We start from the raw sequence: 60,948 nt of genomic DNA, 5'->3' as shown, positions 1-60,948 counted from the left end.
ATTTTCATGGATAGATTCAGAAATTAATTCCCAGTCTGTGTCTGTGAACATAAACAAATCCAAATCCTTTCATAAGAGTCTAGTTCTCTGTTTCTTCCTCCTCTTGCATCTCTGATTTCTCCTGGCAACCTTGGATTAGTTTTGGAATGTAAAGTGGGGTTTTTTCCCAAGAGGGAGAAACTTTCCAGGCAGAGACTTCACTAGTATTTAGGTAGATCATTTTTTTTCTGGCACTAAGTTATATTTTCCCCTCCCACCCACTTGCTTTTGTGATTTCCATTCTTTATGACCCAGAAGGACCACCCAGAGCTTTGAACCATGCTCATATTACTTTACCCCAGATTGTCCCAGATCCTGTTTTGTCTTAGCTGATTGTTGATCTCTCTGATTCCAATGGCACCAGAAGAGGCAGGTGATGAACAAGCCTGGGAGGCTTGTGATGAGTCAGGATGAAATCAGTGTTTTGACAATGATGTTTCACTTACTCATCCCAGACTCAACTCCTAATTACCTTGAGAAGCATTTTTTTTTTGTTGTACCAAATGAATTTGAGAATTGCCCTTTCTATCCCTATGAAGAGTTGAGTTGGAATTTTGATGGGGATTGCATTGCATCTGTAAAATGGCCATTTTTACTATGTTAATCCTGCCAATCCATGAGCATGGGAGATCTTTCCATCGTTCTGAGGTCTTTTTCAATTTCTTTCTTCAGAGACATGAAGTTCTTGTCATACACATATTTCACTTGCTTGGTTAGAGACACACCAAGATATTTTATATTATTTGTGACTACTGTAAAGGGTGTCATTTCCCTAATTTATTTCTCAGTCCAGTTATTCTTTGAGTAGAGGAAGGTTACTGATTTTTTTGAGTTAATTTTATATCCAGCTACTTTGCTGAAGTTTTTTTTTTTTTTTTAATCAGCTTAGGAGTTCTCTGGTGGCATATTTTTTGGGGGGAGGGGGTGTCACATAAGTATACTCTTATATCATCTGCAAATATATTTTAATTTCTTCCTTTCTAATTTGTATCCCTTTGACATCCTTTTGTGGTCTAATTGTTCTGACTAGGAATTTGAGTCCTATATTAAATAGGTAGGAAGAGAGTTGGCAGCCTTGTTTAGTCCCTGATTTTAATGAGATTGCTTCAAGTTTCTCTCCACTTAGTTTGATGTTGGCTGTTGGTTTCCTGTATATTGCTTTTACTGTATTTAGGTATGGGCCTTGAATTCCTGATCTTTCCAAGACTTTTATCTTGAAGGGCTGTTGGATTTCGTCAAATACTTTCTCAGCATCTAATAAGATGATCAAGTGGATTTTTTCCTTTGAGTTTGTTTATATAGTGGATTACATTACATGATGTGTTCTTGGGTTCAGTTTGTGAGAATTTTATTGAGCATTTTTGCATTGATATTCATAAGGGAAATTGGTCTGAAGTTCTCTTTCTTTGTTGGTTCTTTGTGTGGTTTAGGTATAAGCATAATTGTGGCTTCATAGAATGAATTGTGTAGTGATCCTTCTGTTTCCATTTTGTGGAATACTTTGAAGAGTATTGGTATTAGGTCTTCTTTGAAGATTTGATAGAATTCTGCATTAAACCCAGCTGGTCTTGGGCTTTGTTTGATTGGGAGACCTTTAATGACTGCTTCTATTTCTTTAGGGGTTATGGGACTGTTTAGATGGTTTATCTGAAGACGATTTAACTTTGGTATTTGGTATCTGTCTAGAAAACTGTTCATTCCATCCAGATTTTCCAGGTTTCCTTCTTTCTCTCTCTTCCTTTCTACCTTTCTACCTTTCTACCTTTCTACCTTTCTACCTTTCTACCTTTCTACCTTTCTTTCTTTCTTTCTTTCTTTCTTTCTTTCTTTCTTTCTTTCTTTCTTTCTTTCTTTCTTTCTTTCTTTCTTTCTTTCTTTCTGATATTTTCTTCATTTACATTTCAAATGCTATCCTCAAAGTCCCCTATACACTTCCCCCACCCTACTCCCCAACCCACCCCAGTTTTGTTGAATATAGGCTTTTGAAGTAGGATCTGATGATTTTGTTTAATCTCCTCACTTTCTGTTATTCTATATCCCTCTTCTGATTTTGTTAGTTTGGATGCTGTGTCTGTGCCCTCTGGTTAGTCTGCCTAAGAGTTTAATCTTTCTTGTTGATTTTCTCATAGAACCAGCTTCTGTTTTGGTTGGTTCTTTGTATAGTTCTTTTTGTTTCTACTTGGTTGATTTCAGCCCTGAGTTTGATTATTTCCTGCCTTCTACTCCTTTTGGGTGTATTTGCTTCTTTTTGTTCTAGAGCTTTCAGGGGTTATGTTAATCTGCTAGTGTATGCTCTCTCTCTCTCCAGTTTCTTTTTGGAGGCACTGAGGGCTATGAGTTTTCCTCTTAGCATTGCTTTCATTGTGTCCCTTAAGTTTAGGTATGTTGTGCCTTCATTTTCATTAAACTCTAAAAAGTCTTTAATTTCTTTCTTTATTTCATCCTTGACCAAGTTATCATTGAGTAGAGAGTTGTTCAGCTTCCATGTGTATGTGAGCTTTCTGTTGTTTTTGTTTCTATTGGAGACCAGCCTTAGTCTGTGGTGATCTGATAGGATGCATGAGATTATTTCAGTCTTCTTGTTTCTGTTGAGGCTTCTTTTATGACTAATTATGTGGTTAATTTTGGAGAAGGTACCATGAGGTGCTGAAAAGAAGCTATATTCTTCTGTTTTAGGATGAAATATTCTATAGATATCTCTTAAATCCATTTGGTTCATAACTTCTGTTAGTTTCACTGTGTCTCTGTTTAGTTTCTGTTTCCATGATCTGTCCATTGTTGAAAGTGGGGTGTTGAAGTCTCTTACTATTATTGTGTGTGCAATGTATGCTTTTGAGCTTTAGTAGAGTTTCTTTTATGAAAGTGTGTGCCCTTGCATTTGGAGCATAGATTTTCAGAATTGAGAGCTCATCTTGGTAGATTTTTCCTTTGACCAGTATTAAGTGTCCTTCCTTCTATTTTTGATAACTTTTGGTTGAAAGTCAAATTTATTTAATATTAGAATGACTACTCCAGCTTATTTTTTGGGACCATTTGCTTGGAATTTTTTTTTTGACATCCTTTTACTCTGAGTTAGTGTCTGTCTGTTACTAAGGTGCGTTTCCTGTATGCAGCAAAATTCTGGGTCTCCTTACATAACCAGTTTATTAGTCTATTTTTATTGGGGGAATTGAGCCCATTGATGTTAAGAGATATTAAGAAAAAGTGATTGTTGCTTCCTGTTATTTGTCATTAGGGGTAGAATTATGCTTGTTTGGATATCTTCTTTTGGGTTTTTTTGAAAGAAGATTATTTTCTTGCTTTTTCTAGGGTTTTTAGTTTCCCTCCTTGTGTTAGCATAATCCATCTATTATCCTTTCTTGGGCTGGATTTGTTGAAAGATATTGGGTAAATTTGGTTTTGTCATGGACTATCTTGGTTTCTCCATCTATGGTAATTGAGAGTTTTGCTGGGTATAGTAGCCTGGGCTGGCATTTGTGTTCTCTTAGGGTCTGTATGAAATCTGCCCAGGATCTCTGGCTTTTGTAGTCTCTGGTGAGAAGTCTGGTGTAATTCTGATAGGTCTGCCTTTACATGTCACTTGACCTTTTCTCCTTACTGTGTTTAATATTCTTTCTTTGTTTTGTGCATTTGGTGTTTTGAGTATTATGTGGCTGGAGGAATTTCTTTTCTTATCCAATCTATTTGATGTTTTTTTTTTTTCTTTTGAGACAGGGTTTCTCTGTATAGCTCTCACTCTGTAGACCAGGCTGGCCTCAAACTCAGAAATCCACCTACCTCTGCCTCCCAAGTGCTGGGATTAAAGTCGTGTGCCACCACTGCTTGGCCTATTTGGTGATTTATTTTTTTTATTTTTTTTATTTAGGATTCTTGTATGTTGATAGGCATCTTTTTCTTTAGTTTATGGAAGTTTTCTTTTATAATCTTGTTGAAGATATTTACTGGTACTTTAAGTTGGGAATCTTTGCTCTCTTCTATACCTAATATCCTTAGGTTTGTTCTTCTCAATTTGTCCTGGATTTTCTGGATGTTTTGGGTTAGGATCTTTTTGCATTTTGCAATTCCTAGATCAGATAAGAGGTTTGGGTGTTTGGAAATTGATTTTCTAAAAGTTCCTTCTGTGTATGTAATAATAAAGAGCTTCTGTAAATCTTCCAGGTGTTCAGTTCATCAGAACTGTTCCACCCAGCTGCTACAAGCTGAAATACATCTTGTATTGTCTCGTCACAGCAATAAAACCCTAACTAAGGCAGTTGCCTACCACAATTTCTAGATAGGTTCCTATTGTTGAAGATATCATGCACTTTTAGGACCCAAGGCTTGGAGGAATATAGATGGATGGGACACAGAAACCTCCTCAGTGAGGACTAGACCTTGTGGTACTTGATGATTTTTTTTTGGAAGCTGACTACAGAGAAAGATGGTTAATAGTTTTACCCAGTTGTGAATGACTATGAATGACAGCAATGACTAACATGGCAAGACATACCTAAAATGCACAACAGTGTCATTTACTCATTGAAGGCAACTGTTTAATTTAGTGGTTCTCAACCTTACTAATGCTGTGACCCTTTAATGTAGCTTCTCATGTTGTGGTGACCCCATCTCTAAAATTATGTTATTACTACTTCATAACTTTAATTTTGTTACTGTTATGGAGTGTAATGTTTATATCTAATATGCAGGATGGTCTTAGGAGACCCCTGTGAAAGGGTTGCTTGACTCCCAAAAGACTTGTGGCACACAAGTTGAAAACTGCTGGTTTAATTGCTATGGCCAACAGAGCAGAATGATTTATTAACTGTCCAAGTCTCCTAGCTCCTGGGACCATCCAATGCATTGCCATGATAGTATAGATCACCTGGGTATCTCCTGAGTCTCAGCATGGATAGCAAAACTGCACCAGTACCCAGGCCATTATACAGTCATTCTGATGGACTTCAGAGGAATGTCAGTGTATCCAAAGGAGGGACAGTGCCTCCACCTTGGAGGACTTCTTCGGTGTCTGTAGAAGAGGGAGGAGATGATATTAATTTTCATTATCTGCATCTTGAGGGGAGATCTTGTCCAGGAAATGAAAACAAATGGGCAATTAGATTTGACTCTAAAACTAAGCCACCTGCCATTGGAGAATTTCTGTAGAGTTTCATAGACTATAGGCTATAGACTCCATAGCCCACATACCAGACAGAAAATCATGTGTTTTCTGGTGTGCAGTTCTCACTTCTCTTGGAGCATAATGGACAGGACTTTGCTTTGTCTCTCCCAGTATATTCTGCATCTAGCACCAGGCTCTTTATGCTCAGGGAGTCACTGACTTCAGACAAATTTAGAATCTGTCACTAATCTTACACTATAGAGCTTTTTAGAGAAATAATCCTTCCAGAGATTGGCCATAGATCTTTGGTATTAGTAACAGTGGTCTCATAAGCAGAAAGTTACCATTCCAAGTCTCCAGCTCATATATTCCAAACATACCTGTCCTTCCAGCAAGTCCTTTCTCTACTATCTTCTACCAGTCAGATCTGTGTCTGAAAATATCCACTTGGAAGGATGGCTCAGTGGTTAAGAGCACTGAATGCTCTTGTAAAGGAGCCAAGTTCTGTTCCCAGCACACCCACGGTAGCCATATCCACCCTGTAACTCCATTTCCAGTGTATCCAATGTACCTTTCTGACTTTTGTGGGCACCAGACATTCTTGTGGTACACAGATATACAAGCAGTAAAAATAACCATACACATGCAAATATTTGCAGAAAGAAAACAGTCATTTGCATTTCAGGAAATATTTCTTCATGGCTTTGAACTGTGCAACACACAGCATTAAAGACCATGACAAATAATGGTTCTGTTTAATGCTCAACTGCTCCCTCCATTCTCTTTCTTCTTCTAGACCATTCTGAAATTTATCCTTTGCCTTTTGGTATCTTGTGTATCATCTCAGTCACCATCAAATGCCTGGAAGGATTGGCCCATGTTATGGTCCACTCTGGATAGTTAGCTGAATGCAGGACCTGCCCCTGGTCTTATGTGTGAGATTTTGTGCACACAAGTTTTGAGGACAGGCCATGGATATTTCTCAGGGAAGATCAATAAGGAAGTCTTATTCTGTCCTATCCATAGAAAAACATTGCCTTGAACAAAAATGCCTTGGAGGGCAATGACCCAAGCTTGGCAGTGGAGGTCAGTGTAGCTGAAGGTACACAGTGCTCTGTGGTGGCAGGCAGGCAGTGGATCAGTGAGGACCAGGAACTCAATGGGGCTCTGACTCCAGATCCTATGACAGTGTCATCATGGACTTGAGCTCACTTCCTATATGAAAAGGACTGGTTTCTCCACATAGCACATGAGCCACCAACTCTGAACACGCATCTCCTCCTGATTCTGCCTGTGAGTGTTCCTGCCTGATTCTCTAAGAGAGTGGATTTGAGGTGTATGTTAGGAAGACAGACACTCATTGAAAGAGGACTTTCAAGGGTCAGAGGTCTCATGGGGTGCTTTTTCTCTCTATTGTTAGCACAGCAGTGCTTTGAAATGCATCATCACAGGTAACAGCTCTAACCCTATGGAGAATGAGGATGGTAGCCTTAAAGCATGAACCTGAGACTCAGCATAAACCTACCTGTGGAGGTCATAGCCTCTCAAAAGGTGTCAGGCTGAAGCTGTGAGAAGGCAGCTAGTCTGTCAATTTACTCAATGTCATGACTGACACAGGACCCTATGAGAGTGAAACCTGGATCTTAGCAAGTTCCATCTGATGTGGCCCATTTAACCTGAATATTAAGTGTAAGTATTTTCTCATTTATAAAGACCATAACTTCCTTTTTTTATTTATTAGGTATTTTCCTCATTTATATTACCAATGCTATCCCAAAAGGCCCCCATACCCTCCCCCCACTCCCCTACCCACCCACTCCCACTTCTTGGCCCTGCGTTCCCCTGTACTGAGGCATATAAAGATTGCACCACCAATGGGACTCTCTTTCCACTGATGGCCGACTAGGACATCTTTTGATACATATGCAGCTAGAGACACGAGCTCCGAGGGTACTGGTTAGTTCATATTGTTGTTCCACCTATAGGGTTGCAGACCCCTTTAGCTCCTTGGGTACTTTCTCTAGCTCCTCCATTGGGGGCTCTGTGATCCACCCAATAGCTGACTGAGCATGCACTTCTGTGTTTGCTAGGCCCCGGCATAGTCTCACAAGAGACAGCTATATCAGGGTCCTTTCAGCAAAATCTTGTTAGTGTATGCAATGGTGTCAGCGTTTGGAGGCTGATTATGGGATGAATACCTGGATATGGCAGTCTCTAGATGGTTCATCCTTTTGTCTCAGCTCCAAACTTTGTCTCTGTAACTCCTTCCATGGGTGTTTTGTTCCCAATTCTAAAAAGGGGCAAAGTGTCCACACTTTGGTCTTCGTTCTTCTTCAGTTTCTTGTGTTTTGCAAATTGTATCTTATATCTTGGGGATTCTAAGTTTCTGGGCTAATATCCACTTATCAGTGAGTACATATCATTTGAGTTCTTTTGTGATTGGGTTACCTCACTCAGGATGATGCCCTCCAGGTCCATCCATTTGCCTAGGAATTTCATAAATTCATTCCTTTTAATAGCTGAGTAGTACTCCATTGTGTAAATGTACCACATTTTCTGTATCCATTCCTCTGTTGAGGGGCATCTGAGTTCTTTCCAGTTTCTGGCTATTATAAATAAGGCTGCTATGAACATAGTGGAGGATGTGTCCTTCTTACCGGTTGGAACATCTTCTGGATATGTGCCCAGGAGAGGTATTGCGGGATCCTCCGGTAGTACTATGTCCAATTTTCTGAGGAACCGCCAGACTGATTTCCAGAGTGGTTGTAAAAGCTTGCAATCCCACCAACAATGGAGGAGTGTTCCTCTTTCTCCACATCCTTGCCAGCATCTGCTGTCACCTGAACTTTTTTTTTTTTTAATATTTTTATTACATATTTTCCTCAATTACATTTCCAATACTATCCCAAAAGTCCCCCATAGCGCCCCCCACTTCCCTACCCACCCATTCCCATTCTTTTGGCCCTGGCATTCCCCTATATTGGGGCATATAAAGTTTGCAAGTCCAATGGGCCTCTCTTTCCATTGATGGCCGACTAGGCCATCTTTCGATACATATGCAGCTAGAGACAAGAGCTCCAGGGTTCTGGTTAGTACATCATGTTGTTCCAACAATAGGGTTGCAGATCCCTTTAGCTCCTTGGGTACTTTCTCTAGCTTCTCCATTGGGAGCCCTGTGATACATCCAATAGCTGACTGTGAACATCCACTCCTGTGTTTGCTAGGCCCCGGCATCGTCTCACAAGAGACAGCTATATTTGGGTCCTTTCAGCAAAATCTTGCTAGTGTATGCAATGGTGTCAGCGTTTAGAAGCTGATTATGGGATGGATCCCTGGATACAGCAGTCTCTAAATGATCCATCCTTTCATCACAGCTACGAACTTTGTCTCTGTAACTCCTTCCCTGGGTGTTTTGTTCCCAATTCTAAGAAGGTGCACAGTGTCCACACTTTGGTCTTCATTCTTCTTGAGTTTCATGCGTTTAGCAAATTGTATCTTATATCTTGGGTATCCTAAGTTTTGGGCTAATATCCACTTATCAGTGAATACATATTGTGTGAGTTCTTTTGTGATTGTGTTACTTCACTCAAGATGATGCCCTCCAGGTCCATCCATTTGGCTAGGAATTTCATAAATTCATTCTTTTTAATAGCTGAGTAGTACTCCATTGTGTAAATGTACCATAATTTCTGTATCCATTCCTCTGTTGAGGGACATCTGGGTTCTTTCCAGCTTCTGGCTATTATAAATAGGGCTGCTATGAACATAGTGGAGCATGTGTCTTTTTTACCGGTTGGGACATCTTCTGGATATATGCCCAGGAGAGGTATTGCTGGATCCTCCGGTAGTACTATGTCCAATTTTCTGAGGAACCGCCAGACTGATTTCCAGAGTGGTTGTACAAGCTTGCAATCCCACCAACAATGGAGGAGTGTTCCTCTTTCTCCACATCCTCGCCAGCATCTGCTGTCACCTGAATTTTTGATCTTAGCCATTCTGACTGGTGTGAGGTGGAATCTCAGCGTTGTTTTGATTTGCATTTCCCTGATGATTAAGGATGTTGAACATTTTTTCAGGTGCTTCTCTGCCATTCGGTATTCCTCAGGTGAGAATTCTTTGTTCAGTTCTGAGCCCCATTTTTTAATGGGGTTATTTGACTTTCTGGAGTCCACCTTCTTGAGTTCTTTATATATATTGGATATTAGTCCCTTATCTGATTTAGGATAGGTGAAGATCCTTTCCCAATCTGTTGGTGGTTTTTTTGTCTTATTGATGGTGTCTTTAGCCTTGCAGAAGCTTTGTAGTTTCATGAGGTCCCACTTGTCAATTCTCGATCTTACAGCACAAGCCATTACTGTTCTATTCAGGAATTTTTCCCCTGTGCCCATATCTTCAAGGCTTTTCCCCACTTTCTCCTCTATAAGTTTCAGTGTCTCTGGTTTTATGTGAAGTTCCTTGATCCACTTAGACTTGACCTTAGTACAAGGAGATAGGAATGGATCGATTCGCATTCTTCTACATGTTAACAACCAGTTGTGCCAGCACCATTTGTTGAAAATGCTGTCTTTCTTCCACTGGATGTTTTTAGCTCCCTTGTCGAAGATCAAGTGACCATAGGTGTGTGGGTTCATTTCTGGGTCTTCAATTCTATTCCATTGGTCTATTTGTCTGTCACTATACCAGTACCATGCAGTTTTTATCACAATTGCTCTGTAGTAGAGCTTTAGGTCCGGCATGGTGATTCCACCAGAGGTTCTTTTATCCTTGAGAAGAGTTTTTGCTATCCTAGGTTTTTTGTTATTCCAGATGAATTTGCAGATTGCACTTTCTAATTCGTTGAAGAATTGATTTGGAATTTTGATGGGGATTGCATTGAATCTGTAGATTGCTTTTGGCAAGATAGCCATTTTTACAATGTTGATCCTGCCAATCCATGAGCATGGGAGATCTTTCCATCTTCTGAGATCTTCTATAATTTCTTTCTTCAGAGACTTGAAGTTTTTATTATACAGATCTTTCACTTCCTTAGTTAGAGTCACGCCAAGATATTTAATATTATTTGTGACTATTGAGAAGGGTGTTGTTTCCCTAATTTCTTTCTCAGCCTGTTTATTCTTTGTGTAGAGAAAGGCCATTGATTTGTTTGAGTTAATTTTATATCCAGCTACTTCACCGAAGCTGTTTATCAGGCTTAGGAGTTCTCTGGTGGAATTTTTAGGGTCACTTATATATACTATCATATCATCTGCAAAGAGTGATATTTTGACTTCATCTTTTCCAATTTGTATCCCTTTGATCTCCTTTTGTTGTCGAATTGCTCTGGCTAGGACTTCAAGTACAATGTTGAATAGGTATGGAGAAAGTGGACAGCCTTGTCTAGTCCCTGATTTTAGAGGGATTGCTTCAAGCTTCTGACCATTTACTTTGATGTTGGCTACTGGTTTGCTGTAGATTGCTTTTATCATGTTTAGGTATGGGCCTTGAATTCCTGATCTTTCCAAGACTTTTATCATGAATGGGTGTTGGATCTTGTCAAATGCTTTTTCCGCATCTAACGAGATGACCATGTGGTTTTTGTCTTTGAGTTTGTTTATATACTGGATTACGTTGATGGATTTCCATATATTGAACCATCCCTGCATCCCTGGGATGAAACCTACTTGGTCAGGATGGATGATTGTTTTGATGTGTTCTTGGATTCGGTTAGCAAGAACTTTATTGAGGATTTTTGCATCAATATTCATAAGGGATATTGGTCTGAAGTTTTCTATCTTTGTTGGGTCTTTTTGTGGTTTAGGTATCAGAGTAATTGTGGCTTCATAGAATGAGTTGGGTAGAGTACCTTCTGTTTCTATTTTGTGGAATAGTTTGTGAAGAACTGGGATTAGATCTTCTTTGAAGGTCTGATAGAACTCTGCACTAAACCCATCTGGTCCTGGGCTTTTTTTAGTTGGGAGACTATTAATGACTGCTTCTATTTCTTTGGGGGATATAGGGCTGTTTAGATCATTAACCTGATCTTGATTCAACTTTGGTACCTGGTATCTGTCTAGGAACTTCTCCATTTCATCCAGGTTCTCCAGTTTTGTTGAGTATAGCCTTTGGTAGAAGGATCTGATGGTGTTTTGGATGTCTTCAGGATCTGTTGTTATGTCTCCTTTTTCATTTCTGATTTTGTTAATTAGGATGCTTTCCCTGTGCCCTCTAGTGAGTCTGGCTAAGGGTTTATCTATCTTGTTGATTTTCTCAAAGAACCAGCTCCTTGATTGGTTGATTCTTTGAATAGTTTTTCTTGTTTCCACTTGGTTGATTTCGGCCCTGAGTTTGATTATTTCCTGCCGTCTACTCCTCTTGGGTGAATTTGCTTCCTTTTGTTCTAGTGCTTTTAGGTGTGTTGTCAAGCTGCTAATGTGTGCTCTCTCTAGTTTCCTTTTGGAGGCACTCAGAGCTATGAGTTTTCCTCTTAGAAATGCTTTCATTGCGTCCCATAAGTTTGGGTATGTTGTGGCTTCATTTTCATTGAACTCTAAAAAGTCCTTAATTTCTTTCTTTATTCCTTCCTTGACCAAGGTATCATTGAGAAGAGTGTTGTTCAGTTTCCACGTGAAGGTTGGCTTTCTATTATTTATTTTGTTATTGAAGATCAGCCTTAGTCCATGGTGATCTGATAGGATGCATGGGACAATTTCAATATTTTTATATCTGTTGAGGCCTGCTTTGTGACCAATTATGTGGTCAATTTTGGAGAAGGTACCATGAGGTGCTGAGAAGAAGGTATATCCTTTTGTTTTAGGATAGAATGTTCTGTAGATATCTGCCAGATCCATTTGATTCATAATTTCTCTTAGTTTCACTGTGTCCCTGTTTAGTTTCTGTTTCCATGATCTGTCCATTGGTGAAAGTGGTGTGTTGAAGTCTCCCACTATTATTGTATGAGGTGCAATGTGTGCTTTGAGCTTTACTAAAGTTTCTTTAATGAATGTGGCTGCCTTTGTATTTGGAGCATAGATATTCAGGATTGATAGTTCCTCTTGGAGGATTTTACCTTTGATGAGTATGAAGTGTCCCTCCCTGTCTTTTTTAATGACTTTGGGTTGGAAGTCAATCTTATCAGATATTAGAATGGCTACTCCAGCTTGTTTCTTCATGCCATTTGCTTGGAAAATTGTTTTCCAGCCTTTCATTCTGAGGTAGTGTCTATCCTTTTCTCTGAGATGAGTTTCCTGTAAGCAGCAAAATGTTGGGTCTTGTTTGTGTAGCCAGTTTGTTAGTCTATGTCTTTTTATCGGGGAGTTGAGTCCATTGATATTAAGAGATATTAAGGAAAAGTAATTGTTGTTTCCTGTTATTTTTGTTGTTAAAGTTGGCATTCTGTTCTTGTGGCTGTCTTCTTTTAGGTTTGTTGAGGGATTACCTTCTTGTTGTTTCTAGGGCGTGGTTCCTGTCCTTGTATTGGTTTTTTTCTGTTATTATCCTATGAAGGGCTGGATTCGTGGAGAGATAATGTGTGAATTTGGTTTTGTCGTGGAATACTTTGGTTTCTCCATCTATGTTAATTGAGAGTTTGGCTGGGTATAGTAGCCTGGGCTGGAATTTGTGTTCTTTTAGTGTCTGTATAACATCCGTCCAGGATCTTCTGGCTTTCATAGTCTCTGGTGAAAAATCTGGTGTAATTCTGATAGGCTTGCCTTTATATGTTACTTGGCCTTTTTCTCTTACTGCTTTTAGTATTCTATCTTTATTTAGAGCATTTGTTGCTCTGATTATTATGTGTCGGGAGGTATTTCTTTTCTGGTTCAGTCTATTTGGAGTTCTGTAGGCTTCTTGTATGTTCATGGGCATCTCTTTCTTTAGATTTGGGAAGTTTTCTTCTATAATTTTGTTGAAGATGTTTGCTGGTCCTTTGAGTTGAAAATCTTCATTCTCATCCACTCCTATTATCCGTAGGTTTGGTCTTCTCATTGTGTCCTGTATTTCTTGGATGTTTTGAGTTAGGATCTTTTTGCATTTTACATTTTCCTTGATTATTGTGCCGATGTTCTCTATGGAATCTTCTGCACCTGAGATTCTCTCTTCCATCTCTTGTATTCTGTTGCTGATGCTCGTATCTATGGTTCCAGATTTCTTTCCTAGGGTTTCTATCTCCAGTGTTGCCTCATTTTGGGTTTTCTTTATTGTGTCTACTTCCCTTTTTAGGTCTAGTATGGTTTTGTTCATTTCCATCATCTGTTTGCATGTGTTTTCCTGTTTTTCTGTAAGGACTTCTACCTGTTTGATTATGTTATCGTGTTTTTCTTTAAGGATTTGTAACTCTTTAGCAGTGTTCTCCTGCAATTCTTTAAGGGATTTTTGTGCTTCCTCTTTATTGTCTTCTGCCTGTTAACAGTGTTCTCCTGCATTTCTTTAAGTGTGTTATTAAAGTCCTTCTTGAAGTCCTCTATCATCATCAGGAGATATGCTTTTAAATGCGTGTCTAGCTTTTCCGGTGTGTTGGGGTGCCCTGGACTGGGCGTAGTGGGGGTGCTGGGTTCTGATGATGGTGAGTGGTCTTGGTTTCTGTTAGTAAGATTATTACGTTTACCTTTCGCCATCTGGTAATCTCTGGGGTTAGTTGTTATCGTTGTCACTGTTTAAAGATTGGAGCAGAAGCTGTGTTCCACTCACCAGCAGTCTCTAAATCCTGCGGCGGGGGTCGTGGGTAGCTGACGGTACCCCGGTGCTGGTCCAGCCGGAAGAGGCCTGTGGTCCTACTCAGGCCGTTTTTCTGCTTCCCTAACTAATGCAGTCTCTGGTCCCGCGTGCAATTGGATTGGAGCAGAAGCTGTGTTCCACTCTCCAGAAGTCTTAAGATCCTGTGGTGGGTGTTGTGGGTAGCTGGAGAGTGTCAGCCGACCCTGCGCCCCAGCTGCCCCGGTGCTTTTCTGACCGGAAGAGGGTTGTGGCCCTATGTAGGCCGGATTTCTCTCTCCCCAACCAGAGCAGTCTCAGGTCCAGCATGATTGGACTGGAGCAGAAGCTGTGTTCCACTCACCAGCAGTCCCGAAATCCTGCGGCGGGGGTCGTGGGTAGCTGGCGGGTGTCAGGCAACCCTGTGCTCCCGCTACCCCGGCGCTGATCCAGCCGGATGAGGCCTGTGGTCCTACTCAGGCTGGTTTCTGCTTCCCTAACTAATGCAGTCTCAGGTCCCGCGCAATTGGATTGGAGCAGAAGCTGTGCTCCACTCACCAGAAGTCTTAAGATCCTGTGGCGGCTGTTGTGGGTAGCTGGCGAGTGTCAGCAGACCCTGCGCCCCAGCTGTTCCGTGCTTTTCTGACCGGAAGAGGGTTGTGGCCCTGTGTAGGCCGGATTTCTCTCTCCCCAACCAGAGCAGTCTCAGGTCCCGCGTGATTGGACTGGAGCAGAAGCTGTGTTCCACTCACCAGCAGTCCCAAAATCCTGCGGCGGGGGTCGTGGGTAGCTGGCAGGTGTCAGGCAACCCTGTGCTCCCGCTACCCCGGCGCTGATCCAGCCGGATGAGGCCTGTGGTCCTACTCAGGCCGGTTTCTGCTTCCCTAACTAATGCAGTCTCAGGTCCCGCGCAATTGGATTGGAGCAGAAGCTGTGCTCCACTCACCAGAAGTCTTAAGATCCTGTGGCGGGTGTTGTGGGTAGCTGGCGAGTGTCAGCAGACCCTGCGCCCCAGCTGCCCCGGTGCTTTTCTGACCGGAAGAGAGCGTCACCTGAACTTTTGATCTTAGCCATTCTGACTGGTGTGAGATGGAATCTCAGGGTTGTTTTGATTTGCATTTCCCTGATGATTAAGGATGCTGAACATTTTTTCAGGTGCTTCTCAGCCATTTGGTATTCCTCAGGTGAGAATTCTTTGTTTAGCTCTGAGCCCCATTTTTTAATGGAGGTATTTGATTTTTTGGAGTCCACCTTCTTGAGTTCTTTATATATATTGGATATTAGTCCCCTATCTGATTTAGGATATGTAAAGATCCTTTCCTAATCTGTTGATGGCCTTTTTGTCTTATTGATGGTGTCTTTTGCCTTACAGAAGCTTTGCAGTTTTATGAGGTCCCATTTGTCGATTCTCGATCTTACAGCACAAGCCATTGCTGTTCTGTTTGGGAATTTTTCCCCTGTGCCCATATCTTTGAGGTTTTCCCCCACTTTCTCCTCTATAAGTTTCAGTGTCTCTGGTTTTATGTGGAGTTCCTTGATCCACTTAGATTTGACCTTAGTACAAGGAGATAGGAATGGATCAATTCACATTCTTCTACATGATAACCTCCAGTTGTGCCAGCACCATTTGTTGCAAATGCTGTCTTTTTTCCACTGGATGGTTTTAGCTTCCTTGTCAAAGATCAAGTGACCATAGGTGTGTGGGTTCATTTCTGTGTCTTCAATTCTATTCCATTGTTCTACTTGTCTGTCGCTATACCAGTACCATGCAGTTTTTATCACAATTGCTCTGTAGTACAGCTTTAGGTCAGGCATGGTGATTCCACCAGAGGTTCTTTTATCCTTGAGAAGAGGTTTTGCTATCCTACATTTTTTGTTATTCCAAATGAATTTGAAGATTGCTCTTTCTAATTCGTTGAAGAATTGAGTTGGAATTTTGGTGGGGATTGCATTGAATCTGTAGATTGCTTTTGGCAAGATAGTTATTTTTATTATATTGATCTTGTCAATCCATGAGCATGGGATGTCTTTCCATCTTATAAGATCTTCTTCGATTTCTTTCTTCAGAGACTTGAAGTTTTTATCATACAGATCTTTCACTTCCTTAGTTAGAGTCACGCCAAGGTATTTTATATTATTTGTGACTATTGAGAAGGGTGTTGTTTCCCTAATTTCTTTCTCAGCCTGTTTATTCTTTGTGTAGAGAAAGGCCATTGACTTGTTTGAGTTAATTTTATATCCAGCCAATTCACTGCAGCTGTTTATCAGGTTTAGGAGTTCTCTGGTGGAATTTTTATGGTCACTTATATATACAATCATATCATCTGCTAAAAGTGATATTTTGACTTCTTCCTTTCCAATTTGTATCCCCTTGATCTTCTTTTGTTGAGTAGAGTGTTATTCAGCTTCCACATGAATGTTTTGGGTTTCTATTATTTATGTTGTTATTGAAGATCAGCCTTAGTCAATGGTGATCTGATAGGATGCATGGGACAATTTCAATATTTTTGTATATGTTGAGGCTTGTTTTGTGACCAATTATATGGTCAATTTTGGAGAAGGTACCATGAGGTGCTGAGAAGAAGGTATATCCTTTTGTTTTAGGATAAAATATTATGTAGATATCTGTTAAGTTCATTTGTTTCATAACTTCTGTTAGTTTCACTGTGTCCCTGTTCAGTTTCTGTTTCCACAATCTGTCCATTGATGAAAGTGGTATGTTGAAGTCTCCCACTATTATTGTGTGAGGTGCAATGTGTGCTTTGAGCTTTACTAAAGTTTCTTTAATGAATGTGGCTGCCCTTGCATTTGGAACATAGATATTCAGAATTGAGAGTTCCTCTTGGAGGATTTTACCTTTGATGAGTATGAAGTGTCTTTCCTTGCCTTTTTTGATAACTTTGTGTTGGAAGTCGATTTTATTCAATATTAGAATGGCTACTCCAGCTTGTTTCTTCAGACCATTTGCTTGGAACATTGTTTTCCAGCCTTGCACTCTGAGGTATTGTCTGTCTTTTTTCCTGAGATGGGTTTCCTGTAAGCAGCAAAATGTTGGGCCCTGTTTGTGTAGCCAGTCTGTTAGTCTGTCTTTTTATTGGGGATTAAGTCCATTGATATTAAGAGATATTTTAGGAAAAAGTAATTGTTGCTTCCTATTATTTTTGTTGTTAGAGTTGGCATTTTGTTTTTATGTCTGTCTTCTTTTTGGTTTGTTGAAGGATTACTTTCTTGCTTTTTCTACATCGATGTTTCCATCCTTGTATTTTTTTTTTCTGTTATTATCTTTTGAAGGGCTAGATTCGTTGAAAGATAATTGTTGTGGAATACTTTGGTTTCTCCATCTATGGTAATTGAAAGTTTGTCTGGGTACAGTAGCCTGGGATGGAATTTGTGTTCTTTTAGTGTCTGTATAACATCTGTCCAGGCTCTTCTGGCTTTCATAGTCTCTGGTGAAAAATCTGGTGTATTTCTGATAGGCTTGCCTTTATATGTTACTTGACCTTTTTCCCTTCTGCTTTTAGCATTCTATCTTTATTTAGTGCATTTGTTGTTCTGATTATTATGTGTTGGGAGGAATTTCTTTTCTGGTCCAGTTTATTTGGAGTTCTGTGGGCTTCTTGTATGTTCATGGGCATCTCTTTCTTTAGATTTGGGAAGTTTTCTTCTATAATTTTGTTGAAGATATTTGCCGGTCCTTTGAGTTGAAAATCTTCATTCTCATCCACTCCTATTATCCGTAGGTTTGGTCTTCTCATTGTGTCCTGTATTTCCTGGATGTTTTGAATTAGGATCTTTTTGCATTTTGCATTTTCTTTGATTGTTGTGCCGATGTTCTTTATGGAATCTTCTGCACTTGAGATTCTCTCTTCCGTCTCTTGTATTCTGTTGCTGATGCTCGCATCTATGGTTCCAGATTTCTTTCCTAGGGTTCCTATCTCCAGCGTTGCCTCACTTTGTGTTTTCTCTATTGTGTCTACTTCCCTTTTTAGGTCTAGTATGGCTTTGTTCATTTCCATCTCCTGTTTGGTTGTGTTTTCCTGTTTTTCTACACTTGATCTTAGCCAAAAGGCTGGAAGCGATTTTCCTGTTCTTCTTTAAGGACTTCTACCTCTTTGGTTGTGTTTTCGTGTTTTTCTTTAAGGACTTCCACCTCTTTAGCAGTGTTATCCTGTATTTCTTTAAATGAGTTATTAAAGTCCTTCTTGATGTCCTCTACCATCATCATGAGATATGTTTTTTAATCCGGGCCTAGTTTTTCGGTGTGTTGGGGTGCCCAGGACTGTATGGGATGGGAGTGCTGCTTTTTGACAATGGTCAGTGGTCTTGGTTTCTGTTAGTAAGATTCTTACATTTGCCTTTCACCATCTGGTAATCTCTGGAGTTAGTTGTTATAGTTGTCTCTGGTTAGAGCTTGTTCCTCAGGTGATTATGTTAGCCTCTATCAGCAGACCTGGGAGACTAGCTCTCTCCTGAGTTTCAGTGGTTCGAGTACTCTCTGCTGGAAAGCTCTCCTCTTGCAGGGAAGGTGCCCAGATATCTGGGGTTCGAACCTGCCTCCTGGCAGAAGTTGTGTTCTACTCACCAGAGGTCCTAAGATCCTGTGGAGAGTCCTCTGGGGACCTTGGGGGTGTCCACAGACTCTGTGCCCAAGGTGCCCCGGTGCTGGTGCCAACCAGAAGGGACTTGTGACCGTGGTCAGGCCAGGTTTTCTGCTTCCCTAATTAATGCTGTCTCAGGTCCCATGAGAATGGATTGGAGTAGAACTTGTGTTCCATTCATCAGAGGTCCTAAGATCCCGTGGAGAGTCCTCTGGGGAACCTTGGGGGTGTCTGCAGACTCTGTGCCCAAGGTGCCCTGGTGCTGGAGCCGACCAGAAGGGACTTGTGCAATCATAACTTCCTAATGACAGATGGCTATAGCCAGGACATTCTGTCCCTCTTGTGGAAGTGACACTAACTTATGACAGAGATACCTAGTATGGGTAGTGCATCCTGGCCTAACTTAAGTACATGCAGTCAGTCCCAGCATTAAGCTAGAAGAAGTTGGAGGGACTTATGCTACCTGGAGAGGTTTAGTGTGATGGAGACATAGGGGACATTTCAGATTCAGACCCAGTGAACACACGGGTGTACTCTGGGTTGTTTTATGTGTGTGTGCTGGTGTGGATCAGGGCTCACTCACGCTACATGAGTACTCTTCTACTAATCTGAATCCTAGTTATACCTCTCCTGGGCACATACTCAAAAGATGTTCCAATGTATAACAAGGATACATGCTCCACTACGTTCATAGCCTCCTTATTTATAATAGCCAGAAGCTGGAAACAACCCAGAAGTCCCTCATCACAGGGATGGATACAGAAAATGTGCTATATTTATATAATGGAGTACTACTCAGCTATTGAAAACAATGATTTCATGAAATTTGCAGGCAAATGGATGGAACTTGACAATATCATCCTGAATGAGGTAATCCAGTCATAAAAGAACACACATGGTATGTACTTACTGATAAGTTGATATTAGCCAAAAAGATTCTCAGAATGCCCATGATACAATTCACAGACCACTGTGGATGCTACAGTACTGCTCAGTATGGGGAAGAGAATAATCTCTCAGAAGTAGAGGGAGAGAGAGATCTGGGAGGTGGAGGAAAAATGAGGAGCCAGTTCAGATATGGGAGGGGATGGAAGAGAATTACAGAGGGTCAGGAGTTTGAAAGTAGGTGTGTAGCAGTGGGGGAGAGGGAACTGGGGGTAGCCACTAGAAAGTCCCAAATGCCAGGGACTCAAGAGATTCCCAGGACCCAACAGGGAGAACTTTAGCAGAAATACCCAACAAAGGGGAGATAGAACCTGTAGAGACCATATCCAGTGGATAGGCATGGCCCCCAGTTGAGGGATGGGGCCACCCACCCACCTCGAAAATGTTAATCCAGAATTACTCCTGTCAAAAGGAAATGGAGGGACAAAGAGTGGAGCAGAAACTGAAGGAAAGGCCATCCAGAGACTGCCCCACCTAGGGATTCATTCCATCTGCTGACACCAAACCTAGGCACTTTTGATGATGCCAAGTAGTGCTTATTGACAGTAGCCTGGTATAGCTGTTCCCTGAGAGGTTATGCAAGGGCTGAACCAATACAGATGTGGATGTACACAGCCAAATGTGGGACTGAACACAGGGACCCCAGTGGGGAAGTTAGGGCAAGGACTGTAAGAGCTGAAGGCGTTTACAACCTCATAGGAAGAACAACAATATCAACCAACCAGACCATCCAAAGCTCCCAGGGACTAAACCAGTAACCAAAGAGTACACAGGGGGTACTCATGACTCCAGCAGGATATGTAGCAGAGGATTTCCTTATCTGTCATCACTGGGAGGGGGGCCTCTTGGTTCTGTGGAGGCTTGATGAAACAGGATAGGGGAATGTTAGGCCACTGAGGCAGGAGTGGGTGGGCAGGTAGAGGAACACCCTCATAGAGGCAGGGGGAGGAGGAGGAAATAGGGGACTTGTAGAGAGGAAACTGGGAAGGGGGATAACATTTGAAATGCATATAAATAAAATAACTAATAAAAAAGAGTTGTCTTGGTCATGGTGTCTGTTCACAACAGTAAAACCCTAACTAAGATACTTTACTTGTATTTAAGTAGATCTTTTTTTCCCTGTCACTAACTCTTGTCTTCCTCTCCCCTTCATTTGCTTTTGTGATCTCCATTTTTCATTATCCAGAAAGATCACCCAGAACTTTGAAACATGCTCATGTTACTTTATCCCAAATGCTCCCACATCCTGTCTTTGTCTTAGCTGATGCTTGACCTCTGCCATGATTCAAATGAAGAGGCAGGTGATGAACTTGCCTGGGAGGCCTGTCTCAAGTCAGGATGAAACCAGTGTTTTGATGATGCTGTTTCATTTACTCTTCACAATGTCTGTGGTGAACATCAGAGTGTCAGGATCTTGGAAATGAAAAAAGTGAAACCCAGGGTAAATGTCCTTGAGCAGTATCTGAATCTGAGGGTTCAGCTGCATGGGGCTGTGGACACCAGCACATGTGATGACCACAGCAAACAGAGAGGGACACTCAGTTGGAGAACGGGAAATTCCCTCTGCAATCTCACTGTGGAGGAGGAGGACTTGACAGTTTGAAACAGTGTCTTAGTTAGCACTAACTGTTAGATTGGCAAGCAACAAATTTACATTGGGGGCGAAAGTGTCTCAACTAAATAACTGTCATTATTAGGTTGGGCTGTGGATGTGAGAGATTATCTTTTTTTCCCTAATTTTTCTTAGGTATTTTCTTCATTTACATTTCAAATGCTATCCTGAAAGTCCCCTATACCTTCCCCACCCCTGCTCCCCTACCCACCCACTCCCACTTCTTGGCCTTGGTGTTCCCCTATACTGGGGCATATAAAGTTTGCAAGACCAAGGGGCTTCTTTTCCCAATGATGGAAGATTAGGCCATTTTCTGCTACATATGCAGCTAGAGACACGAGCTCTGGGAGTACTGGTTAGTTCATATTGTTGTTCCACCTATGGGGTTGCAGATCCCTTCAACTCCTTGGGTACTTTCTCTAGCTCCTCCATTGGAGGTCCTGTGTTCTATCCAATAGATAACTGTGAACATCCACTTCTGTGTTTGCCAGGCACTGGCATATCCCCACAAGAGGCAGCTCTATCAGGGTCCTTTCAGCAAGATCTTGCTTGCATATGTAATAGTGTCTGCGCTTGGTGGCTGATTATGGGATGGATCCCCGGGTGGGGCTGTCTCTGGTTGGTTCATCCTTTCATCTCAGCTCCAAACGTTGTCTCTGTAACTCCCTCCAGGAGTGTTTTGGTCCCAATTCTAAGAAGAGGCAAAGTGCCCACACTTTGGTCTTTCTTCTTGAGTTTCATGTGTTTTGCAAATTGTATCTTGGGTATTCTAAGTTTCTGGGCGAATATCCACTTTATCAGTGAGTACATATCATGTGAGTTCTTTTGTGATTGGGTTAGTGAGGCATTAACTTAAATGATGCAAAAGACCCAGGCTACTGTGGGGAGTGCCATCCATGGGCAGATTTTCCTGGTTGTACAAGAGAGCTAGCTATGCCTGAGCCAGGTAGTGAGCCAGTGAGAAAACAGCATATTTTCTGCCTTGATTTCTTTCAGTATTATAAAATGTCCCATACAGGTAAAGTAAATGGCCCCTTGACTCTCTCCTCGGCTTTTTTTGCTCAGGGTGTTTTGTAATCACAAGACAAAGAAGTCTAGTGAGTCGGAAAGAGCAGCAGACACATCTGTTTGAATCAATATTTTCTGTACTTAAGAGCAGACTCAGACCTCTGTGGCCAAAGAGAAGGGAGGATTTAGATACCAGAGATTGGTCAGAAAGTGCATGTGCAGCCCCCATGTTACTGTCTACTTCTGTGAGTCTGAAAAGAATTGTCTCCTACAGGAATGTTCATCCTCTGGTGCACATTACTTCAATTTTAGTGCAGGGACTTCTAGAATCTGGAGCGCTGCCTAGACTCACATTAGATAGAAATAGAAGTTCTGTAGAGCACAGTGAGCAAGATGCCAGGTTCTGCATCCCACCTTTACTGAAGGGATCAAGGGGAGGTCACATCTGCCCATCTTGTTGACCGACTCTAATGTAGGTCTATACAGTGAGTCTGCAGTTTTCCCCATGACCTCCAGGGGGCGAAATCAGGACATACACCCACACTCAGAAAAGTGTTTCCTTGAGCAATGATCCTTTTGCTTTGGAGACTGGTTTCCATTCCTGTCTGTACTAACCCAGAGCTCCCTCTCTAGACTCTCCTATGACCTACTGTCTGCTTCTGGTGTCTGAGAGTACCTTTCCACACTTAGGAACTTGAAAATGTTCTGTCTTTTGACATCTCTAATAGGGAAAGACAAGATTATTACTGGGCATTCACCCAGACAATGGGCAAAGATTTTCCAGGAAGACCAGAGATGACATGGGGCCTACCCAGTATATAGCTTAGCCAACACATAATGATGAAAGGTTGCCTTGAAACTACCCATAGAAAGAAAGAGCCCACAATCCTTTCCAGAACATATAGGCAACCTCATTGCAACAAGGAGGACTTGAAAAATCCTCACACAACTGCTCCTTGGCCACTCTTCTGAATCTGGAACTTAACTGGTGACATTAGTGATAAAAGATATCTTTATCCTTAGTTATCACTCAGCTGGTCTCTTTGTAACTGTCACAGACATTTCTGCTTGGATTAAAGAAATCCCACCTCCCCAAAGCACTTAGAACACAGGGCAGACTGGGAGTTCAGGTGAGTTTTTGTGCCTCTATGGCAGGATGGAGTATCTGTCTTTGATGATCTAAGACACAAGGAAAGATTACAGCAGATGTCAGCCCTGGGATGAGCTGTTGTTCCCTGAGGGCATGAGGATGCTTATCAGCCTTGTTTTCTCAACGTGTTGCTTGGAGGAGAAACATAAAGGGAAGCTGAGAGGGATGAGGGGCAGGACTCAGAGTGGAAGGGACAGAGCAGTGTTGTGGACATAGACTTCACTACACATATTCTGGAAGTGCTCCTGCCTGAGAAGATGCTCATGTCAGAAGAATAAAGGAAAAGAGAGACTGGTGCCCTGTTGGATGTGAAGCTGTTCTTCTCAAGGGACAAGACCACACAGTGAGAAGAGATATGAAGGTGTCTGGTTTGCTTTTTTGCCAGGGGTTTGCCCCATGGCAGGGGGTTCTGCTCACAGGTAAGGGTGCCTCCTCTGACTGGGGGTGGAGAGGAACACAAAGGTATGCTGGAATGTCCTAAAGAGGACAGGATCAAGGGATGAAACTTGAGGTTTCTGTTTGCCTTCAGGAGGCAGAAGGTACATCGAGGGACAGAGACTTAGCAGCCAGAATCTCTCAGCAGTCAGGAGAGGCTGAGAATAGGAGAAAAGCACTGCAAGCACTCCATGTTTACAGTCAAGTAAACTGACTTCCACATTCTAAAGATTGACGTTCCCAATTATGACAGGTGACTCTCCAAATAGAAATCAAACAGGGGTAGGTGGCAATATGGCTCAGTTTGTGGAGATCTGACAAGTTGAATTCAATCCTTAGCTCCCACATGGTAGATGGAGAGAACAAAATTCTGTTGGCTCTTTGCCCTCCGCATAGGTGCTGTGGCCTGCATATGCTCACAGTGACACATGTGCCTCCACACAGGTTTGCAGCATACACCTTCAGATGGGCAGTCTGAGACACCTGCATTCAGAAACACACATAGAGAACACATAAGGATGTGTAGAATCATTTAAATTATACTTGACTATAATTATTGTCATGAGCTCCAAACCTGGGAACCATGTAGATAAAACATGGAGACACCCATCCTCCCTCCCTCCCCCCCCCTCCCTCCCTCCCTCCCTCCCTCCCTCCCTCCCTCCCTCCTTCCCTTACGTCCTTCCTTCCTTCCTTCCTTCCTTCCTTCCTTCCTTCCTTCCTTCCTTCCTTCCTTCCTTCCTTCCTTCCTTCCTTCCCTCCCCTTTCTTTTATTTATCCATTAGTGTTTGCATCTTTCCAGGAACTGAAGCTCCCAACAACCTCAGATTAAACCCTGTCTTCACAGATTCTTGATTCTAGTGGACCAGAAGTCAGAGGATCTGGAAGATGATGTGAGGAGGTGATTTGTTGTACAATGGGGAATAGAAAATAAAAGTCAGAAACTGAGGACTCTCTAGAAAAGTGGGCCAGAGAGGTAACTTCCCACTAAATATGGGAATGCTACATGGAAATCCAGGCAGACACTGAATAGAGAATTGTGCAGAGAGTTGACAACACAGTGAGAGACTCTGAGGGAATGGAGGTCATGTTGCTCACCTCCATTAAGCAGGGGCTATACACCCCTTCCCAAGACGTAAGCTGAGTGCTGATCTCACCTGCTTAATATTGAGGATTTCTCTCTCTTTTCCCTTTAGCCTCCCTCTTAACCTGCTGGTATCTGTCTACCACTTCCAAAGTCACCATTGAATTATTGCCACCTCAAGTGGTTGAAGGAGAAGATGTTCTTTTCCTCGTCAATAATCTGCCAGAGAATCTTACAGCCTTTGCCTGGTTTAAAGGGAGGACAAATAGGAAACATGGAATTGCACTGTATGCAGTGGCCTCTGACATATATGTACACAGCGATAGAGAGACATTGTACAACAATGGATCCCTGATGATCCACAATATTACCCAGAAGGACAGAGATTATTACACCCTACGAACCTTCAATAAACATGCAGAAACTGTGTCAACAACATTCACATTCCTCCATGTGAACCGTAAGTGATTCTTTCTGAACTTGGGGTGCTGGGTGGGTTTCTTTCCACTAGACATACAGATAAGTGTCAGGCCTGGCCTGTGCCTATTTTCCCTTGACATTGTGCCCCATGTTCAGATTTGAGCATTTATCACAGGACACAAGTGTTAGAGAACAGTGGCAATGGTCAGAACTCTTCATTTGACTTCACCTTGTAGGCAAGTGGATACAATCTGGATAACTCAGCCAAGGGTTTCTGCTGAGGATATCTGTCTAGACTCTTGAGATTCTTAGCAGGAATGTGTCCTTGAGAGAGACCCTGAGAAAATCAGTGTTGGTCATGATTGAGAAAAAAATGGGATCCTCACAGAGAGTTGAGCACCAGGAAGCCCTTGTTCCAGACCCCTGTCCCAGACTCAACTTCTAATGTCCTTGAGGAGCACTTTACAAAGGTTGATTTTTAACTTCTTGTTGGCAGGGAACAGTGGTTTTGAGTAGTCAAAGTCTTGTGCTTTGTCATGCACAAGGCTTATGCACTGCCATGAGTCACCATTAGGCTAGGCCCATAGGACATCTCCAGTGACTCAGCGGTAAGAGCATAGGTGTAAAGGTGCCCTGTCCATTTACTAACTGTCCTGATGGGGTTATGAGACTTCCAGGATGGTAAGCATCTCTAAAGAGAGGGACAGAGGACATAGGTCCTCCTGACAATTGCTTGTCCTCTGGGGTCTAGCTCAGGGAATTCTCTCCACAGGCAAATGGGAACAGACTAAACTGATTTGGACAGCTCCCCAGACTTGAACTCCAGTTCCCCTAGTGGTCAGTACTTGCAACATCAGGACACAAATCAACACCCAGAAAAAGTAATTGCCTGAACCAGGAATTTACTTAGAAGCCGGGATCCACCCATAGTTCTTTCAACATGGAACTCACTGACAAAGCATTCTCAGACCTACTGTCTGCTTAATTTGTCAGCTACACTGCCAAGGGATCATGTTCAATTACTCCTTTGATGTATTTCCTTTGGGAAATATAGGCTAGCCATGGAGAATACATTAGACAGAGGTCCAAGGCATCTCAGAAATACCACGGAGTTCATGGACAGACCTACCACACAGCTCAGCAAGTACAGGGATTGGGAGAATTCTCTTGAAATCTTGTATGGGATGAAATAGCTCAGCCTTTTTCCAGGAATCATGTCACCTCCACCTGCACACCCAGGGCATGAGACTCCTGACACATCCTGGGCCTTTGTCTTGGGTCATAACTCTGACTGGTAACTCCTGTGAGAATAGATATGCCCCCCTTTCCCACATGTTATTCAGCTTGTCCCTTTGGAATCTCACAGGCATCCCTGTCAAATTCCATCTTTCCAGTACATCGAGAACATGGGGAAGACTGAGTGCATAGCCCAGTTGCTGTGTCACACAATTGTGCAGAGTTTCCCTTTTTGGAGATGACTGACCAAGGTCAGGATATAGCAGAGATAAGCCTCAGTGTCATCTTCTACTATCTTAGGACACATGGATGGTCATCAGCCTTGGTGCTCACTCTGTGTTCTGTATAATTGAAACAAAAGGAGGGGAGAGGGACATGGCTCAGCCCCAAGAGTGGAGGGGACAGAACAGTGTTTTTATAGAGCAATACCCTCAGACCATATGACTCTTGGAGATGATTCTGCCTGAGGGAGGAGGCTCAGATCAGAGAGTGGAAGCACAAGAGAACTGGGGAGCTATGCTGGAACATATGTGCCACAGAAGGGCAGATCATGCCACAGAATCCAGGCAGGCATCTTTTGTACCCTATGCAAAGGGCTTACCACCCGTCAGGGGCTCATGCTCACAAGTGAGAAGAGAAAACTCACCTACTGTCAGGAGTCTCCTGAGAGGCAGAAGGAGCTAAGAGGAGTCTCAGGGTTTGGAGTAGAGAAGACACAGGGGGCCAGAAGCTTAGCAGAAGCAGGAGGATCTTAATGAATGAAAAAAAAGTAGGGAGAGGGAGAGGTTGTTCTTACCCAATGTTAATCAGCATGGCCACAGTATTCTGAAGAATGTTGTTCTCAGCCATGACACCCCAAATAAGAAACCAAGGTGGTGTTGATCAGTGACATGATTGAATGAATATATACATTTATTTCATATTCTGATAAGCAGAGAGCAATAAACAGAAGACTTCTGACCTCTACCTAAGTTCTGTGTTCTGCACCCACCCACACTGAAGTAGTCCTTATATTCAATCTCACACAAAATATAATTTGTAAATAATTGTAAAAACCAAAGCAAATGCAATGATTTATCAAATCTACAGATTTCTTAAGGGAGTTCATGGCCACACAAGGTCCTGCACATTCATTCATTCATTCCTTATTTATTGTTCACAGGTAGCTAATTTTTAAAAAAGATAACATTTCTTAAAAATATAAGAGAAATCACAGTGCCAGTGATGCCCCAGTCTTTTTTTTTTTCTTTTGTTTTTTGAGAAAGGTTTTCTTTCTTTCTTTCTTTTTTTCTTTTTCTCTTTTTGGTTTTTCGAGACAGGGTTTCTCTGTGTATCCCTGGTTGTCCTGGAACTCACTCTGTATGGCTGGCCTCTAACTTAGAAATCCACCTGCTCTGCATCCCAAGTGCTAGGATTAAAAGCATGTGCCACCACGCCCGGCTCTTTTTTTTTTTTTTTTTTTTTTTTGAGAAAGAGATTTTATTTTCTGGTAACTCCAAGTTTTTTTTTTAATTTTTAATATTTTTATTACATATTTTCCTCAATTACATTTCCAATGCTATCCCAAAAGTCCCCCATAGCGCCCCCCACTTCCCTACCCACCCATTCCCGTTCTTTTTTTTTTGATTTTTAATATTTCTATTACATATTTTCCTCAATTACATTTCCAATGCTATCCCAAAAGTCCCCCATAGCGCCCCCCACTTCCCTACCCACCCATTCCCATTCTTTTGGCCCTGGCATTCCCCTATATTGGGGCATATAAAGTTTGCAAGTCCAATGGGCCTCTCTTTCCATTGATGGCTGACTAGGCCATCTTTCGATACATATGCAGCTAGAGACAAGAGCTCCGGGGTTCTGGTTAGTACATCATGTTGTTCCAACAATAGGGTTGCAGATCCCTTTAGCTCCTTGGGTACTTTCTCTAGCTTCTCCATTGGGAGCCCTGTGATACATCCAATAGCTGACTGTGAACATCCACTCCTGTGTTTGCTAGGCCCCGGCATCGTCTCACAAGAGACAGCTATATTTGGGTCCTTTCAGCAAAATCTTTCTAGTGTATGCAATGGTGTCAGCGTTTAGAAGCTGATTATGGGATGGATCCCTGGATATGGCAGTCTCTAAATGGTCCATCCTTTCATCACAGCTATGAACTTTGTCTCTGTAACTCCTTCCCTGGGTGTTTTGTTCCCAATTCTAAGAAGGTGCACAGTGTCCACACTTTGGTCTTCATTCTTCTTGAGTTTCATGCGTTTAGCAAATTGTATCTTATATCTTGGGTATCCTAGGTTTTGGGCTAATATCCACTTATCAGTGAATACATATTGTGTGAGTTCTTTTGTGATTGTGTTACTTCACTCAAGATGATGCCCTCCAGGTCCATCCATTTGGCTAGGAATTTCATAAATTCATTCTTTTTAATAGCTGAGTAGTACTCCATTGTGTAAATGTACCATAATTTCTGTATCCATTCCTCTGTTGAGGGACATCTGGGTTCTTTCCAGCTTCTGGCTATTATAAATAGGGCTGCTATGAACATAGTGGAGCATGTGTCCTTTTCACCGGTTGGGACATCTTCTGGATATATGCCCAGGAGAGGTATTGCTGGATCCTCTGGTAGTACTATGTCCAATTTTCTGAGGAACCGCCAGACTGATTTCCAGAGTGGTTGTACAAGCTTGCAATCCCACCAACAATGGAGGAGTGTTCCTCTTTCTCCACATCCTCGCCAACATCTGCTGTCACCTGAACTTTTGATCTTAGCCATTCTGACTGGTGTGAGGTGGAATCTCAGGGTTGTTTTGATTTGCATTTCCCTGATGATTAAGCATGTTGAACATTTTTTCAGGTGCTTCTCTGCCATTCGGTATTCCTCAGGTGAGAATTCTTTGTTCAGTTCTGAGCCCCATTTTTTAATGGGGTTATTTGACTTTCTGGAGTCCACCTTCTTGAGTTCTTTATATATATTGGATATTAGTCCCTTATCTGATTTAGGATAGGTGAAGATCCTTTCCCAATCTGTTGGTGTTTTTTTTGTCTTATTGATGGTGTCTTTAGCCTTGCAGAAGCTTTGTAGTTTCATGAGGTCCCACTTGTCAATTCTCGATCTTACAGCACAAGCCATTACTGTTCTATTCAGGAATTTTCCCCCTGTGCCCATATCTTCAAGGCTTTTCCCCACTTTCTCCTCTATAAGTTTCAGTGTCTCTGGTTTTATGTGAAGTTCCTTGATCCACTTAGACTTGACCTTAGTACAAGGAGATAGGAATGGATCGATTCGCATTCTTCTACATGTTAACAACCAGTTGTGCCAGCACCATTTGTTGAAAATGCTGTCTTTCTTCCACTGGATGTTTTTAGCTCCCTTGTCGAAGATCAAGTGACCGTAGGTGTGTGGGTTCATTTCTGTGTCTTCAATTCTATTCCATTGTTCTACTTGTCTGTCACTATACCAGTACCATGCAGTTTTTATCACAATTGCTCTGTAGTAGAGCTTTAGGTCCGGCATGGTGATTCCACCAGAGGTTCTTTTTTTTGGATGTCTTTTGTTTATTTTATTGTTTATCTTCTAATAGCCCACAGAAGTGACTGAAAATATTTGCAGGCTAATTTTAAACAGCATGAAGTAGAGAATATGCACTAAATACTAAAAAAAATAAAATAAAACTTTTACCTTACTTATTAAACTATTTAGAATTTCCCTGAAATGCACCTGTTAAATTAGTCTACAATATATTAATGAACGGGGGACATGTATTTCCTAGGAAATATTTTAAACATGGAGTATACAAGCAAAAAAAAAAACCCCTCAGGATATGAAATTTTTCAAGTCACAATCCCCTGAACAAACTAATTCAAATTTATTTTCCACCTGAATTCAGAAGTGCAAAATCATTAAAAAATAAAAATATTTCTATTGTTCTCAGAAGTCTACAGATAAATCCCACAAATCTTTAAAGGCTTTTCAACAGAACAAGTCCCCAGTCTCTTGGCAAGCTCCTTACGATCTTTGAAGTGGGGCTTCGCATTCTGTGTGCAAGCTGCACTGTTAGCAGAGCTCCAGTCTGAAAATCACCTTCAGGGTGAAGACCCAGCAGCGACCTCTGTCAGCATACACCACTGCCTGCATACCTGCAAGTCTGCACCAAAAGGTCCCTAGGCAGCTGCAACCCTCAGCTGATAATCAGGACACAGATTCAAGACAGGAAGTAGAGGCCAAACACTCCAGTTTACAGATGCTATTCTTCATAAAAATGCCAAGGGCTTTTGTATCAGAAATGGGCAACATGTTAAAAAAAAAAGTCGAGGCAACTGGGTAAATTCAGTGCTGGGGGTTAAAGATGAGGGTTCGGGGTGCTCGAGGCACAGATGAAGACACTTAGCTGCACGTCTGCACACTTCTACTGTCTGGCTCACCTATACTTGTAAGTAACCACCCCTGATGCTCAGAGGGACGCCCCAAACGGCATCGCAGCTGCTGCAGGTGTTTCCGAATCAAACAGGTCACAGGAGGCCTAGGGTTTTATGAAGTCTGGGGCTCCTTGTCTAGTATTACACTTAATAATGACCACCTTGAAGTTGGTGATGTAGGTGAGGGCTCGGTTACACCCTTCTCTATTAGTCATACCATTGTGTTGATTAGAAAACACCAGTCCTGCACAGAATGAACAACTGTAGCTTATACAGCCAATGAGGCCACAGGAAGAACTACCCACCCACCCACCCACCAACTAATCTTTAGCCTTCCTTTCTGGATGCATGGTGGCCGCCGGGGGTTTTAATGTAACCAGAGCATCCTTAGGCCAAGGTCCTGCGGAAGACCTTATATTTGTAGGATTCACGATAGTGTTTGACTGGAGAAAGCCCTCTCCTGGCTCGCTCGAAACCGCAGGCAGCCGTCCAACTTTGGTAAATTCCTGTGTCGTGGTAAAAGAACTCCGCTCTTCTGGGCCTCCCTTCAGGGGCTTGGAAATGGAAGGCAGTGCAGTTTTCTCTGGCCGTCCACCAGGCATGGGACCCCAGGTTTCTTGGGGTACATTTGGCTAGCAATCTTAAAGAAGTCCTCAGCAGCATCGAGAGCAATGAGCCGGTCCACAATCAAGAGGTACCTCTCGGAGAGCTCCCAGCTGGCGGGGAAGATGGAGGTCTCTTCAGCCAGCTTTAACAGCATCTCCCGGGCTTTCCTTGTGTTTTTAGAATCACTCATGGTGCTGAGTTTGGTCACTGACAACAGAGAGTCGGCTTCCCTTTGAAAGCCCAAGTCCTCTAAGATTCGTCTCCATCGGTTCCTCACTTCCCTGCGGATCTGCCGCAGGGTGTAGATATCATAGTTGAGTCTTTGCCATTCCTCTGAGTCTTTGGTCTGCTGATTACGAATGACTATCAGATTATACAAGATCCTGTCGTCATCCGCCTCTGTGTGGGACACGTCATGAGGCATGCTCCATAAATTCTTCTCATCATCCCTCTCCAGAGTCGCTCCAAAGGGAGAATATGGATTGTTACCACTGACCAGCGGCTCCTTCTCGGGCCGCGCGGGCTCCTCCAGGCACCAGCACGGGCAGGAGCAGCAGGCGCTCCATAGCCAGCTGCGCAGCCCCATGGGGAGCGAGGCCCAGCGCCTGGATCCCGGAGCCGGGCGCGCGATGGCGGCGGGGACGCGGGGACAGGGACAGGGACGGCCGCCGCGTCACGCGGGGACAGGGACAGGGACGGCCGCCGCGTCACGGGCCGGGCCGTGCGCATCACGCCGCGGCCGGCCGTGGGGACGCGAGTCGCGCGTTTGACCAGAGGTTCTTTTATCCTTGAGAAGAGTTTTTGCTATCCTAGGTTTTTTGTTATTCCAGATGAATTTGCAGATTGCACTTTCTAATTCGTTGAAGAATTGATTTGGAATTTTGATGGGGATTGCATTGAATCTGTAGATTGCTTTTGGCAAGATAGCCATTTTTACAATGTTGATCCTGCCAATCCATGAGCATGGGAGATCTTTCCATCTTCTGAGATCTTCTATAATTTCTTTCTTCAGAGACTTGAAGTTTTTATTATACAGATCTTTCACTTCCTTAGTTAGAGTCACGCCAAGATATTTAATATTATTTGTGACTATTGAGAAGGGTGTTGTTTCCCTAATTTCTTTCTCAGCCTGTTTATTCTTTGTGTAGAGAAAGGCCATTGATTTGTTTGAGTTAATTTTATATCCAGCTACTTCACCGAAGCTGTTTATCAGGCTTAGGAGTTCTCTGGTGGAATTTTTAGGGTCACTTATATATACTATCATATCATCTGCAAAGAGTGATATTTTGACTTCATCTTTTCCAATTTGTATCCCTTTGATCTCCTTTTGTTGTCGAATTGCTCTGGCTAGGACTTCAAGTACAATGTTGAATAGGTATGGAGAAAGTGGACAGCCTTGTCTAGTCCCTGATTTTAGAGGGATTGCTTCAAGCTTCTGACCATTTACTTTGATGTTGGCTACTGGTTTGCTGTAGATTGCTTTTATCATGTTTAGGTATGGGCCTTGAATTCCTGATCTTTCCAAGACTTTTATCATGAATGGGTGTTGGATCTTGTCAAATGCTTTTTCCGCATCTAACGAGATGACCATGTGGTTTTTGTCTTTGAGTTTGTTTATATACTGGATTACGTTGATGGATTTCCGTATATTGAACCATCCCTGCATCCCTGGGATGAAACCTACTTGGTCAGGATGAATGATTGTTTTGATGTGTTCTTGGATTCGGTTAGCAAGAACTTTATTGAGGATTTTTACATCAATATTCATAAGGGATATTGGTCTGAAGTTTTCTTTGTTGGGTCTTTTTGTGGTTTAGGTATCAGAGTAATTGTGGCTTCATAGAATGAGTTGGGTAGAGTACCTTCTGTTTCTATTTTGTGCAATAGTTTGTGAAGAACTGGGATTAGATCTTCTTTGAAGGTCTGATAGAACTCTGCACTAAACCCATCTGGTCCTGGGCTTTTTTTAGTTGGGAGACTATTAATGACTGCTTCTATTTCTTTGGGGGATATAGGGCTGTTTAGATCATTAACCTGATCTTGATTCAACTTTGGTACCTGGTATCTGTCTAGGAACTTCTCCATTTCATCCAGGTTCTCCAGTTTTGTTGAGTATAGCCTTTGGTAGAAGGATCTGATGGTGTTTTGGATGTCTTCAGGATCTGTTGTTATGTCTCCTTTTTCATTTCTGATTTTGTTAATTAGGATGCTTTCCCTGTGCCCTCTAGTGAGTCTGGCTAAGGGTTTATCTATCTTGTTGATTTTCTCAAAGAACCAGCTCCTTGATTGGTTGATTCTTTGAATAGTTTTTCTTGTTTCCACTTGGTTGATTTCGCCCCTGAGTTTGATTATTTCCTGCCATCTACTCCTCTTGGGTGAATTTGCTTCCTTTTGTTCTAGTGCTTTTAGGTATGTTGTCAAGCTGCTAATGTGTGCTCTCTCTAGTTTCCTTTTGGAGGCACTCAGAGCTATGAGTTTTCCTCTTAGAAATGCTTTCATTGCGTCCCATAAGTTTGGGTATGTTGTGGCTTCATTTTCATTGAACTCTAAAAAGTCCTTAATTTCTTTCTTTATTCCTTCCTTGACCAAGGTATCATTGAGAAGAGTGTTGTTCAGTTTCCACGTGAAGGTTGGCTTTCTATTATTTATTTTGTTATTGAAGATCAGCCTTAGTCCATGGTGATCTGATAGGATGCATGGGACAATTTCAATATTTTTGTATCTGTTGAGGCCTGTTTTTTGACCAATTATGTGGTCAATTTAGGAGAAGGTACCATGAGGTGCTGAGAAGAAGGTATATCCTTTTGTTTTAGGATAGAATGTTCTGTAGATATCTGCCAGATCCATTTGATTCATAATTTCTCTTAGTTTCTCTGTGTCCCTGTTTAGTTTCTGTTTCCATGATCTGTCCATTGGTGAAAGTGGTGTGTTGAAGTCTCCCACTATTATTGTATGAGGTGCAATGTGTGCTTTGAGATTTACTAAAGTTTCTTTAATGAATGTGGCTGCCTTTGTATTTGGAGCATAGATATTCAGGATTGATAGTTCCTCTTGGAGGATTTTACCTTTGATGAGTATGAAGTGTCCCTCCCTGTCTTTTTTAATGACTTTGGGTTGGAAGTCAATCTTATCAGATATTAGAATGGCTACTCCAGCTTGTTTCTTCATGCCATTTGCTTGGAAAATTGTTTTCCAGCCTTTCATTCTGAGGTAGTGTCTATCTTTTTCTCTGAGATGAGTTTCCTGTAAGCAGCAAAATGTTGGGTCTTGTTTGTGTAGCCAGTTTGTTAGTCTATGTCTTTTTATCGGGGAGTTGAGTCCATTGATATTAAGAGATATTAAGGAAAAGTAATTGTTGTTTCCTGTTATTTTTGTTGTTAAAGTTGGCATTCTGTTCTTGTGGCTGTCTTCTTTTAGGTTTGTTGAGGGATTACCTTCTTGTTGTTTCTAGGGCGTGGTTCCTGTCCTTGTATTGGTTTTTTTTCTGTTATTATCCTTTGAAGGGCTGGATTCGTGGAGAGATAATGTGTGAATTTGGTTTTGTCGTGGAATACTTTGGTTTCTCCATCTATGTTAATTGAGAGTTTGGCTGGGTATAGTAGCCTGGGCTGGAATTTGTGTTCTTTTAGTGTCTGTATAACATCCGTCCAGGATCTTCTGGCTTTCATAGTCTCTGGTGAAAAATCTGGTGTAATTCTGATAGGCTTGCCTTTATATGTTACTTGGCCTTTTTCTCTTACTGCTTTTAGTATTCTATCTTTATTTAGAGCATTTGTTGTTCTGATTATTATGTGTCGGGAGGTATTTCTTTTCTGGTCCAGTCTATTTGGAGTTCTGTAGGCTTCTTGTATGTTCATGGGCATCTCTTTCTTTAGATTTGGGAAGTTTTCTTCTATAATTTTGTTGAAGATGTTTGCTGGTCCTTTGAGTTGAAAATCTTCATTCTCATCCACTCCTATTATCCGTAGGTTTGGTCTTCTCATTGTGTCCTGTATTTCTTGGATGTTTTGAGTTAGGGTCTTTTTGCATTTTACATTTTCCTTGATTGTTGTGCCGATGTTCTCTATGGAATCTTCTGCACCTGAGATTCTCTCTTTCATCTCTTGTATTCTGTTGCTGATACTCGTATCTATGGTTCCAGATTTCTTTCCTATGGTTTCTCTCTCCAGTGTTGCCTCATTTTGGGTTTTCTTTATTGTGTCTACTTCCCTTTTTAGGTCTAGTATGGTTTTGTTCATTTCCATCATCTGTTTGGATGTGTTTTCCTGTTTTTCTGTAAGGACTTCTACCCGTTTGATTATGTTATCCTGTTTTTCTTTAAGGATTTGTCACTCTTTAGCAGTGTTCTCCTGCAATTCTTTAAGGGATTTTTGTGCTTCCTCTTTACTGTCTTCTACCTGTTTACCAGTGTTCCTTTGTATTTCTTTAAGTGTGTTATTAAAGTCCTTCTTGAAGTCCTCTACCATCATCATGAGATATGCTTTTAGATCTGTGTCTAGCTTTTCCGGTGTGTTGGGGTGCCCTGGACTGGGCGAAGTGGGAGTGCTGGGTTCTGAATATGGTGAGTGGTCTTGGTTTCTGTTAGTAAGATTATTACGTTTACCTTTCGCCATCTGGTAATCTCTGGGGTTAGTTGTTGTCGTTGTCACTGTTTAAAGATTGGAGCAGAAGCTGTGTTCCACTCACCAGCAGTCTCAAAATCCTGTGGCGGGGGTCGTGGGTAGCTGGCAGTACCCGGTGCTGGTCCAGCTGGAAGAGGCCTGTGGTCCTACTCAGGCCGGTTTTCTGCTTCCCTAACTAATGCAGTCTCAGGTCCCGCGCGCAATTGGATTGGAGCAGAAGCTGTGTTCCACTCTCCAGAAGTCTTAAGATCCTGTGGCGGGTGTTGTGGGTAGCTGGCGAGTGTCAGCTGACCCTGCGCTCTCGCTACCCCGGTGGTTTTCTGACCGGAAGAGGCTTGTGGCCCTATGTAGGCCGAATTTCTCTCTCCCCAACCAGAGCAGTCTCAGGTCCCGCATGATTGGACTGGAGCAGAAGCTGTGTTCCACTCACCAGCAGTCTCAAAATCCTGTGGCGGGGGTCGTGGGTAGCTGGTGGGTGTCAGCCGACCCTGCGCTCTAGCTACCCCGGTGCTGATCCGGCCGGATGAGGCCTGTGGCCCTACTCTGGCCGGTTTCTGCCTGGCTCTTTTTTATTAGATATTTTCTTCATTTACATTTCAAATGCTATCCCCAAAGCCCCCTATGCCCCCCCCTGCTCCCCAACCCACCCACTCCTGCTTCCTGGCCCTGGCATTCCCCTGTACTGGGGCATATGATCTTCTCAAGACCAAGGGCCTCAGCCGGGATGGTGGCGCATGCCTTTAATCCCAGCACTCGGGAGGCAGAGACAGGCGGATTTCTGAGTTCGAGGCCAGCCTGGTCTACAAAGTGAGTGCCAGGACAGCCAGGGCTATACAGAGAAACCCTGTCTCGAAAAACCAAAAAAAAAAAAAAATACTAAGACCAAGGGCCTCTCCTCTCATTGATGGCCAACTAGGCCATCCTCTGCTACATATGCAACTAGAGATGATGCTCCAGTCTTAATGGACTGGAAAATAGATCAGTAAAGAAAGCTGGATGAACTACAAGAGGAAGCAAACAATAACAACAACAGCAGCAGCAGCAACCACCACCACCACAACAACAACAACTCTACCACCACCACTAAGAAGTCAGAGAGTAAAACCTCAGGGTCTGTGGGGGAAAAGATGGGGAGGCATCACCCCAATATCAATCTACCTTGAATGGAGCAGGGATCTGAGAGCAGTGAACCAGGGCCATGTTGACACCTGAAGAGAGAGCAACAAACTAGAAAAACACAAGTGCGTGGACACAGAGCTGGATGGGGAGACACATAGCTAGGGTAAATAATGGACATACCCACTCAGAACTGTGTCTCATCTCACAAAAACCAGATGGTGCCAATTCATTGGCTCTCTCTCTTTCCTTCTAGTCTTCCTTTGGAACTGTGGGCGCTTGGTCACCTCTTCCCAGCCCAGTATTGAATCATTCCCCTCCATCGTTACTGAAGGACAAAATGTTATTCTACATGTCCACAATATCCCAGAGAATCTTCAAGGTTTTATATGGTTCAAAGGGATGACCGTGCACAGGCATCTTGAGATTGGCCGATACACAATAGGCAGAAAGTCAAGTGTGTTTGGGCCTGCATACAGCGGTAGAGAGAAGCTGGATAGTAATGGATCCCTGCTGATTGAAAATGTCACTCAAAAGGATGCTGGATTGTACACCCTACGAGTACTGGGTACAGATATGAAGAGTGAAGAAGCACATGTAGAAATCCAAGTTAACAGTAAGTGATTTCCTGGGATCCTTCATTGATGGGTGGGGCTTAGACACACAGGACTGTCATGACTGGTCTGAGCCTCACTTCTTTCTGCACTGTGTCCCCATGTACAGGATTTAGCACTTAGTGCCAGACAAACATGTCTTTTACAGCCAGAAACAAATGGCCGTAGATCAGACTCTATCTTCTGAATCCACCTGCATCAAGAAAGACCCTGATGGTAACTCAGTTTAAGATGTCAGGCTCTTCCCAGTCTCTTGGGGCTCTAAACCAGAGAGCTCACACCTATCATCTTTCGAAGGCTGGACTAAATTGACCCCCTGGAGCATATTTCCAGTTCTTTATTCTTAATTCCTCTTAAAGCTGATAGGCAACAATGGTTTTTGCTGTCCATGTCAAACTGCAATATTAATTAGCTGCAAATTGAGATTGTCATAAATAGAATCCAGGAACTGGTGCAGAGACCATGGAGGAGTGCTGCTTACTGGCTTTCTCATTCTGGCTTACTCATTCTGCTCTTATATGACTCAGGACTTGTAGCATAGTAGTAGAACTGCTTGCAGTGGTCTAGATATCCCTAGTTAAAAAATATAATACAGGCTTGCCCACAGGCTAATGTGTTGGTGACATTTTCAACAGAGGCCTTGTCTTTCAAAAGGATTCTACATTGTGTCCAGTTGACATAAAACCAGCTACCCTAACACCCCAATGTTTCCCAAGATCTGAGCCTGCCCTGAAGATCAGGTTGTTCCCCACCCTCACTCAACTCCAATCCAGTGGACTGCCAGAAAAAGCAGCAACAACACATAGAAGGTGAAGTCAGGGCTTACCTGGAGTCAGAAAGCAAAAATAAGAAATAAAACAAACAAACAAACAAATGCAAAACAAGCAATGAAAGAGAGAGATAGAGAGAGAGGGAGGGAGGGAGGGAGGGAGAAGAAGGGAGGGAGAGAAGGAGGGAGAGGAAGGGAAGGAGGGAGGGAAGAGGGAGAGAGAGAGTGAGAGAGAGAGGAAGAAAGGAAGGAAGGAAGGAAGGAAGGAAGGAAGAAAGAAAGAAAGAAAGAAAGAAAGAAAGAAAGAAAGAAAGAAAGAAAGAAAGAAAGAAAGAGAAATCTGGGACCTGTAGAATTCAGGGCTTCATCTCAAACCTGAGTGTGCATGAGTGTGTGCAGTGTCTGAGTGAGTGCAGCGAGGAAGCAGCCATGGAGACACACACCTCTATGTAGAGGAAATGATGCTTTCAGGGATGCTGAGAGAATGGAGGACATGTTTCTCACTTTCATTAAGTGGTATAGATACATCCATACTTGAGTCTCTAGGCTGAGTTAAAAATACATCTACTCAGGACAGAGCTCACCATCTTTGTACCAAGCATAGTGGTCTGTATGCTACAACTTTTTGTCTTTTCCCTTCCAGACCTCACTTTTCAGTGCTGTAACCCTAGCACCTCTTCCAAACTCATGGTTGAAGCAGTACCTCGATATGTTGCTGAAGGGGAAAGTGTTCTTCTCCTTGTCCACAACCTGCCAGAAGAGCTGATATCCTTTACATGGTACAACTCAATGTATAGGGTCCCAGCCTTTAAAATTGTAGAATTCAATGTAATCAGGAATATCACCACCTGGGGGGATGTTTCCAGAGGAAGAGATACGGTGTATACCAACGGATCCCTGATGCTCCAGGATGTCACTGAGGAAGATGCAAGAATGTACACACTAGAAACTTTAAATGTAAACTACACAGTTGAAAGAGCACATGTGCAGTTTTATGTAAACAGTTAAGTGACTCTCAATGGACTCTGGTTGCTATGTATGACTTACCCTACTTCCTACACTAGACTGTCAGGACTGGGTTGTGCCTGCTCTCTCCCCTGCTGCATGGCATCTACTTACTGTAGGATACATACTGGGTAGACAAACAGCAGTCAATCAGAATCCCTCACCAGACTCTGCCTCCACAGAGAAGAATGTGTGTGGGATAACTCAGCATGAGGGCATCAGCCTTAGTGCAGACTCTTGGGGTTCTCACTATGCACATGGCCCTAAGAGAGACCTTGTGGGAGCCAGGCAGGCACTGGATGAGGGAGCTATGGGGTCTTCACAGAGAGTACCAGGGAACACTGGCTCCAAAATTTTGCCTCTGGCTGGAGTCTAGGCCACATTGGGGAGCATTATGTTAATGCACGGTGTTGACTTCCTTTCAGAACTGGCAGGGAACAAGGCTTTACTGATTGTCCAGCTCCCATAGAGTGTGGGACCAGCTGTGTACTGCCATAATAACTGGGTTCATGTAGGCCATCTGTGCATCATCTTCTACTGAGTCTCAGTGGTCAGGTGCCAGAACAGAAGCCAACTACATGTCCTGAGTCTAGCCTAGACAATTCTCTTTTGCAGTCAAATAATAATATACACTGCCAATTTGAGCAGCTCCTCCATCCCAAGGTCAGGCCATTGCTTATACCCAGGCCATGAGCTTAACTCCCAGGCACAGCAGTGATCACTTATCACGTGTTTTGTTATATGAAAACTGAGACATAGGAAACAGTGGTTAAATCAGGGACATACATACAGGCCAGCAGTATTTGAGCAAAAGCACAAGATATATCTATAGTTACAGTTCAAACTTCTCTCTCTTGGAGGCTTTTTAAAGTATTCACTAAAGGGGGGCTGGTGGAGCTCTCTGAAGAATTATTGTCACTTGGACCCTCCTTTGTTTTTTTCACAGAGCCTGTGACACAACCCTTTGTGCGAATCACTGACCCCACAGTCAATGCACACAGATCTGTGACCTTCACCTGTGTTACACCTGACATTGCAATCTCCATCCTTTGGTTCTTCAATAGCCATAGTCTGAAGCCTACAGAAAGGATAACACTGTCCCCTACGAAGTGTGGACTTCGAATAGAGGATGTCAGAAGTGAAGATGCTGGAAAGTACCAGTGTGTGGTCATCAACCGAAATGGTGATGCAAAGACCAGTCACCCTATCAGGTGGCCATGATGAATAAGTGACCTTCCTCTCATCCTACACTAGAATGGTGGCGTTTCTTTATTTATGGAGTAAAGTTATGTGGTGAAAATGATCATTTACTACTCAGGTGCAGCCGGCATGGTGACACATGCCTGTGATCCTGGGATACACATGTGGATAAGAACAAGGCATGATTTAAAGTGAGACTCTGTCTCCAAAGCAAAGCACAGACTCAATACAGCAAACAGGATCACAAAGTCATCAACAGTTTAGGTTGTGGATCAAATATATAGCTAACCATTTGAATCCATAAAACCCTATTTCAGGAGCCCCCAAACCTTGGATGCTTCAAGTCTGCTGTGATAAATACATCCTTTATTTGCTAAAATATATTCCATGTTTAACTAATTGAGCTAACAAAAATGGTTCCTAGAGACCATTCAGACATTCAGTGAGGTGAGGGAGAGTGACAGAAGAAGGGAATGCAAGGTCTAAAATTGTGGACATAACTCTTTGCTACATAGTTTTTGATCCTCAGCTTGATTGATGCACAGATGTAAAATTCATGGTGTAAATCCTTGCCCCGACCTGCAGGACTTAAGCAACCGGGGTCTCGAGGAAGGGAGCAACAGTAACAAATTGTGATCAGGAGATGAGAAGGAAGGAGACAAGACAAAAAATTCTGTTCAAGTCCCATTTACTCTTGGGAAACAGAGGGCTTATAAAGCTGAAAACTACAAATGGTATTTGCTCAGGTGCACAGGCCAAACCGGTGTTATCTCTTGGTAACACATTGATATCAAAGGAGTGTCCCATTGTAAAATGTCCAGAAAGCCCCTATCATAAAATGCCCCAAGTCAACAGAAGCAAGATAGAAGAAACAAGAGTGTTAATTAAAAGATGATGGCCCAGGGACAAGATAGAGGCTGAGATGCCAGTGGCTTTTGGGCCCCAACAAATCCTGATTCTATGATCTCTATTCTGAGAGTCACATTCACAGTGGGACCTTGCATGATTCTTTTTCCTGTTAATATGTTTCTTTCTTTTTGTTATTCTTTTATCCATTGCATTCCTAACACACTTTCCCCTTCCTCCCATCCTCCCCAACATCCCCTTTCCTCAGATCCATTCTTTTTTCATTTCCCTTCAACCAAAAAGAGCAAGCCCTTCAAGGATATCAACCAAACACAGCATAACAAGTTACAGTACCAGTAGGCACAGAGCCTCATATCAGGGCTGGGTGAGGTAACCTAAAAAGAGGAAAAGGGTCCAAGAAAAGGCAGAAGAGTCAAAGACATCCCCCACTCCCATTGATAGGAGTCTCACAAGAACACCTAGCTATATAATCATAACATATATGCAGAGTAACTAGCTCCAAACTATACAGAGTATGTGATTATTGATCCAGTCTCTGTTAGCCCCTATAATCCCTGTTTAGTTGATTCTGGGAGAATGCTTTTCTGATGTCCATGAACACTGTTTCGTACAACTCCTCCTCCTGCTCTTCTGTGGGGCTGTCATGCTCCATCAAGTATTATCTGTGCGTCTGAATCGGCTCCCATAGTGACTAGATGATACCTCTCTGATGACCATTAGGCTGAGGACCAATTTATGACTATTAAAGAATAATATTAATAATTATTTCATTATTTTTTCATTCCAGTTTGTTTTATCCTGAATCTTTGGGCTGTTCAGTCTCTAGTTCCTAGCCATTTAGGCTGTGTCGGACATTGACTCCTTCTCATGGTTTGGCTTTAAGTTGGAGCAGTCATTGCTTGTCTACTCCCAAAATTTCTCTGTTACTATTACACACACATTTTGCAGCCAGGACAGTTTGTGGGCCAAAGGTTTTGTGTCTGGTTTGGTGTCCCAGTCCCAATGTTGGAAACACTGCCTGGTTACAGGAGATGGCCAGTTCAGGACTAATCATTTTCTCTAGGGTCTTTTTCAAAGTTTTTGGAAGTTTCCAGTGCAGTAGATTTCCATATTGCTACCGAAATTCCCCCCAATTCCAATCCTCTCTTCCAGTACTTTGTCTCTCCCTCCCCCACCCCTCTCCTTGCCTCATTCCTACCTGTTCTGATCCACACACACAATCTATTCTATTTCCCTTCCTGGGCAGATCCATGGGCCACCCCTTGAGTCTCCTTGTTACTTGGCCTCTCTATGTATGTGACAAAACAGGAAATCTGATTGTGGGCAATATTAGTTCGCAGAAGTATATCTCATGAGGTTGTATTTGTTTTTTATTTCCAGAAAGTTCTGTAGAATCTTTAGGATTTTCTAAAAATAACTTCATGTGTGTGTAGATGTACTTTATAGCCAACTAATTGGATGCTTTTGATTTCCTTGTGTTGATACTGGTCTTAGAGTTTGGAAAGCTGTCAGGTGTCCCCACTGAGTAATGAGTTGGTTCTGGGTATTCATATGCACCCCTACTAGCACTGGCAGAGTCTTCTATCCTTAATTTGGCCGTTTTCATCATTAAAAGCTGTTTATATTTGTCAAATGTCTTTATTCATTCAGTCTTATGAATGTGTCTCTTCTTGCTTCTATCTGTAGGTTCTGGGCTTCTAGGAATTTGTCTCCTTCATGTAAGCCACTCTATCTTTAGCCCATCAGTATGAACATGAAAATTTTAGTATCCTGAAAAGTGGACAGCTAGGTCTCAATTTTCACCTTTAGTGTTAGTGTCAACCCTTTAAAAACAAAGTTAATCTAATTAAAGATTGACAATGCCATTATAACTTTGAAGAACCACCTTTTCCTTTTATTGAAAATAGATTTTTTGATTTAAAAAAAACATTTCGTTAATTCTTTGTGAATTACACATCATGTACCCCAATCCCACTTATCTCTTTCTCCTAATATCTGCCCTTGCATCCTCCTCCTCAAATATAATAAATTAATAATAACAATAATAATAATAACAACAATCCAAAAACAAAACATAAAAAACCTCTTGTTTTGGAAGCTGTAGTGTGTGACAGTGTCCCACAGTATACCCTTTTGTCCACACATCTTTACTTGGAAATGTTCATTGCAATGAATCATTGGTCTTGTTCAAGGCCTCTGTGCATGGTAGATGAGTGGCAGGGCCAGCTCACCTGCATCCCTGCCACCAGGGCAAGCTCTACTATGCTGTTCAGGTAAGGTACATGTCAAACTCTCCTCAGTGCTGTGGCCACTGAGGGATGGAGCCAGCTCTGCACAGTTCTTGTACATCAACATAGTCCAAGGAACCAGCCTAGACTGGGGACATCCTCATGTCCTTAGTGGTAACATGAGCCACAGACACCAATACAGATCCCTGGTTCTGTATGTCTATGAACCCAGACATGGCCCTCAGTGGCATCACTGGGTCTCCATCATGGACTTAGGCGCCAGGCTAGGCAAAACCACATCAGCCTCTTATTCTCTACTTTCATATTTCCAGTTCCAAGTCTCTTCACAAAGCTCATATTATTCTGTTTCTTATTCCTGTTCATCTCTCCGTCACATACTTGCATATCGCAGTGACTCCTGCTGCAGGCAGGTAAAGCAGCAGGAGTGTCTCCAAGTGTCTTCCTCCACCATACAATGTGGATAGATGTGGGTGGCCTGCTGGGTGTCTACAGCTGCACCACGTGGTGTGGTGGCAGGTTGGCCTCTGAAAATAGATTCTTTTCTCATACAATATATCCTATACTGTTTATAGTTTACCCTCCTTCAACTCCACCCTGTTCCTCCCCACAGCCCCTTCCCTTTATGTCTCCCTTTAGTAAAAAATAGGCCTCTATGAGATAATAACAAAACATGGCAAAATAAAGTACAATAAGATGGTGGAAAAGCTATCATATTGACGTTAGACACTGCAACTCAACAGGAGGAAAAGAGTTCCAAGAGCAGACACAAGAGTCAGAGACCCACTTTTATCACAGTCAGAATTCTTATAACAATGTTAGGCTAATAGCTAAAATACACATACAGAGGAGCTTGTGCAGGCCTGTGCAGGCTGTCCATGCTGTTCAATCTTTGAGTTGATATGTGACTTCCTTAGTTGATTCAGTGGGCCATGTTCTCCTGGTGTCATCTATTACATCTGGCTCTTACATTCTACCTCTTCTTCCCTGAGCTCTGAAGAGACAGATTTGATGGATACATCCCATTAATCTGTCTCTATGTATAATGTCTGGCTGTGGGTCTCTGCATTTGTTATGTCCCATCTGCTGCCAGAGGAAGCCTCTTTGATGATGACTGGATAAGGAAATGATCTATGAGTACCTATGAACAGAATATCACTAGGAATCATATTTTTGTTTCTCTCTCTCTCTTATCTACCTACCTATCTATCTATCTATCTATCTATCTATCTATCTATCTATCTATCTATCTATCTATCTATCTATCTAATCAATTTAATCATTAGTTGTAGCTGGTTTTTCCCTAGGTCTTTCTAGTCTCTGGTTCTTGGTAACTCAAACAGTGTTGGGTGTAGGCTCTTTCTTATGGAGTGGGTCTTAAGTCAAAGCAGGCATTGGCTAGTTACTTCCACAAGTTCTGTGCCACCATTGCCCTAGGTATTTTGTAGGCAGGAGAGACTGTAGGTTTTGTGGCTGGTTTGGTGTACGTATTTCTCTTTCTGCAGCTTTCAGAATACCAAAAGACTAAAACTTAGGGATAAAACCTCCACATATGTAACTTCTTCATATTCAAAGAGTTGTAAATGTATTGTCTTTGGCAATGAGGTTCCACTAACCATTTGTGAGCAATTCTTTGTTGTAGCATCAGTATGAATTGTTTGTGTATTTCTATGGGACTCACTTTACCCACAACGAAATTGCATGCCATCCAGTCCCATAACTAGAAACCTTGTTTGGAGACAAGAGATGGCAATTTGAGACTCCTTATCTACTATTGTTACAAGACCTCATTAGGATCACCATCATGTATTTTAGGAAGTTTCAACTGCACTAGATTTACATGTCATCTGTCAAATGCCCCTCAATTGTATCTCTTCCTGTATTATCTCCTTCAACCCTATCTCTTCTTCCCCACCCAGTTTTCCCATTCCTATCCCCAACCACCTATCTGTCTGCCTGTAAAACTATTCTATTTCCTTCTCCTAGGAAATCCATGTGTTCCCCTTACACCCTTCCTCTTTATCCTCTCAGGGTCTATTGATTGCAGCTTGGCCATTATTTACTTGATGGGTAATACCTACTTATAAACTAGTATATACAACATTTATCTTTCTGTGTCTTGTTTACTTCACTTAGGATGATTTTCCTAGTTCCATGTGTTTGTCTGTAAATTTCATGACATCATTTTAAAATTAACCACTGAGCAATACTCTTTTATATAAATGTACTACACTTTCCTCATCCATTCTTCTGTTGAGGAACATCTGTATTGTTTCCAGTTTCTGGGTATTATGAATCAAGTCACAATGTCAGTGATTAAACAAATATCTTTTTGTATGCTGAAAAGACCTTTGGGTATATACCCACGAGTTCTATAGCTGGATCTCAAGTTAGATTGATTTCCAACTTACTGAAAATCTGCCATATTGATTTCCATTGTTGCTGTACAAGTCTGCACTCCCACCAGTAATGGAGAAGTGTTCCCTTGTTCCACATCCTTGCTAGCATGAACCGTCACTCACATTATTGAATTTAGCAATTCTGACAGGTGTGCCATGGTATCTCAAACTAGCTGTGATTTGCATTTCCCCTTTGGCTAAGAATATTGAGCATTTCTTTAACTGTTTTCCAGCCATTTGAGTTTCCTCTATTGAGAATACCCCATTTAGTAATTAGATTATTTGTTTTTTTAAATATAGTTTCTCTAATTTTTTAATATATCTATTTTGGATATTAGTCCTCTATCAGATGTAGCATTGGTAAACACCTTTCCCAGTCCTTAGATACCACTTTGACACAAGGTGTCCTTTTCCTGATAGAAGCTCCTCAGGGTCCTGAGGTCCTATTAATTACTTGTTGATGTTAGTGCTTGCCATGTTGTTGTTCTGTTTACAAAGTAGTGTTTGGTGACAAGACGTTCAGTATTTCCCACTTTCTCTTCTAACAGGTCAAGTGTATCTGGTTTTACAATGAGGTCTTTGATCCATTTCAACTTGAGTTTTATGCAGGGGATCTATTTATATTCTTCTTCTTCTTCTTCTTCTTCTTCTTCTTCTTCTTCTTCTTCTTCTTCTTCTTCTTCTTCTTCTTCTTCTTCTTCTTCTTCCTCTTCTTCCTCTTCTTCCTCTTCCTCTTCCTCCTCTTCCTTTTCCTCTTCTTCATCTTCCTCTTCCTCTTCTTCCTCTTTCTCTTCCCCTTCCTCCTCCTCCCCCTCCTCTTCTTCTTCTTCCCCTTCCTACTCCTCCTCTTCTTCTTCCCCTTCCCCTCCCCCTCCCCTCCTCCTCCTCCTTCCCCCTCCTCCTCCTCCACTTCTTCCTCTTCCTCTTCCTCTTCCTCTTCCTCTTCCTCTTCCTCTTCCTCTTCCTCTTCCTCTTCCTCTTCCTCTTCCTCTTCCTCTTCCTCTTCCTCTTCCTCTTCTTCTTCTTCTTCTTCTTCTTCTTCTTCTTCTTCTTCTTCTTCTTCTTCTTCTTCTTCTTCTTCTTCTTCTTCTTCTTCTTCTTCTTCTTCTTCCCCTTCCTCCTCCTCCTCGTCTTCTTCTTCCCCTCCCCCTCCCCTCCTCCTCCTTCCCCCTCCTCCTCCTCTTCTTCTTCTTCTTCTAGTAAAATTTTATTCTTTACCCTTTTTTTTACAGTCCAGACTTTATCCCCCTCCAAGTCTACCCTCTGACTGTTCCACATCCCACACCTCTTCCCTCCCCTTCCCTGTCTCAACAGGATGTCTCCACCCTCCACCCTGCAATCCCACTAGACCGCTTCACTCCCTGGGGCCGCAAGTCTCTTGAGGGTTAGGTGCATTTTCTCTGACAGTCCAGACCGGGCAGTCCTGTGCTGTATATGTGTTGGGAGCCTCAAATCAGCTGGTGTATGCTGCCTGGTTGGTGACTTAGTGTTTGAGAGATCCTGGGGGTTCAGGTTAGTTGAGACTGCTGGTCTTTCTTTTTTTTTTTTCTTTTTTTAAATTAATTAATTATTTATTATATTTACAATTGCTCTCTTCAGACACACCAGAAGAGAGCATCAGACCCCATTGCAGATTGTTGTCAGCCACCATGTGGTTGCTGGGAATCAAACTCAGGACCTGTGGAAGAGCAGTCAGTGCTCTTAACCACTGAGCCATCTCTTCATTGCAGGTCTTTCTATATGGTCACCCTCCTCCTCAGCTTCTTCCAGCTTTTCCCTAATTCAACCACAGGGGGTCACCAGCTTCTATGCATTGGTTGGGTGTAACTGTCTGCATCTGACTCTTTCAGTTGCTTATTGGGTCCCTCAGAGGGCTGCTATGCTATGCACTTGTCTGTAAGTAAGCACACTATAGCATCAGTATTAGTGTTAGGCTTTGGGGCCTTACCCTGAGCTGGATCCCAATTTGGGCCTGTCACTGGACCTCCTTTTTCTCAGGCCATTCTCCATTTTTGTCCCTGCATTTCTTTCAGACAGGGACAATACTGGGTCAGAGTTTTTGGCTTTGGGATGGCAACCCCATCCCTCCACTTGATGCCCTGTCTTTCTACTGGAAGTGGGCTCTACAAGTTCCTTCTCCCCACTTTAGGGCATCTAAGGTCCCTTTGAGTCCTGAGTCTTTCACCTCCCATGTCTCTGGTACATTATAGAGGGTCCCTCCACCTCCTCCCTCCCAAAGTTGCCTGTTTCCATTCTTTCTGCTGGCCCTCAGGGCTTCTGTCCTGTCCCCCAATACCTGATAACGTTCCCCTCTTCCTCTACCTGTCCTTTTTCCCACCCAGGTCCTTTCCTCCCTTCCCCCTCTTGTGATTGCTTTCTTGTCCCTCCCAAGTGGGATTGAGGCATCCTCACTTGGTTCCTTCGGTTTGTTAGCCTTCTTGAGTTCTATGGTTTGTATACTGGGTATTCTGTACATTTTTTGGGGGGTAATCTCCACTTATTAGTGAGTATATACCATGTATGTCCTTTTGGGTCTGAGTCACCTCACTCAGGATGATATTTTCTAGTTCCATCCATTTGCCTGATGTCCTTGTTCTTTTTTTTATTTCCTTTTGAAAAAGATTTATTGACAAAAATTTTTCATATGCTATACTCTGATTACACTTTTCTCCCCCAACTCCTCCCAGATCATTGCCACCACCCCACACATCCACATCCAAGATACTTCTCTTTACTTATTTACTTATTTTTGTAGAGGAGTCTCACATAGCTCAGGATGATCTCAAACTCTATAAGTATTTGAATATGACCTTGAATTTGTGAGATTTCTGCTACCATCTCTCATATTCTTGATGTTTGTGGTTGTGTTTCTGCTGTGTTGGCAATTGAACCCAGGGATTTGAGCAAGTGAGCAAAGAGATGTACCACCTAATCTACATTGCCAGCCACCTGGGTCCAGTCTTTTTTTTTAAATTTTTAATATTTTTATTACATATTTTCCTCAGTTACATTTCCAATGCTATCCCAAAAGTCCCCCTTAGCGCCCCCCACTTCCCTACCCACCCATTCGCATTCTTTTGGCCCTAGCATTCCCCTATATTGGGGCATATAAAGTTTGCAAGTCCAATGGGCCTCTCTTTCCAGTGATGGCCGACTAGGCCATCTTTCCATACATATGCAGCTAGAGACAAGAGCTCCGGGGTTCTGGTTAGTACATCATGTTGTTCCAAAAATAGGGTTGCAGATCCCTTTAGCTCCTTGGGTACTTTCTCTAGCTTCTCCATTGGGAGCCCTGTGATACATCCAATAGCTGACTATGAACATCCACTCCTGTGTTTGCTAGGCCCCGGCATCGTCTCACAAGAGATAGCTATATTTGGGCCCTTTCAGCAAAATCTTGCTAGTATATGCAATGGTGTCAGCGTTTAGAAGCTGATTATGGAATGGATCCCTGGATACGGCAGTCTCTAAATGGTCCATCCTTTCATCACAGCTACGAACTTTGTCTCTGTAACTCCTTCCCTGGGTGTTTTGTTCCCAATTCTAAGAAGGTGCACAGTGTCCACACTTTGGTCTTCATTCTTCTTGAGTTTCATGCGTTTATCAAATTGTATCTTATATCTTGGGTATCCTAAGTTTTGGGCTAATATCCACTTATCAATGAATACATATTGTGTGAGTTCTTTTGTGATTGTGTTACTTCACTCAAGATGATGCCCTCCAGGTCCATCCATTTGGCTAGGAATTTCATAAATTCATTCTTTTTAATAGCTGAGTAGTACTCCATTGTGTAAATGTACCATAATTTCTGTATCCATTCCTCTGTTGAGTGACATCTGGGTTCTTTCCAGGTTCTGGCTATTATAAATAGGGCTGCTATGAACATAGTGGAGCATGTGTCCTTTTTACCGGTTGGGACATCTTCTGGATATATGCCCAGGAGAGGTATTGCTGGAACCTCCGGTAGTACTATGTCCAATTTTCTGAGGAACCACCAGACTGATTTCCAGAGTGGTTGTTCAAGCTTGCAATCCCACCAACAATGGAGGAGTGTTCCTCTTTCTCCACATCCTTGCCAGCATCTGCTGTCAACTGAATTTTTGATTTAGCCATTCTGACTGGTGTGAGGTGGAATCTCAGGGTTGTTTTGATTTGCATTTCCCTGATGATTAAGGATGTTGAACATTTTTTCAGGTGCTTCTCTGCCATTCGGTATTCCTCAGGTGACAATTCTTTGTTCAGTTCTGAGCCCCATTTTTAATGGGGTTATTTGAGTTTCTGGAGTTCACCTTCTTGAGTTCTTTATATATATTGGATATTAGTCCCCTATCTGATTTAGGATAGGTAAAGATACTTTCCCAATGTGTTGGTGGTCTTTTTGTCTTATTGACGGTGTCTTTTGCCTTGCAGAAGCTTTGTAGTTTCATGGGGTCCCATTTGTCAATTCTCGATCTTACAGCACAAGCCATTACTGTTCTATTCAGGAATTTTCCCCCTGTGCCCATATCTTCAAGGCTTTTCCCCACTTTCTCCTCTATAAGTTTCAGTGTCTCTGGTTTTATGTGAAGTTCCTTGATCCACTTAGACTTGACCTTACTACAAGGAGATAGGAATGGATCAATTCGCATTCTTCTACATGTTAACAACCAGTTGTGCCAGCACCATTTGTTGAAAATGCTGTCTTTCTTCCACTGGATGTTTTTAGCTCCCTTGTCGAAGATCAAGTGACCGTAGGTGTGTGGGTTCATTTCTGGGTCTTCAATTCTATTCCATTGGTCTATTTGTCTGTCACTATACCAGTACCATGAAGTTTTTATCACAATTGCTCTGTAGTAAAGCTTTAGGTCCGGCATGGTGATTCCACCAGAGGTTCTTTTATCCTTGAGAAGAGTTTTTGCTATCCTAGGTTTTTTGTTATTCCAGATGAATTTGCAGATTGCACTTTCTAATTCGTTGAAGAATTGATTTGGAATTTTGATGGGGATTGCATTGAATCTGTAGATTGCTTTTGGCAAGATAGCCATTTTTACAATGTTGATCCTGCCAATCCATGAGCATGGGAGATCTTTCCATCTTCTGAGATCTTCTATAATTTCTTTCTTCAGAGACTTGAAGTTTTTATTATACAGATCTTTCACTTCCTTAGTTAGAGTCACGCCAAGATATTTTATATTATTTGTGACTATTGAGAAGGGTGTTGTTTCCCTAATTTCTTTCTCAGCCTGTTTATTCTTTGTGTAGAGAAAGGCCATTGATTTGTTTGAGTTAATTTTATATCCAGCTACTTCACCGAAGCTGTTTATCAGGCTTAGGAGTTCTCTGGTGGAATTTTTAGGATCACTTATATATACTATCATATCATCTGCAAAGAGTGATATTTTGACTTCATCTTTTCCAATTTGTATCCCTTTGATCTCCTTTTGTTGTCGAATTGCTCTGGCTAGGACTTCAAGTACAATGTTGAATAGGTATGGAGAAAGTGGACAGCCTTGTCTAGTCCCTGATTTTAGAGGGATTGCTTCAAGCTTCTGACCATTTACTTTGATGTTGGCTACTGGTTTGCTGTAGATTGCTTTTATCATGTTTAGGTATGGGCCTTGAATTCCTGATCTTTCCAAGACTTTTATCATGAATGGGTGTTGGATCTTGTCAAATGCTTTTTCCGCATCTAACGAGATGACCATGTGGTTTTTGTCTTTGAGTTTGTTTATATACTGGATTACGTTGATGGATTTACGTATATTGAACCATCCCTGCATCCCTGGGATGAAACCTACTTGGTCAGGATGGATGATTGTTTTGATGTGTTCTTGGATTCAGTTAGCAAGAACTTTATTGAGGATTTTTGCATCAATATTCATAAGGGATATTGGTCTGAAGTTTTCTATCTTTGTTGGGTCTTTTTGTGGTTTAGGTATCAGAGTAATTGTGGCTTCATAGAATGAGTTGGGTAGAGTACCTTCTGTTTCTATTTTGTGGAATAGTTTGTGAAGAACTGGGATTAGATCTTCTTTGAAGGTCTGATAGAACTCTGCACTAAACCCATCTGGTCCTGGGCTTTTTTTAGTTGGGAGACTATTAATGACTGCTTCTATTTCTTTGGGGGATATAGGGCTGTTTAGATCATTAACCTGATCTTGATTCAACTTTGGTACCTGGTATCTGTCTAGGAACTTCTCCATTTCATCCAGGTTCTCCAATTTTGTTGAGTATAGCCTTTGGTAGAAGGATCTGATGGTGTTTTGGATGTCTTCAGGATCTGTTGTTATGTCTCCTTTTTCATTTCTGATTTTGTTAATTAGGATGCTTTCCCTGTGCCCTCTAGTGAGTCTGGCTAAGGGTTTATCTATCTTGTTGATTTTCTCAAAGAACCAGCTCCTTGATTGGTTGATTCTTTGAATAGTTCTTCTTGTTTCCACTTGGTTGATTTCGCCCCTGAGTTTGATTATTTCCTGCCGTCTACTCCTCTTGGGTGAATTTGCTTCCTTTTGTTCTAGTGCTTTTAGGTGTGTTGTCAAGCTGCTAATGTGTGCTCTCTCTAGTTTCCTTTTGGAGGCACTCAGAGCTATGAGTTTTCCCCTTAGAAATGCTTTCATTGCGTCCCATAAGTTTGGGTATGTTGTGGCTTCATTTTCATTGAACTCTAAAAAGTCCTTAATTTCTTTCTTTATTCCTTCCTTGACCAAGCTATCATGAGAAGAGTGTTGTTCAGTTTCCACGTGAAGTTTGGCTTTCTATTATTTATTTTGTTATTGAAGATCAGCCTTAGTCCATGGTGATCTGATAGGATGCATGGGAGAATTTCAACATTTTTGTATCTGTTGAGGCCTGTTTTGTGACCAATTATGTTGTCAATTTTGGAGAAGGTACCATGAGGTGCTGAAAAGAAGGTATATCCTTTTGTTTTAGGATAGAATGTTCTGTAGATATCTGCCAGATCCATTTGATTTATAATTTCTCTTAGTTTCTCTGTGTCCCTGTTTAGTTTCTGTTTCCATGATCTGTCCATTGGCGAAAGTGGTGTGTTGAAGTCTCCCACTATTATTGTATGAGGTGTAGTGTGTGCTTTGAGATTTACTAAAGTTTCTTTAATGAATGTGGCTGCCTTTGTATTTGGAGCATAGATATTCAGGATTGATAGTTCCTCTTGGAGGATTTTACCTTTGATGAGTATGAAGTGTCCCTCCCTGTCTTTTTTAATGACTTTGGGTTGGAAGTCAATCTTATCAGATATTAGAATGGCTACTCCAGCTTGTTTCTTCCTACCATTTGCTTGGAAAATTGTTTTCCAGCCTTTCATTCTGAGGTAGTGTCTATCTTTTTCTCTGAGATGAGTTTCCTGTAAGCAGCAAAATGTTGGGTCTTGTTTGTGTAGCCAGTTTGTTAGTCTATGTCTTTTTATCGGGGAGTTGAGTCCATTGATATTAAGAGATATTAAGGAAAAGTAATTGTTGTTTCCTGTTATTTTTGTTGTTAAAGTTGGCATTCTGTTCTTGTGGCTGTCTTCTTTTAGGTTTGTTGAGGGATTACCTTCTTGTTGTTTCTAGGGCGTGGTTCCTGTCCTTGTATTGGTTTTTTTCTGTTATTATCCTTTGAAGGGCTGGATTCGTGGAGAGATAATGTGTGAATTTGGTTTTGTCGTGGAATACTTTGGTTTCTCCATCTATGTTAATTGAGAGTTTGGCTGGGTATAGTAGCCTGGGCTGGAGTTTGTGTTCTTTTAGTGTCTGTATAACATCCATCCAGGATCTTCTGGCTTTCATAGTCTCTGGTGAGAAATCTGGTGTAATTCTGATAGGCTTGCCTTTATATGTCACTTGGCCTTTTTCTCTTACTGCTTTTAGTATTCTATCTTTATTTAGAGCATTTGTTGTTCTGATTATTATGTGTCAGGAGGTATTTCTTTTCTGGTCCAGTCTATTTGGAGTTCTGTAGGCTTCTTGTATGTTCATGGGCATCTCTTTCTTTAGATTTGGGAAGTTTTCTTCTATAATTCTGTTGAAGATGTTTGCTGGTCCTTTGAGTTGAAAATCTTCATTCTCATCCACTCCTATTATCCATAGGTTTGGTCTTCTCATTGTGTCCTGTATTTCTTGGATGTTTTGAGTTAGGATCTTTTTGCATTTTACATTTTCCTTGATTGTTGTGCCGATGTTCTCTATGGAATCTTCTGCACCTGAGATTCTCTCTTTCATCTCTTGTATTCTGTTGCTGATACTCGTATCTATGGTTCTAGATTTCTTTCCTATGGTTTCTATCTCCAGTGTTGCCTCATTTTGGGTTTTCTTTATTGTGTCTACTTCCCTTTTTAGGTCTAGTATGGTTTTGTTCATTTCCATCATCTGTTTGGATGTGTTTTCCTGTTTTTCTGTAAGGACTTCTACCTGTTTGATTATGTTATCCTATTTTTCTTTAAGGATTTGTAACTCTTTAGCAGTGTTCTCCTGCAATTCTTTAAGGGATTTTTGTGCTTCCTCTTTACTGTCTTCTACCTGTTTACCAGTGTTCCTTTGTATTTCTTTAAGTGTGTTATTAAAGTCCTTCTTGAAGTCCTCTACCATCATCATGAGATATGCTTTTAGATCCGTGTCTAGCTTTTCCGGTGTGTTGGGGTGCCCTGGACTGGGCAAAGTGGGAGTGCTGGGTTCTGATGATGGTGAGTGGTCTTGGTTTCTGTTAGTAAGATTATTACATTTACCTTTTGCTGTCTGGTAATCTCTGGGGTTAGTTGTTGTGGTTGTCACTGTTTAAAGATTGGAGCAGAAGCTGTGTTCCACTCACCAGCAGTCTCAAAATCCTGTGGTGGGGGTCGTGGGTAGCTGGCAGTACCCCGGTGCTGGTCCAGCCGGAAGAGGCCTGTGGTCCTATTCAGGCCGGTTTTCTGCTTCCCTAACTAATGCAGTCTCAGGTCCCGCGCGCAATTGGATTGGAGCAGAAGCTGTGTTCCACTCTCCAGAAGTCTTAAGATCCTGTGGCGGGTGTTGTGGTAGCTGGCGAGTGTCAGCCGACCCTGCGCCCTAGCTACCCCGGTGCTTTTCTGACCGGAAGAGGCTTGTGGCCCTATGTAGGCCGGATTTCTCTCTCCCCAACCAAAGCAGTCTCAGGTCCCACGTGATTGGACTGGAGCAGAAGCTGTGTTCCACTCACCAGCAGTCTCAAAATCCTGTGGCTGGGGTCCTGGGTAGCTGGCGGGTGTCAGCCGACCCTGCGCTCTAGCTAACCCGGTGCTGGCCAGGCCGGAATCGCCTGGGGTCCAGTCTTAATGGCCGATGTTAAGACCTTAGGTTTAAAATGTATTATAAGTGTTTTTTTTTTTTTTTAACAGAAGGAATATTTCTATAATGAGTACCCTTGACCTGGTTCATCATTTGAATATGGTTTGTGTGTGCCTGTACATACAATTGTTTACAGGCATATATGTACACAAATGTGCACGTGCACTTGTATATCAGAAAGTTAACACCATGTCTTCCTCAGCATGTAGTTTATTGTCTGAAACAGCTCTCTCCTTCATCCTGGATCTCATCCATTTGGCTAGACTATCTTGCTGGCATGCTACAAGGGTCTTCCTATCTTTGTTTTTAGCAATGGGATTTGAGATGATTGTTACCATGCCACTTTTTATGAGTTTTTGGAACCAAACATATGTAGTCATGCTTGCACAGCAAACATTGTCTCTGAGTAAACAGTCTGCTATTTATGGACATACTTTAGTATAAATCTATTGATGACCCTCTTGTTTTACTATGTAAGAAGAAAATGCTTCACCACTGTACATTTTAATGAATTTGAGTGATGTGTAAAAACTTATGATCAACACTGTATCATTTTATTTCATTCAGAGAATTTGAATGGTAAGTGGGTGTCTAATAGTAACACTGACGAAGGTCTATGTGTGCCATCCAGTAAGAAGGTCTGGGTATATTGTCAAAAGCTCATGCTTTAGCACAAAAGCATGTCTCAGATGAAGGGTCATTAGAATGCCTCTGGTTTGATTTTTTTTAATTTTAATTTTTTGTTTCTTATTAGACAAAATTTATTTTAAAATATGCAACTCAGTAATGACATTTTTAAAGTCATCAAAATAATGTATAGTAGTGAAATGCCTCTTAAATACACGTGATATATTCTGAAGCTAAAAGTTATATACATTCAACCAGTTTTTAAAATCTATTTGGAACATTAGACATGATAGAAGTAGAAAAGAAAATCTCTTATGAAGTCCTTTATGAAAGGAAATTGTGGAAAGTTCCTGATTAGACAGAAACTGGTCCATCTCCAAGGGAGAATACACAGTGTAACTGTGGCTTCATAGAATGAATTCGATAGTGTTTCTTCTGTTTGTATTTGGAGACTAGTTTGAAGAGTATTGGTATTAGGTCTTCTTTGAAGGGCGGATAGAATTCTGCATTAAACCCATTTGGTCCTGGGCTTTTTTTGGTTGGGAGACTTTTAATGATTGCTTTTATTTCCTTAGGTGTTATGGGACTGTTTAGATGGTTTATCTGATCCTGATTTAACTTTGGTATTTGGTATTTGTCTAGAAAATTGTCCATTTCATCCAGGTTTTCCAGTTTTGTTGAATATAGGCTGTTGTAGTAGGATCTGATGATTTTTATTGGATATTTTCTTCATTTACACTTCAAAGGTTATCCCCTTTCCCAGTATTTCCCTCTATCCCTGAAACACACTATCACACCCTCCCTCCTCCTCAGTTAATTTCCTCAGTTTCTCTTGTTCTATCTCCCTTTTCTGATTTTGTTAATTTGGATTCTGTCTCTGTGCCCTGTGATTAGTCTGCCTGAGGATTTATCTATCTTGTTGATTTTCTCAAAGAACCAGTTCCTGGTTTTGTTGATTCTTTGTATAGTTCATTTTGTTTCTACTTGGTTGATTTCAGCCTTGAGTTTGACTGTTTCCTGACTTCTACTCCTCTTGGATGTGTTTGCTTCTTTTTGTTCTAGAGCTTTCAGGTGTGCAGCTAAACTGGTAGTATATACTCTTTCCAGTTTCTTTTTGGAGGCACTCAAAGTTGAGTTTTCCTCTTAATACTGATTTCATTGCATCCCATAAGTTTTGTATGATGTATCTTCATTTTCATTAAATTCTAAAAAGTCTTTAATTTCTTACTTTATTTCTTCCTTGACCAAGTTATCATTGAGTAGGGCATTGTTCAGCTTCCATGTGTATGTGGGCTTTCTGTTGCTTTTGTTGCTATTGAAGAGCAGCCTTAGTCTGTGGTGATCTGATAGAATGTATGGGATTATTTCCATCTTCTGGTATCTGTTGAGGCCTCTTTTGTGACCAATTATATGGTCACTTTTGGAGACGGAACTATGAGGTGCTGAAAAGAAGCTATATTATTTTGTTTCAGGATGAAATGCTCTTATAGATAACGGTTAAATCTGTTTGGTTCATAACTTCTGTTAGTTTCACTATATCTCTGTTTAGTTTCTGTTACATGATCTGTCTATTGTTGAAAGTGGGGTGTTGAAGTCTCTCACTATTACTGTGTGAGGTACAGTGAGTGCTTTTGGGGTTTAGTAGAGTTTCTTTTATGAAAGTGTGTGCCCTTGCATTTGGAGAATAGATATTCAGAATTGAAAGCTCATCTTGGTAGTTTTTTTTCCTTTGACCAGTATGAAGTGTCCTTCCTTGTTGTTTTTGATAACTTTTGGTTGAAAGTTGATTTTATTCAATATTAGAATGGCTACTCCAGCTTTTTTCTTGGGACCACTTGCTTGGAAAATTATTTTCCAGCCCTTTACTCTGTGGTAGTGTCTGTCTTTGACACTGAGGTGCATTTCCTGTATGCAGCAAAATGCTGGGTCCTGTTTAAGTATAAAGTCTGTTAGTCTATGCTTCTTCCTTCCTTCCTTCCTTCCTTCCTTCCTTCCTTCCTTCCTTCCTTCCTTCCTTCCTTCCTTCCTTCCTTCCTTCCTTCCTTCCTTCCTCTCTCTCTCTCTCTCTCTCTCTCTCTCTCTCTCTCTCTCTCTCTTTATTGGACATTTTCTTTATTTATATTTCAAATGTTATCCATTTTTCCAGTTTACCACCCTCCCAGAAACACACTATCACATCTCCCCACCCCAACCCGCCCCGCTTCTATGAGGCACCCTATCACATACACCCACCCACCCACTCCTACCTCCCCACCCTCGATTCCCCTACACCGGGGGTATCTATGGAGCCTTCATAGGACCAAGGACCTCTCCTCCCATTGATTCATGACAAGGTCATCCTCTACTACACACATGCTGCTGAAGCCATGTGTAATCCTTTGTTAATGGCTTAGTCTCTGGGAGTTCTGGGAATCTGGTTGGCTAATATTGTTGTTCTTCCTATGGGGTTGCAAACCCCTTCAATTCCTTCAGTCCTTTCTCTAACTCCTCTATTGGGGATCCCACGCTCAGTCCAATGGTTGGCTGTGAACATCTGCCTCTGTATTTGTAAGGCTCTGGCAGGTCCTCTGAGGAGACAGCTACATCAGGCTCTGTCAGCAAGTACTTCTTGGCATCTATAATAGTGTCTGGGTTTGGTAACTGTATATGGGATGAATCCCCAAGTGGTACAGTCGCTGGGTGGCCTTTCCTTCCATCTCTGCTCAACACTTTATCTCCATATTTGCTCCTGTGAGTATTTTGTTCTTCTTCTAAGAAGGACCAAAGTACCCACACTTTGGTCTTCATTCTTCTTGAGCTTCATGTGGTCTGTGAATTGTATTCTGGTTATTTGCAGTTTTTAGGCTAATATCCACTTATCAGTGAGTGCATACCATGTGTGTTGTTTTTCAATTAGGTTACCTCACTCCAGATGATATTTTCTAGTTCTATTCATTTGCCTAAGAATTTCATGAATTCATAGTTTTTAATAGCTGAGTAGTATTCTATTGTGTAAATGTACCACATTTTCTGTATCCATTATTCTGTTGAAGGATATCTGTGTTCTTTCCAACTTGTGGCTATTATAAATCAGGCTGCTAGGAACATAGTGGAACATGTGTCTTTATTACATGTTAGAACATCTTCTGTGTATATGCCTAGGAGTGGTATTGCTCGGTCCTCAGGTAGTATTACATCCAATTTTCTGAGGAACTGCCAGACTGATTTCCAGAGTAGTTGTACCAGCTTGCAATCCCACCAGCAATGGAGGAGTGTTCCTCTTTCTCCACATCCTCGCCAGCATCTGCTGTCACTTGAGTTTTTGATTTTACTTATTCTGACTGGTGTGAGGTGGATTCTCAGGGTTGTTTTGATTTGCATTTCCCTGATGACTAAGGATGTTGAACATTTCTTTAGGTACTTTTTGGCCATTCGATATTCCTCAGTTGAAAATTCTTTGCTTAGCTCTGTTACCCCCCTCCCCACACTTTTTTTTTTTGTTTCACTGGAGTCTAACTTCTTGAGTTCTTTGTATATTTTAGATACTTGCCTTCTATTGGATGTAGGATTGGTAAAGGTCTTTTCCCAATTTGTTGGTTGTCTTTTTGTTCTTTTGTCAGTGCCCTTTGCTCTACAGAAGCCTTGCAATTTTAAGAGGACCCATTTGAAGCCTCCCTCAGCCTTGAAGCAGGCTGATCCAGACTTTGACCTTGCTGCCACTAAGAAGGAGATTACCTAGGGTAGAGCCTTCTGACCTTGATGGCTCTATTTGCTCTTCTCCAAGACTCTGCTTCCTGCTGAAAGGTCCTTGAGACATTCCAGAGACACATCCTGTAGCTCACCTATGGGCTGGCTCTAGGCACCAAGAATGGTCTGGTGGGGGATGGGCCTACCCTCTTTATAAGCACGGACTCTCAGTAAACTTCAGAGGCTTCGAACAGAAACTCTTGTCTTGGCCTCCTTCTTTTCTCACTGTCTGATCTCTTTCAGCCCCAGCCCACCTTTCAGGGGAACCCAGTTCACATGGCCACAGGCGGCTACACCCATTTGTCGATTCTTGACCTTACAACATAAGACATTGGTGTTCTGTTTAGGAATTTTCCCCTGTGGCCATGTGTTCCAGGCTATCCCTGCTTTCCCCACTATAAGTTTCAGTATATCTGGTTTTATGTGGAGGTCCTTGATCAACTTGGACTTGAACTTTGTACAAGGAGATAAGAATGGGTCGATTTGCATTCTTCTACATGCTGACTGCCAATTGAGCCAGCACCATTTGTGGAAATGCTGCCTTTTTTCCACTGGATAGTTTTATTTCCTTTGTCAAAGATTAAGTGACCATATTTGTGTGGGTTCATTTCTGGGTCTTCAATTCTATTCCATTGATCTTCCTATCTCTGTACTAATACCATGCAGTTTTCATCACAATTGCTCTGCAATCCATCTTGAGATCAGGGATGGTGATTCCCCCAGACCTTTTTTTATTGTTGAGAATAGTTTTTTTCTATCCTAGGTTTTTTGTTATTCCAAATGAATTTGCAAATTGCTCTTTCTACTCTATGAAGAATTTATTTGGAATTTTGATGGGGATTCTATTGAATGTGTAGATTGCTTTCTGAAAGATGGCTTTTTTTTTAACAAGTGAAAATATTTAATTGTGTCTGGCTTACAGTTTCAGAGGTTTAGTTCATTATTGTCATGGCAGGAAACATGGCAGAGTGCAGGCCAACATGGTGCTGGAGAAGGAGCTGAGAGTTCTACAACTTGATCCAAAGGCAACAGAAGGAGACCGTGTGCCACTCTGGATATAGCTGGAGCATAGGAGACACCAAAGCCCACCCCCAATGTGATATACTTCCTCCAACAAGTGCCGCAGACCCTCTGGGCCCCTTTGTTTGCATGGAACGGGTCTCTAGTCGCAAGT

The 60,948-nt window shown here is 42.0% G+C and overlaps 1 protein-coding gene and 1 pseudogene across 1 annotated transcript; one reads left to right on the top strand and one right to left on the bottom strand.

Annotated features, from left to right (window-relative positions):
• Positions 1–23,472: 23,472 nt before the first annotated feature.
• LOC147003469 (pregnancy-specific glycoprotein 22-like) lies at positions 23,473–40,655 on the top strand. Its single transcript, XM_085842126.1, has 5 exons — positions 23,473–23,536; positions 24,749–25,096; positions 37,303–37,662; positions 39,073–39,432; positions 40,381–40,655. Exons 1-5 carry the CDS (start codon positions 23,473–23,475, stop codon positions 40,653–40,655), a joined length of 1,407 nt encoding a protein of 468 aa, XP_085698252.1.
• LOC147003470 (melanoregulin pseudogene) lies at positions 31,025–31,909 on the bottom strand (annotated as a pseudogene).
• Positions 40,656–60,948: the final 20,293 nt, after the last annotated feature.

Source organism: Mus caroli, unplaced genomic scaffold, assembly GCF_978045245.1.
Source record: "Mus caroli unplaced genomic scaffold, Mus_caroli_1 scaffold_8, whole genome shotgun sequence".
NCBI lineage: Eukaryota > Metazoa > Chordata > Mammalia > Rodentia > Muridae > Mus > Mus caroli.
This window is presented reverse-complemented; position numbering and strand designations above follow the sequence as displayed.

Excerpts from the sequence above, each read along its gene's own strand:
- LOC147003469 (XM_085842126.1), top strand. The coding sequence starts at position 23,473 with ATGAAGGTGTCTGGTTTGCTTTTTTGCCAGGGGTTTGCCCCATGGCAG. Across the intron at positions 23,537-24,748 it reads GCAGGGGGTTCTGCTCACAG|CCTCCCTCTTAACCTGCTGG; the intron begins GTAAGGGTGCCT and ends TTTTCCCTTTAG. Across the intron at positions 25,097-37,302 it reads CACATTCCTCCATGTGAACC|TCTTCCTTTGGAACTGTGGG; the intron begins GTAAGTGATTCT and ends CTTTCCTTCTAG.